Source organism: Rhinoraja longicauda, chromosome 44 (genome assembly GCF_053455715.1).
Source record: "Rhinoraja longicauda isolate Sanriku21f chromosome 44, sRhiLon1.1, whole genome shotgun sequence".
In the NCBI taxonomy this organism is placed as follows: domain Eukaryota; kingdom Metazoa; phylum Chordata; class Chondrichthyes; order Rajiformes; family Arhynchobatidae; genus Rhinoraja; species Rhinoraja longicauda.
Window position 1 is genome coordinate 7519268 of NC_135996.1, and position 72089 is coordinate 7591356.

The 72089-nt window shown below is 43.9% G+C and overlaps 1 protein-coding gene across 2 annotated transcripts; it reads left to right on the top strand.

The window, feature by feature from the left end:
* The first annotated feature begins 2347 nt into the window (after positions 1–2347).
* LOC144612293 (regulation of nuclear pre-mRNA domain-containing protein 2-like) lies at positions 2348–58525 on the top strand. Of its 2 annotated transcripts, none has more exons than XM_078431865.1 (11): positions 2348–2646; positions 20913–21042; positions 28819–28967; positions 31083–31121; positions 32246–32298; positions 35531–35672; positions 39337–39512; positions 42412–42703; positions 46548–46766; positions 50991–51206; positions 52788–58525. In XM_078431865.1, exons 1-11 carry the CDS (start codon positions 2412–2414, stop codon positions 55682–55684), a joined length of 4548 nt encoding a protein of 1515 aa, XP_078287991.1. In that variant the 5' UTR covers positions 2348–2411; the 3' UTR covers positions 55685–58525. The 2 variants fall into 2 exon arrangements, with proteins under 2 accessions (XP_078287991.1, XP_078287992.1); XM_078431866.1 differs by having other exon boundaries at positions 35531–35657; positions 52788–58524.
* The last annotated feature ends 13564 nt before the right edge of the window (positions 58526–72089 follow it).

A 72089-nucleotide genomic window follows, 5' to 3' on the forward strand; every position in this document is an offset into this window, starting at 1 on the left:
TGGTTTGCCTACTAAAATGGTGGGGTTTGCCTACTAAATGGTTGGGATGCCGACGAAAATGGTGGGTTTGTCTACTAAAATGGTGGGGTTTGCCTACTAAAATGGCGGGGTTGATTACTAAAATGGTGGGGTTGATTACTAAAATGGTGGGGTTGATTACTAAAATGGTGGGGTTGATTACTAAAATGGTGGGGTTTGCCTACTAAAATGGCGGGGTTGATTACTAAAATGGTGGGGTTGATTACTAAAATGGCGGGGTTGATTACTAAAATGGTGGGGTTGATTACTAAAATGGCGGGGTTGATTACTAAAATGGTGGGGTTGATTACTAAAATGGCGGGTTTGATTACTAAAATGGTGGGTTTGCCTACTAAAATGGCGGGGTTGATTACTAAAATGGTGGGGTTGATTACTAAAATGGTGGGGTTTGCCTACTAAAATGGCGGAGTTGATTACTAAAATGGTGGGGTTTGCCTACTAAAATGGTGGGGCTTACCTACGAAAATGGTGGGGTTTGCCTACCAAAATGGCGGGTTGGCCTACTAAAATGTCGAGTTCTGCCTACTAAAATGGTGGGGTTTGCCTACTAAAATGGCGGAGTTGATTACTAAAATGGCGGGGTTGATTACTAAAATGGTGGGGTTTGCCTACTAAAATGGCGGAGTTGATTACTAAAATGGCGGAGTTGATTACTAAAATGGCGGGGTTGATTACTAAAATGGTGGGGTTTGCCTACGAAAATGGTGGGGTTGGCCTACTAAAGTGGCGGGGTCAGCCTACTAAAATGGTGGAGTTTGCTTACTAAAATGGCGGGGTTTGCCTACCAAAATGGCGGGTTGGCCTACTAAAATGTTGAGTTCTGCATACTAAAATTGTTGGGTTTGACTACGAAAATTGTTGATTTGCCTATTAAAATGGCGAATTCAGCCTACTAATATGGTGTGAGTTGCTTACTAAAATGGCGGGGTTTGTCTACTAAAATGGTGTGGTTTGCTTACTAAAATGGCGAGTTCTGCCCACTAAAATGGTGGGGGGGAGTGGATCAAATGTAGATCCACAAATGTGGATCACGTACAAGCAGAGATTAGGTTGCAACCCGAAACGTCACCTATCCACCTGTTCTGCCCACTAAAATGGTTGCTTACTAAAATGGTGGGTTTTGCCTACTAAAATGGCTTCTGCACTTCGGTATTCCTTCTCTCCTGAGATGCTGCCTGACCTGCTGAGTTACTCCAGCATTTTGTGAATGAGCACTTCAGTATCGGTCAATTTCAACGGAGTGGGTCCATCATACTCCTCTAGTGTCTTTGACGGAGAGCTGTAGTGCGCAGGCGCTGGAGGACCAGGAGGGGAGCGGGAGAGCCCGAGTGCGCAGGTGCTGGAGGACCAGGAGGGGAGCGGGAGAGCCCGAGTGCGCAGGCGCTGGAGGACCAGCAGGAGAGCGCCGGCGCGCGGGCGCGGACGCGGCTCCCAACGGTCACAGGCCGCGCGTGAGACGGTTCCTTCCCGCCCTCGCCCTCATTTTATATCCGCCAAACGCCTCAGGAAAAAAATAATTTCATCCAATAAGGCAAAAGTAAAACGCAAAAGATTTCGATTCGATCGGGTGCGCGCGAAAGAGGGAGAGGGGAAAGCACCGTTTTAAAAGAGAAGAAGGGGCATCGACGACTCCGTTGCTGCGTGTGTGTGGGCGCGCTCCCGCCGCCGCCGCCGCCACTCTGACGCGAGACGCGCGCTCCCGCCCCCCCCCCCTCCCCTCCATCGGTTGGTCGTGACGCGCGCGCGCCCCCCCCATCCCTCACGTCTCTGACGTTACCGCCCTACGCGCGCGCTCCCGCCCCCCTCGGTTGGTCCTGACGTCGTTACGCGCGCGCCCCCCCTCCTCGCGTCTCTGACGTTACCGCCCTACGCGCGCGCTCCCGCCACCCCCCCTCGGTTGGTCCTGACGTCGTTACGCGCGCGCCCCCCCCCCCCAACGTTACCGCCTTACGCGCTCCCGACTTCGACGGCGCCACCGCGTGTTTACGTGCGCGCCCCCATCACCTCTTCCCCACCCCCTCCTTTGCTGCGACTCTGCTCGCTCCCCCCGATCGTGTGTGTGTGTGTCTCTTCTCCCGCGCCAACCTCTCTCTCTCTCTCTCACACTCTCTCACTCTCTCACTCTCTTTCTCTCTCTCTCTCACTCTCTTTCTCTCTCTCTCTCACTCTCTTTCTCTCTCTCTCTCTACCTATCTCTATCTAGCCACCTACCCCAACCTCACCCTCCTACACACATACACTACTGTGGGGGAAGCGCGCCCCCGCTTCCCCCCCTCCCCCCCCCCCCCCCAGAGAAGCGCGTCCCCATCCCCTCGCTGGGCCGGTAACGCGCACACAGAAGTGGGAGGGAGGGAGGAAGGGGGGCCCCTAAGATGGCGGCAGCTGTAGCAACAGCCACGGCCTCCACTACTGCCTCGGCCTCTGCTGGTGGTGGTGGTGCTGGTACTGGTGGTGGTGGTGGTGCTGGACTGGAGGGCACCCTGGACAAGAAGCTGCTGTCGGTTTCCAACACGATGGACAGCATCCAGGGCATGTCCTCCTGGATCCTGGACAACAAGAAGCACTACACATCCATCGTCAGGCACTGGATGAAGTGCATGAGGAAATGTGAGTGGGGAGGGGACGGGGACGGGGATGGGGACGGGAGGGCAGCATTGATGTGTGTCGTTTAACTGGACCTGGCTCCATGTTGTGTTATGTCCCACACTGACCTTAAGATAGACACAGGAAGGTATTTATTCACAAAATGCTGGAGTAACTCAGCAGGTCAGGCAGCATCTAGGAGAGAGAGAATGGGCGACGTTTCGGGTGGAGACCCTTCTTCAGACTTCAGTCTCGACCCGAAACGTCACCCATTCCTTCTCCAGAGATGCTGCCTGGCCTGCTGAGTTACTCCAGCATTTTGTGATACCTTCGATTTGTACCAGCATCTGCGGTTATTTTCCTACACTCCTTAAGATAGACACAAAATGCTATTGAAAAAGAATTGGATCGAGACCTATCTTTGACCTGTGCAGGAAGGAACTGCAGGTGCTGGTTCACACTGAAGATAGACACAAAATGCTGGAGTAACTGAGCAGGAATAACTGGACAGGCAGCATCTCTGGATCCACATTCTTTTTTTCTCCAGAGATGCTGCCTGTGCCTGCTCAGTTACTCCAGCATTTTGTGTCCTCTGACTTGTTGACTATTTCGAGCGTTTTTTTCTTTTTTACTTTATGCCCACAGTTTTTGGAAAGGAAATAAGTCTGCTGAAGTGACAGATGGTGGTGGGGAGGATTGTGAAAAAGCTTGCACGCTGCTGGGTGTGTGCAGAGATGTGCAACAACATGGAGCCAGGAGTTAGACAAACACAATGTGTGGGAAAGAACTACAGATGCTGGTTTACACCAAAGATACATAAAGCTGGAGTAACTCAGCGGACAGGCAGCGTCTCCGGAGAGATGGAATGGATGACGTTTTGGGTCGAGACCCTTCTTCAGACCGAGAGTCAGGGGTGAGAGAGTCTGGAGATATGGAAGAGCGTGTGAAAACGACAGATCAAACCAGACGATGATCAAGGAAATGTAGAGAGGTTCATTGTTGGCAGAGGGAAAGGTGACGAGGCATGCAAACAGTAACATTAATCAGGAGGACATTGAAACTAGTCGGGGAACTAGGATGGGGGAGGGACGGAGAGAGAGAGGGAAAGCAAGGGTTACTTGAAGTTAGAGAAATCAATATTCATACTGCTGGGTTGTAAGCTGCCCACAGCGACCTTTCTATCCTGGGCCTCCTTCGCTGTCGGAGTGAGGCCACACGCAAATTGAAGGAACAGCTTTGCTTGGGTAGCTTACTAATCAAATTCTCAAGCTGACTCTGAAGAAGGGTACTGACCCGAAACATCACCTATCCTTTTTCTCCAGCAATGCGACTAGGCTTGTATACACTGGAATTTAGAAGGATGAGAGGAGATCTTATCGAAACGTATAAGATTATTAAGGGGTTGGACACGTTAGAGGCAGGAAACAAGTTCCCAATGTTGGGGGAGTCCAGAACAAGGGGCCACAGTTTAAGAATAAGGGGTAGGCCATTTAGAACTGAGATGAGGAAAAACTTTTTCAGTCAGAGAGTTGTGAATCTGTGGAATTCTCTGCCTCAGAAGGCAGTGGAGGCCAATTCTCTGAATGCATTCAAGAGAGAGCTGGATAGAGCTCTTAAAGATAGCGGAGTGAGGGGGTATGGGGAGAAGGCAGGAATGGGGTACTGATTGAGAATGATCAGCCATGATCACATTGAATGTCAGTGCTGGCTCGAAGGGCCGAATGGCCTCCTCCTGCGTCTATTGTCTATTGACCCGCTGAGTTACTCCAGTGCTTTGTGTCTGTCTTACTAAACAAGTATCTAGTCGATCCAATCAGGTTGACAGTTGCCAAGGAACATCCAAGTGGCTGGCATTCAGCATGTTCTTCTGTTTTACCAAAAGATGTGATTGTTTCAGTTAAACACCCTTCCTTTCTTTGCCTTTCTGCCTCATCCCCATTTCTGGCCTGCCTTTGTGGCAAATTATAAACAGCAGACAAGATTTTAAAAATAATAGTTTTGGCAGTACATTTTATAAATTGATAGCAAGTGATATGTAAAGCTTTGTGAAGCTGTGTTTCAAGCATGATCCTTGATGGGGTTTGCATTGTTCATATCCAAAGTCATAATTTCTGGTAAAATGAAAGGAAACTTTAATGCCATTTCTTTCTGCAGTTCTTTTAGAAGCGTAATTTCGATTGTGATGTGGGGGGGGGGGGGGGGAATCTACAGACAATGTCTATTTAAAGGGTGACCTGGACAGGTTGATTGAGTGGACAGATGCGTGGCAGATGCAGTATAATGTAGATAAAAGTGAGGTTATTCACTTTGGCGGCAAAAACAAGGAGGCAGATTATTATCTCAATGGTGTCAGGTTAGGTAAGGGGGAAGTGCAGCGAGACCTGGGTGTCCTTGTACACCAGTCATTGAAAGTTGGCGTGCAGGTACAGCAGGCAGTGAAGCTAATGGCATGTTGTCCTTCATAACGAGAGGATTTCAGTATAAGAGTAAAGAGGTTCTTCTGCAGTTGTATAGGGTCCTGGTAAGACCACATCTGGAGTATTGTGTACAGTTTTGGTCTCCTAATTTGTGGAAGGACATCCTTGTAATTGAGGCAGCATAGGTTCACGAGATTGATCCCTGGGATGGCAGGACTGTCATATGAGGAAAGATTGAAAAGACTCGGCTTGTATTCACTGGAGTTTAGAAGGATGAGAGGGGATCTTATAGACACATATAAAATTATAAAAGGACTGGACAAGCTAGATGCAGGAAAAATGTTCCCAATGTTGGGAGAGTTCGGAACCAGGGGCCACAGTCTTAGAATAAAGGGGGGGCATTTAAAACTGAGGTGAGAAGGAACTTTTTCACCCAGAGAGTTGTAAATTTGTGGAATTCTCTGCCACAGAGGGTATTGGAGGCCAAATCACTGGATGGATTTAAGAGAGAGTTGGGTAGAGCTCTAGGGACTAGTGGAATCAAGGGATATGGGGAGAAGGCAGACACGGGTTACTGATAGTGGATGATCAGCCATGATCACAATAAATGGCGGTGCTGGCTCGAAGGGCCGAATGGCCTCCTCCTGCACCTATTTTCTATGTTTCTTTAAAAGCTGATGGATTCCCAAGTCATTGCTAAATGAAATGAATTATGAAATTGGAATGGTTTATTAAGCATAGTGCGTTTTAATTTTACTATGATGGCAGTGGTCTAATGTCAAAGTGCTGAGGATACCTGCTGAAGGATCACTAGCTGAAAGGCAAACACCTCCGCTGTCACGCTGTGAAAACGGAGAGGATGAGACGGAGTTTCTTCCCACAGGCCATCAGGACTGTCAACTTTTATAACCCCAGAGACTAAATTTTTGTCTACACTATAGTAACTTATTAACTTTATTTATATGCTGTAACTGTAATTCTTTTTTGTGCACAATCCGCAGGCATTGCCACTTTCATTTCACTGCACATCGTGTATGTGTATGTGACAAATAAACTTGACTTGAAGTAGAGCCTTCAATGCTGGTGATGGAAACTGGTGAATCAGCAGTTCAGATTGACTTGTGATTACTGCTGGATAAGCTATTCTCTGAATTTCACTTATTTTTTGCTTTCTAATTGATAGTGTTATGGTTATTTAGTCAGCAGTTACTGAAGGGAATGGTTTCCCAAAGGCAGAAAGATCTGTATAATTAACTGGGTCATACACATAGTGGTTTTGCTTTGTTGGCACGGCTGCATGATCTGTTATTAATCCACGACAGGTTTAAAATGATACCATACTATAATCTGGGTATGGGTCAACGCTGTTCCACCTGTTCTACAATAATTTGCATGATGTAAGTTAGGGTGATGCGTTCTGTTGGTCCTCCATGAGAAACATGTTTCTACATCTAAGGGTGACTGATAAATCTGAGGTTAACTGGAGAATGAAGAAGCCGGGTTGTTTGTGTATGTCATGTTGCTTTGCAGCTGGTGTTAAAATAAATTGCAATATCAATGTATGACTTGACCCCAAGTTGTGAATTTGGTTGAGGACAAATATAATAACAAGGAAATATTAAAGTCTCTGATTCATGGCTACTGAATTTGCACAAAACAAATCAAGTGTTGAATTTTAAGGAGGTACAAGGAACTGCAGATGTCGGTTTACAAAAAAAGCACACAGTGCTGGAGTAACTCAGCGGGTCAGTCAGCATCTCTGGAGAACATGGATAGGTGACGTTTTGGGGCTTGACCCTTCTTCCGTCACCTATCCATGTTCTCCAGAGGTGCTGCCTGATCCGCTGAGTTACTCCGTCACTTGGTGTCTTTAGTTGAATTCTAAGGTCTTTTGTCCATTGCTTTGTGCAAGGCAGCTCATGTCACGGAGCATAAATTCTTTTTTATGGTTTTGTTTTGGCACACGGTTCTGGTCAGCAGACTGGAGTGGAACCTTTTGAAGAAATATTTACAAATAACTTATTTTCAGTGGGATTGAAGAAATCTTTCATTTGATATTGTGTAGTGGGGGCACTTTGATCAACGTCTGCCACAGGAATTGGACACCTTCTGAAAGTGACAATAAGTCCTTGGGTGAGAATAAGTTTGTACTTGGGACTTATGCCTCCTTGCATTTGAAAGCTAGTTGCTACTTACTTCGCCAGTGAAAGGGAGTTTAATTACACCCCCACAAATTGAGAGTCAAAAGAAAGTGGAAGAATTATTTTTTTTCTGCAACTATGTACTTTTTATATTTGCAAAATGGATACAGGAAAATATATTAGAATTATTCGAATCACTGTGTTTGTCTTTTATCTCCAGAGATGCTGCCAAACTGGCTGAGATTTTGTGTATAAACAGCATCTACTTTCCTATGCTCTTTACGTTAACTTTGGTAGACACAAAAAGCTGGAGTAATCAACAGGTCAGTCAGCATCTCGGGAGAGAAGGAATGGGTGACGTTTCGGGTCGAGACCCTTCTCTGAAGAAGGGTCTCGACCCGGAACATCACGCATTCCTTCTCTCCCGAGATTCTGCCTGATCTGCTTACTCCAGCTTTTTGTGTCAACCTTCGATTTAAACCAGCATCTGCAGTTTTTTTTTCTAACGTTATCTTTGTCTTGTTTATGATCTTAATGATGTTAACTGTCTTTTTAATGCAAAAAACAGAGCTATGACCCATAATTAGGTGGACTGCTCTTCTAGCTATTACTCAGCTGAGAGTAAAATAATGTTATTGTCCTAATCTGATTGTGTACTCCAAAAAAAGCTTGTAGATTATGGTTTGCCATGGAGCTAGTGTATAACTGTATTGTCCAGATTCAAGAATTGAAGTAGTAAAATGTACAATGGCATTGGGAGATAGATTTGAAGTAACATTTTCAGTCACTGTGATAGTGTGAATTTGTTGCAATGTCCAATTTTGGAATGTATGTGGAATTTTGTGCTAGGGTTTACAAAAACAAGGACACATTGAACATAGGAACAGGCCATATCGCACTTCCAGCCTGCACCACCAGTCAGCGCCGTCGTGACTGTTCCTGCATCTCAGCACCACGTTCCTGCTCTCTCCTCGTATCCCATGATGCCTCCTCCTGAAATGGGTTCAGTGACTTGGTTTCTGCGGGGCCCTCTGTGCTGACAAATTCCACAGCTTCCCCATCCCCTGTCGGTTCCTCTCTTGCCCTGCAACGCAAAAACTGTGACTCTTTCGCGACATCAGGCAGCAGGAAACGATTTCCCACACCTACTTGTCTAGTCCTATCAGAATTTTATGAGTTTAATGTATAGCACTTGACTTGTGGTGAGATGGTGTTGAGGAATTTGTCTGAATGCTGGAACCCACATTGTGACCTGGCTGTCATTTTCCTTTTGGTATTGGCAGGTATGTGCAACGCCTACTTTCTTGCTGAGTTTCGCTGGCTCAACACTTTCTGGTTTATGACAGCAACATTTTTCTTCTACTTATCAGTCTTTACAGATTTTCTCCATCCTGCTATTCACACTTCTGGCTTGCTTTTGTATTTGAACTGTACAGTCAGTGGGGAACATGCTGTGGCATTGCCTTCAAATTCCTTTTTTTTTAAAGCAAGGTGATGCATCTTATCCCATCAATATCTCCAAGCCTACCACGAGGATCACTGACTTTTCTTATTTTCCCTCATCCTTAATCAAAATCTCAGTGTGAAGAACACTCAAATACCTTTTACCACCAAAGTGTTTCTGAAATGGCCTCTTCTGGTTTTATTTGAGACAATGCAGACTGGGAGGTGTTCTGTAATTTTAAAATATCTTGTATTACTAACATTTTTCCCAGGAGGATAGGTTAACTGCTTTCAAACTGCTTTCAACGGGCGTGCTGTGGAAAGATATTTCACCGTAGAGAGTGAGTTGGTGAATATTAGCCCAGTTTCTAACTCCACAGGCTATCTAATGTGCTGTGTATTTTCAGAATTTTCCTGATTTCTAGTATCTGCAATATTCGGTTTTTAGCTTACCAGTTAGACACAAAATACTGGAGTAACTCAGCGGGTCAGACAGCATCTCGGGAGAGAAGGAATGCATGGTGGCGTTTCGGGTCAAGACCCTTCTTCATAGCTTACCAGTTTGTTCTTAATTTTCTTTTCTTGTTTCTGCAAAGCTTACAATATGTGTAAATACTTTTCCTGAATCTCCACCGTGTTAAAATCGGAGCACTTTGCTCAGGATCATTCCTTCTGACAAATCAGTGTGAAACTCTTTAGCCTCCTTGGAGAAAAATTGCTTACCTTTTATTTTAAACTGTGATGGGGGAATTTACAGGGAATTTGAAGTAGTGCCTAATGGCGAATGGCGAATGGCAAAGAGAAGATATATTCAAATGGAAATACTCCTCCTTAAAGACTTTAATTGGTTTCCACTGCTCTTTTAGATCAATGTTGAGTAATCGAGCTGTACGGCCCACCTTGTCTGCGCTGCATACTGGCAACTTGGCAGACTTGGCTGGTCCCAATTGCTTGCATTTAGCTCACATCCCTCCAACTTTCCTATCCATATGTAACACAATGTTGAAGCTGCTCACAGAGTCGAGCGTACTGGTTGTTTTAGAAATTTTGGATTGATTTGTTTTTCTTGTTTGGAAGATGACTTTGGTTGATAGTGAAATTAGAATAATGCTATTGGAGGTTAACCATTCGGCCCATCATGCCTGTCCCTTTAGTTTGGGGAAACACATCCTATTGCGTTTCACGGCCCTGTATATTTTTCAAGGCATTTTTAAAATCCCAATAAACTGGATTCTGTTTAGGGGTTAGAAAAGAAAACTTTTAAAAGTGACTATTGTAAAGAAGTGCGTTCTTAAATAGCTTTATTGTGACTTCATGATTGTTGTAACTTGCCAGTGATTCAGCGATTCATGAAGTGCCTTCCAGAGGCTTGTGGACAATGGTGATCCCAGATTTAATTTCGGATTTGTCCATGGGTTAACTGGTGTCCCACCGTGAGATGGCCCCACTCTGTGCTGGCAGGAAATTGAGCTAGGATTGCTATCACCTAACTTGAGCAGCTGCTTCTCTACCGATTTATTCACTAAAGGAGGCGGTTTTTGGCTTTACAAGCATTTGTACTCAACATTACTCGTCAGTGTACCACAAAAAAGCAGGGAAATAAGATTTAGTTTCAGAGAAACACCGTGGAAACAGGCCCTTCGGCCCACTGAGTCTGCGCTGACCAGCGATCTCCAGGTACACTAACAATATCGTACAGATTAGGGACAATTTACAGAAGCCAAGTAACCTACAAATCTGCGCAGCTTTGGAGTGTGGGAGGACACTAGAGCAAACTAACGCTGTCAAAGGGAGAACGTACAAACAGGCACGCTTAGTCCGGATCAAACACAGGTCTCTGGTACTGTGAGGTAGCAACTCTACCTGCTGTGCCCTTTCTTTAGAAGTTAGCAAACTAGCATGGGTCATTTTGAAGCTTGGGGCAAACGTGCCAAAAATGGACACAAAATGCTGGAGTAACTCAGCGGGTCAGGCAGCAACTCCGGAGAACATGGATAGGTGACGTTTCACAGAGTGCTGGAATAACTCAGTGGATCAGGCAGCATCTGTGGAGAACATGGATAGGTGACATTTCACAGAGTGCTGGAATAACTCAGCGGATCAGGCAGCAACTTCGGAGAACATGGATAGGTGTTTTTTCTGGTCGGGTCCCTTCTTCTGAATCAAGTTCTTTGTTTCTGCAAATATGCGAAAGTTAATACCTGTTTGGTACACAATTCCAATTTTACATAATTCCCCAGATAAGGGTAAAATTCTATTGGATTGGAAAATAGCATTTATAGGTCTTTCATTCAAAAAGGACGGTGACAGAAATGAGGAATATAGATCAGTCAGCTTAATATCTGTTATTGGGAAAATGTTAGTTGTTGTTGAACATGTTATGGCAGGGTGCTTAAGAAATTATCAGGTAAAGTCATCGTCTTTTAGAGAAAATCATGTTCCACCAATTCATTGAAATTTTTTGGAAAAATAAGGTGCTGTGGATAAAGGGGAACTAATGGGTTTCAGAAGATATGAGAAACAGCATCATAGGGTAAAGTAGGAAATAAAAGCTTGTAGGAAGGAATGTAAGGGCAAAAATATGAGATAGGTTGCTAAATAGGAATCAGTGGGCATTATTTTTTCTGGCTGCCAAGATGTGACAAGTGGTTTGCCGTAGGATTGGAGCTGGAGGTCAATTTTCGACAGTTTATGTAAATAATGTGGATGAGGCTGGTTTCTAAACAGTGTCACAAGCAAAAAGTGAGTAGAAGAGTAAGTTGTAACAAAGGCATAAGGAGGGTACAAAGAGATGCAGATAGTGAAGTGAGGAGGCAAAGACATGACAAATAAATGGTACAGTGGAAAAAAAAGACATTTTCTTTTGGTAGGAAAAATCAGAAAGAAGCATGTTTAAATGTTGAGAATTTGAGGAGTTTCAAGATACAGTGACATCTGATAGGCAGGTACATGATTCATAAAGTAATATGCAGGTACAGCAAGAAATACGAAAAGCAAGTAAAATGTTATTTATTGCTAAAGGCATTGGATATCAATCTCCGCCTTAAAAATATCCATTGACTTGAGTGTGGGAATTGGGTTCCAGTAAGTTTCAAGGGAGCATGCGAGTTCAAAGGGAATGTGGGAACTCCATGGTGAGTTGGTTTAATGGGATGTTCTTTATTATAAAAGTTAATTTTCTTGTGAGTTGAAAACTTTTTGTATGTTCCCACATGTGAAAAACAAGTCAATTATTGATCATCCTCTTTGGTTCATGGTGTCAGTGAATGGGTGCATGCTGAAGTGACAATTGGAAATTATATGGGAAGGTAGACACAAAATGCTGGAGTAGTTCAGCTGGGTCAGGCAACATCTGTGGAGAACATGGATAGGTGACGTTTCACAGAGTGCTGGAGTAACTCAGTGGGTCAGGCAGCATCTGTGGAGAACATGAATAGGTGACGTTTCACAGAGTGCTGGAGTAACTCAGCGGCTCAGGCAGCATCTCGGAATGGGTGACGTTTCGGGTCGAGACCCTTCTTCAGACATATATGGGAAGGATAAGTCCAAAGTTCACCATAAATCATAAATAGATTTGTTTTTGAGCAGCTTCCATCATACTAAACTTCTATGGTGCTCTACTGTGAGTTTGTTTTGAGGTATACTCAATTGATGAATGACTTTGAGAGTTCAGGCCCCAAGGTTATTCATTATTATTTTCTATTGGATTATTGATCCTTGTTGGCATTGGTACTGAACTTTTGATTTTTTATAAATATTCATTTGATATTCCAGATTTAAACTTTGTAGACCTAATTGTGCCTCAAGTTGTTAGCTTTATTATTGAATCAACTAGTTTTTAATATTATTTTTATTAATTATCCTAAATCATATTCATCAGTACCTGTGACAGTAACTGTAAACAACATCGGTTACACAATCCAATTACTTCTACTGAGTACCAATGTTATTATTCCCAAAATGCTTCAGACTGATGGATCAGATGCTGCCTGACCTGCTGAGATACTCCAGCATTTTGTGAATAAATACCTTCGATTTGTACCAGCATCTGCAGTTATTTTCTTATGCCAATGTTATGATCATAAGATGTCGGAGCAGAATCTCTGCCGTTTAATCTTGGCTGATTTATTTTTCACTCTTAACCCCATTCTCCTGCCTTCTCCCTGTAACCCCTGATGCCTTTGCTAATCAAGAACCTAACAATTTCTGCTTTAAAAATACCCAATGACTTAGCCTCCACAGCCATCTGTGGCAATGATTCCACAGATTCACTATCATTATCTGGTATAAAAAATCTCTCACCTGTTCACCAAATCTAGTTGATTGTCATAGGTACAAATATGATGAGGTACAGGTGCAATGAAAATATTGCAAATTCTAAAATCAAATGCTTGATGTTGCTAGTGTCTTACATGCTTGGCTTTGCTGCTGTTAGAAGAGGCAGACTGGGGTTTTCCCCCTTTTTCTGTAGAGTATTGCAGTTTCTGGAAACCCTTTGGCACCTCGTGTAAATAGCTCTCCGAGGCTTGCATTTGTTCCCACTGTTCAATCACAGGTGGAGATGAAGGTTGTTTGTTGGTTTTGTGCTGTTCTGCTTCAGTATCCCTTTAAGCAGAGCTAGCTGCATAATGATCACAAATGGGAACTTAAGCCTAGTATTCCAAGGTAGATTGTAGTTAATAATAATTTGTCAAGTCAAGACTAGATCAATTATGTTTCGTCGTCGTTCTTGACTAATGTGATAATTTTCAATACATTTTCTTGTGATCTATGTTTAGTTAGCTTCATACAATAAATTCTTCACCCTAAAAGCTGAGTGGTTGGTTTTGTACCTGATTGTGCCCTATGATAGCAAAAACCTTTTAAATCACCAGTTATGCTGTTTAATTATAGAGATAGGAGTGTAATTTTGTTGTTTAATTGGTTTCGTTTCTGTGATTGTTTTGGGAGAACTGTGTAAGTCTGCTTCATTTGACCGCAGTTGAAGTGTAGTTATTTACAATGAAATACTTTTGCTTGTTTAAACACAGATTTAAATTCACTAAAATCTGAATTTTTTATCTCATCTCTTTAAACACATTGTGATGTCTGTAATAACTTTATCCTCTGGAATTTTGCAGCTGGCTTCACCTCTGGGTGGTTTAGATTTGTTTTCTAACTTTGCTGCCCCAGAGGTTTCGAAACATACTGTATGCGTACGAGAAATATAATGTAAACCGTTTTACACCATTTATTGTTAAAAAAAAGACACGGGTATTGGTTGATAAGGAGGAATACCAAAGGTTATTAGGACAGTGAGATCTTTTTCAAAGGCAAAGGTTACAATTGTGCAAGGAAATTGGAAAACACAACTTAGTTCAAATAAAATACAGATTTGGAAAAAAATCAGTAGAAAGCTCATGTTATATGGAAGTTCATTTGTGTAATTGTTTTGCATTAATGTTGCAAAAAAAATTCAAATAATTTATCACAGCCGGGCTTTTTGCGGTGTTGTAGTTGCGGTGCAAGTTCAGAGGGAGGCATTCCTTGAATCAGCTAACTGTCTAAAGGTGTTTGTGTTATTGTGGGTTATAAAAGCTTTTTCTGAGAATCTGACCTCTTTAATCTCCTGTCTAATCTTGAGCAGAAAAGAAGTTGGAATATTTGATATACTCTCCCGGAGTCTAGTCTAGTTTGTCAAATTGAGAAATTAGCAAACATTTCAAACTCTACATGATTTCCACTCAAATCAAAGTATTTTGGAAGATAGTTCAGTCCAGCACAAACCTTTCTTTGAAGAAAACATTTAAAGGTTTTTGTAAGTTTAGTGTTTGTTTCAGTCTTACCACCTGAAACTTTGTTTACAATACTGAGCAATTTAAGTTTTATTTTTAAGGTCTGAGATTTTACATTATGCCGCTTGTTCCAATGCACAGGTCTTTAAAACAAACCATGGGTTTGTGCCAGGACTGATGTTTTGATTTTTAAATACACATTTCCTCAAATGACAAAACATTGTGCAAGCTCATTGAAAGTGACCGCAAATTTCATTATCAATGACGACTTTCACTAAGAGGTCCTTATTTCTGAGGGATCAACGAGAAGCATACTTGTTGTGATGCAGCTGGGACTGCTTGGAAGAGAGAGAGGACTGCTGTCCCATGGATGTTGAATATAAGGAAAATAGACATATGTAAGACGTTGAAATGTAGGACCCATATTCCTATCTAAGGAACTTTAGATAGTTCCTCTGTCCCTCTCCTCCTTCCCAGATCTCCCTCTATCTTCCTGTCTCCACCTATATCCTTCCTTTGTCCCGCCCCCCTGACATCAGTCTGAAGAAGGGGCTCGACCCGAAACGTCACCCATTCCTTCTCTCCCGAGATGCTGCCTGACCTGCTGAGTTACTCCAGCATTTTGTGAATAAATACCTTCGATTTGTACCAGCATCTGCAGTTATTTTCTTACACTAAATGTAGGGCCCATGCTCTTGTGTTTCAGTGAGGGCATTTATAATGGTTTGGAGCTATTCTTCCCACTGTACAAACGCAAACATCTCATATTTCAGCCTGGCCACTGAAACTTGGGTAACCTGGGTTCTGGAGCGTAGTTTCAGTAAGTTGAACAGTTTCCCTTAATTCTGCAGATTGGCACACTCTTATGGGATGTTTGTTAAAGCAACTTTGCAGCAAGGAAGATTGATAAAAGTGTTGGGGGCAATGATGAACCTGGTCTTCACTGAGAAGGTTTTGTTGTTCACAGGTTGGTTAATGTCTTTGGCTGTGTTCCAATGTAAAACTCAATATCTATGATGCCTGCCTTGGATGCTTCTGAGACCTGAATTGTCTTCAGCAGGCATCTAAAGGCACTGGAAAAAATACCTTGCATTGCAGGATCACACTCTCTTGTGCTATGTAGGTTGTGCAAGGGCTTAAGGACATCATTGCACTGTACCCAGGTTCTAATCTAGTCTTGCAGTCACTATTTATGTGGTTGATCGAATTGAGTTTCAGATTAAATGTGGACACTACTTCCCCTGGATTTATGTGGGGAACTCAGCAATGGAAATGCTATTGAATGTCATGTCTAGGTGGTTAGACTCTATCTTGTTAGAGACAATCATTTAGAAACATAGAAAATAGGTGCAGGAGTAGGCCATTCGGCCCTTCGAGCCTGCACCGCCATTCAATATGATCATGGCTGATCATCCAACTCAGTATCCTGTACCTGCCTTCTCTCCATACCCCCTGATCCCTTTAGCCACAAGGGCCACATCTAACTCCCTCTTAAATATAGCAAATGAACTGGCCTCAACTACCTTCTGTGGCAGAGAATTCCACAGATTCACCTTCTGTGGCAGAGAATTCCACAGATTCACCACTCTGTGTGAAAAAAAACTTTCTCATCTCGGTCCTGTCTCACCTTCTCACCCCATCCTTCTCTCCAGAGATGCTACCTGACCCGCTGAGTTACTCCAGCACTGTGAAACGTCACCTATCCATGTTCTCCACAGATGCTGCCTGACCCGCTGAGTTACTCCAGCATGTAGTGTCCATTCTGATTAAGGCTGTGATGAAGTCTGGAGCAGATTGATCCTGGTGAAATCCGAATAGGGCATTGGTGATAGCATTGCTGATGAAACCTTCCACCGCTTTGTTGATTAACACAAATAGTATTTTGATGTTAACTAGTCTAATTGGATTGGTCCTGCTTAGTGTCGACAGAATACACCTGGGCAATTTTACACATTGATGGATAAGTGCCCGTGTTGTATCTACTAAAACAGCTTGGTGAAGGGAGTGGATGGTTCTGAAGTTCAGGTCTTTATTACTGCAGCTTGGAAGACTGATTCCAAAGCGTTTTCATATAGTGTGCCCTCAGCCATTCCTTGTCTTTAGTTAGGATGTATCAATTAGCTGGGGGTGAGCTTCTGTGGTAATGGAGGTTTCTGGACAAAGCTTGAGAAGGATCGTCCACTTGGCACTTTACTGGTTGCAGCTACCTTTAATACTCATTGTGGATGTTTTTGGAACCCGTTCTTCCCAGTGGCTGTTTACAAACACATGCAACATGAGCAAGAATTGCTCATGCCCTTTCAAGCCTGCTCTGCATTGAATGAAATCATTATCGTCAAATTAAATTCTGCAACGCCAGCTGCCAGTGTTAATCTTTTTTCTCCCTTGCACATTAAGTATCTATCAACCTCTTAAGACATTCAAACACTCTGCTTCCACCACCCTTTGAGAGTTTCCCAACTATGGGAGTTCTGGGAGACCAAAAAATATCATCATCTGGTTTAAACAGGTAATTCCTTATTCTCTGTTTTAAATTCTGTCACAAAAGGAAGCATTCTCTCCATGTCCATCTTGTCAAGACTTCTCAGAATCTCCTAAGCTTCAAGATCAATTTCTGAGATTTCAATTAATCTCTCATCACTCATGACTGGATGTGGTAGGAATGTAGAACTTTGATCAGATCTGTTGGCAATGGTGCAGGAGCAGGCCATTTGGCCCTTCGAGCCAGCACCACCATTCAATGTGATCATGGCTGATCATTCTCAATCAGTACCCCGTTCCTGCCTTCTCCCCATACCCCCTGACTCCGCTATCCTTAAGAGCTCCATCTAGCTCTCTCTTGAATGCACTCAAAGAATTGGCCTCCACTGCCTTCTGAGGCAGTGAATTCCACAGATTTACAACTCTCTGACTGAAACGGTTTTTCCTCATCTCTGTTCTAAATGGCCTACCCCTTGTTCTTAAACTGTGGCCCCTGATTCTGGGCTCCCCCAACATTGGGAACATGTTTCCTGCCTCTAACGTGTCCAACCCCTTAATAATCATATGTTTCGATAAGATCCCCTCTCATCCAGTGTATACAAGCCTAGTCGCTCCAGTCTTTCAACATATGACAGTCCCGCCATTCCGGGAATTAACCTGGTGAACCTACGCTGCACCTATCATTGTTGATATTGCTTGTTATTTGTTGTTTAGAATACATACACTTCTGTGTCGGTCAGCCTATGGCTGATGCTCCTATTAGCATTCTTTCCATGCTCATGAAAGCAAATGATCCATCAGTTTGATTTTCAGAACAGAGTGATGAAACCGATTACTAAGATTCAGATTACTAAGGGACAAGCAACAAAAATTTCCTTGCCCATTATTCAATTGCTCCTGTGCGAGATTAAATTGTGCTGGAATGTCTTTTTGCAGTTTGCAGACTACAGGTGTAAAAGATTTAGATATTAGAGGTGACAAGCTCACTATAAATTTGCAACTGTAGAAAAGAATGCTGGAGAGGAGTTAAGGAATAAAAAGGTTTCACAACTTATGAAGTGTATGTGGGTTTAATAAAAATAATTTCAGAAGTTACCAAAAATGTTTAAGACAATGGTCCACACTAGTACATCATTAAAACAATAGACAATAGGTGCAAGAGGAGGCCATTCTGCCCTTCGAGCCAGCATCGCCATTCAATGTGATCATGGCTGATCATTCTCAATCAGTACCCCGTGCCTGCCTTCTTCCCATACCCCCTGACTCCGCTATCCTTAAGAGCTCTATCTAGCTCTCTCTTGAATGCATTCAGAGAATTATCCTCCACTGCCTTCTGAGGCAGAGAATTCCGCAGATTCACAACTCTCTGACTGAAAAAGTTTTTCCTCATCTCAGTTCTAAATGGCCTACCCCCTATTCTTAAACTGTGGCCCCTGGTTCTGGACTCCCCCAACATTGGGAACATGTTTCCTGCCTCTAACGTGTCCAACCCCTTAATAATCTTATATGTTTCGATACGATCTCCTCTCATCCTTCTAAATTCCAGTGTATACAAGCCTAGTCGCTCCAGTCTTTCAACATATGACAGTCCCGCCATTCCGGGAGTTAACCTAGTAAACCTACGCTGCACGCCCTCAATAGCAAGAATATCCTTCCTCAAATTTGGAGACCAAAACTGCACACAGTACTCCAGGTGCGGTCTCGCTAGGGCCCTGTACAACTGCAGAAGGACCTCTTTGCTCCTATACTCAACTCCTCTTGTTGTGAAGGCCAACATTCCATTGGCTTTCTTCACTGCCTGCTGTACCTGCATGCTTCCTTTCAGTGACTGATGCACTAGGACACCCAGATCTCGTTGTACGTCCCCTAACCCTCTGGCGAAGGCTGAACATGTAGTATATTCCAGTCTATGTTTTAAGACTCATTGATCCTGCTGTGGCTGATTTTTCTGCTGTGAAATAAACCTCTTTAATTTAGTGTGTGATTGAGAATGAACGTAAATACAATTTAAATAAAATTTACGACCGAGACTGCAGGTCTATTTTCCTCACTCTTCCCCAAGAGTGCAGGTATGTTGGTGGTGATGCTATTGGAGCATTTGAGGAGATGAATTAAAAGTACATATGCTCCCCGTCTTACGATGCTTCGACTTACGATATTTTGACTTTACGATGGTGCAAAAGCTGGGCGAGCCGCAGTTCGCTTCCGGCCACGTGATCAGGTGTATTAAATGCATTTTCGACTTACCATATATTCAGTTTACGATGGGTGTATTGGGCCGTAACCTCGTGCTAAGTCGAGGAGCACCTGTACATGCAACTAACCTTGTGTGCAGTTAGTAAGTTGCAGTGTTATTCTTTTTAACTGGTGCAGAAGAGTAGGTATACCGGCCTAATGAGGACGTTAACGGTATAGGAATGAGCTCTTGGTTTGATTCTCATTAAGAATTTTTTTAACTCATTTGATCAGCATCGGAAGGAGACTTCAGCATGGTACAGCAGCATTGTGAAGAATATCATTTTCATATTGGGTACACTCCAATTTGTTTTTTGCATGTTACATAGAAACATAGAAAATAGGTGCAGGAGTAGGCCCTTCGAGCCTTCGAGCCTTCATGGCTGATCATCCAACTCAGTATCCTGTACCTGCCTTCTCTCCATACCCCCGGTCCCTTTAGCCACAAGGGCCACATCTAACTCCCTCTTAAATATAACCAATGAACTGGCCTCAACTACCTTCTGTGGCAGAGAAGTCCACAGATTTACCACTCTCTGTGTGAAAAAAACCTTTCTCATCTCGGTCCTAAAAGACTTCCCCCTTATCCTTAAACTGTGACCCCTTGTTCTGGACTTCTCCAACATCGGGAACAATCTTCCTGCATCTAGCCTGTCCAACCCCTTAAGAATTGGCTGGTATGGGCAAGTTGGGCCAAAGGGCCTGTTTCCACGCTGTAAGACTATGACTTACAATCTTGCAACCATGAGTAATATTTGTGCTATTGTAATATTTCTCTCTCCAGAGATGCTGCCTGGCCCACTGAGTTACTCCAGCATTTTGTGTCTATTCTTGGTTTAAACCAGCATCTGCAGTTCCTTCATATGCTAATATTTGTGCACTGAGACGCAAATGGGGAAAACATCATCCAGGTTCTTGTTCCTATTGTACTCGCTGTAGTAGTTGATAGAACAAAGATTTGCCGTCAGGATCGAATTCAATTCAGTTCACAAGTCATCCACAAGTGAAGCAGTCCGTGGCTGCATGTTGTTCATCTGGACTAAAGTCAGGCTTGGCCTTGTAGGTGGCATGTGACATTTACATCACAAACGGGCCAGAAAGGCTTAAATGACCATCTCTATCAAGAGAGTGGTCACTCAGCTCCCTTGACATCCAGTGGCACTCCCGTTGCCAAGTCTATCATCATGAGGAGAGCCATTTGACCACCACGTCAACTTTGTAAGCCAAACAAAAACTGCGACAAACCAGAGCTGTTATGAAGGACACTTACAATCTTTATATGGACTGGTGGGAGCAGAAACAACCAGAGAACAGTACTGAACTACTATCTACCTCTTTGGTGACCCTCGGACTATCCTTGATCGGACTTTGCCGGCTTTACCTTGCACTAAAAATCCCCTTATCACGTATCTATACGCCGTAAATGGCTCGATTGTAATCATGTACTGTATTTCTGTTGACTGGATAGTACACGACAAAAGCTTTTCATTGTACCTCGGTACACGTTACAATAAACTAAACTGAACTGAAACAATCGGGTGTGGAAGTTTGTTCCTGGAAATATTGCCTTGAGCCAAACCTAGTAGTTTATGTGTGCCTGAACATTATAAGATTGAAATTGGTTCACAATCACCACCCTTTATGCCCACATACCGTTCTTATATAATTCTGCCGCTGATGTTGCACCGTGTAGAATATTTAATTTTGGTAAATTAGAAAATTATATTGCACTTTTTCCAACCTGCCAGAGTACCGTCACAAACTAATAAAGCTTTCTGTTTCCTCCTTTTTGTTTTCAGCTTCAATTGCTCATCGATTGAACCTATTCTACGTTGCCAACGACGTTATTCAGAATTGCAAAAGGAAAAATGCAATTATATTTCGGGATGCTTTTTCAGAGGTCCTGGTAGAAGCAGGTGCACTGGTGAGGTAAGTGAAGACGTTTGGAGGTATCGTTTATGAAATGCCATTCACTTTCAATGAGTTTGATGACTACATGTGTGACTTCCCACAGTCACCGTCGTGAAGGACATTTATGTTGCAAGGGAGGTAGACACAAAATGCTGGAGTAACTCACCGGGTCAGGCAGCATCTCAGGAGAGAAGGAATGCATGACGTTTCAGTCTGAAGAAGGGTCTCGAGCCGAAACGTCACGCATTCCTTCTCTCCTGAGATGCTGCCTGGCCCGTTGAGTTACTCCAGCATTTTGTGTCTACCTTCGATCTAAACCAGCATCTGCAGTTTTTTTTCCTACATATGTTGCAAGGGATGTGTGTTGGGCAGAGTTTTGGCAATCTGGAGCCAGATAAAGCAGTCAAGAGCACCTATGAAACTTTCCAATCTGGATTCCGCTCAAACCACTGTACTGAAACTGCGCTCCTCAAAATCACAAACGACATTCTCCTCTCCTCCGACGCTGGCAACCTCAACATCCTCATCCTACTTGACCTCAGCGCCGCCTTTGACACCATAAATCACTCCATTCTCCTCACCCGACTTGAAACCTCCCTTAACATCACCGGCACAGCCCTATCCTGGTTTAAATCTTACCTCTCTGACAGACACCAGTTCATCTCCATTAACAACTGTAAATCCCCCACCGCTCCCCTCCCCCAAGGTGTCCCCCAAGGCTCAGTCCTTGGCCCCCTCCTCTTCATCCTCTACCTGTTCCCCCTTGGTCAATTAATCCGCCGTCATGGTCTCAACTTCCACTGCTTCGCCGATGATATCCAGCTCCTCATCTCCACCAAGTCAATCTCCTCCACCACACACTCTACACTGACAAACTGCATTACTGAAATAAAATCTTGGCTTCAATCAAACTTCCTCAAACTCAATTGCAACAAATCTGAAATCATCATCATTGGTCCAAAAATGCTCACCAAATCCACCCAAAACTTCATCCTCAACATTGATGGTCTCCCAGTATCCACCTCACCTCACATCCGGAATCTTGGAATCATCCTTGATCAAACCCTCTCCTTCGACAAACACATCAAACACATCACAAAGACAGCCTTCTTCCACCTCAAAAACATTGCCCGTCTCCGTCCATCCCTCTCCTCCACAGCTGCAGAAACCCTCATCCACGCCTTCATCACCTCCCGTCTGGACTACTGCAACAGCCTCCTCTATGGCGCACCCTCAAAAATCATCAATAAACTTCAATACATTCAAAACTCCGCTGCCCGTCTACTCACACACACCTCGATCCGTGACCATATCACCCCCGTCCTTTATAAACTCCACTGGCTCCCCATCCCCCAGAGAATCCAGTACAAAATCCTCCTCATAACCTACAAAGCCCTCCATAACCTGGCCCCATCCTACCTGACCGACCTCCTCCACAGGCACACTCCCACCTGCACCCTCCGCTCTGCCGCTGCCAATCTCCTATCCCCCCACATCCGGACTAAACTCAGATCCTGGGGGGACAGGGCTTTCTCCATCGCTGCTCCCACCCTATGGAACTCACTACCCCAAACCGTTAGAGACTCCCCCACACTCACCACATTCAAAACATCGCTGAAGTCTCACCTGTTCAGTACTGCCTTCAACCACTGAAGGTCACCTCACCTACTGTCTCCTTTCTCTGTTCATTTATTTATTTACTTATTTATCTATTTATTAATTTCCCTATGTTCTCAAAATCTCTGTAAAGCGTCTTTGAGTATATGAAAAGCGCTATATAAATAAAATATTATTATTATATTATTATTATTATTATTAATTGCCGGTCAAAGATAATCAGATGGAAATGTCCCCCATGAACATTATGTTCCCCTGATCTACAGTGTGTAACTTTTATTGTATCACTTGGAGTAACTTGCCAATGTCACTTCAATGGAATTTCTTTCAACCCTATGCTATAGAGCAGTGCTTCTTAAACTATTTCAGTGTCATTTATCCTTGAGTCTTTATCACAAAATTTCATTCACCCTCGGCTAAATTTTCTTATGTTTTTTTGGTAATTTTCGTCATATTCTCCCTTGTGTATAATTATATATAAATTAAGTCATTCATCCTTCATTCACCCCTCTGGTTTCATTCACCCCAAAATAATTTCATTCACCCTTGGGCGAACCATTCACCAGTTTAAGAAGCACTGCTGTAGAAGGTGAGAACATGAAGATGCATCATCAGATGCTGAGGGGAGGGATGGGACAGAATGGCAGAGAATAGAACTGATATGGTTAAAGACCCTGTCAACCAAGGTGGTGAGAATCCATGACTGATAAAGCAAGACTCATTAGAAGCACTGGTACATCACGGGTGTGATGTAGATAGAGATACAGAGATACAGCGCGGAAACAGGCCCTTCGGCCCACCGGGTCCGCGCCGCCCAGCGACCCCCGCACATTAACACTAGGGACAATTTTTACATTTGCCCAGCCAATTAACCTACATACCTGTACATCTTTGGAGTGTGGGAGGAAACCGAAGATCTCGGAGAAAACCCACGCAGGTCACGGGGAGAACGTATAAACTCCATACAGACAGCGCCCGTAGTCAGGATCGAACCTGAGTCTCCGGAGCTGCATTCGCTGTAAGGCAGCAACTCTACCGCTGCGCCACCGTGCCGCAAATAGCTATTGTAGTCGGGGGGGGGGGGGGGGGGGGGTGGGGAGGGACTCGGTGAAATAATTTACAGAAATAGAGATAGAATCATTTGAAGAAAGGAACTAGCCAAGATGTAACAGTGAGGTGATTGTAGGACTTGATGAAGCCCGATGAAAGCTGTTCAGTTCATTGAGAGCAAAAACACGATGTAGTCACTGAGGTGAGGAATAGTAATCATGTCGGACAGGGACAAAGAATCTTTCATCGCCACAAAAAAAGGTGTCGCTTGGTCTATTGTTTCAATAAAAGATTTGTCATTGGAAATAGACAAAGATAGGAAGCATGGTGTACTAGGAGCTTCAACCTGTGTGCTGTGATTTGTCTAATTCGGGTAAACAGGTATAACAGAGCTTTATTTGTCGTTCGGTACCGAAGTACCGAACGAAACTACATAGCAGTCATAGAAAAAAAAAGAACACAAGACACATAGCCCCAACACAAACGTCCATCACAGTGACTCCAAACACCCCCTCACTGTGATGGAGGCAACAAAACTTCCACTCTCTTCCCCACGCCCACGGACAGACAGCTCATCCCCGACCGACCCGCACAGTCCCCGCACCGGGCGCTGAAACGTCTCGCGGCCGAACCGGGCGATGAAAGGCCCGCGACCAAGTCTTGCGCAGCTAAGTCCCGTGGTCGAGTCGCACCGGGCGATGTCAAGTCCGCAGCCGAGCCGCACCAGCGATGAAAAGCCCCGCAGCCGAGCTGCACCGGGCGATGTTAAGCCCCGCGGCCGAGCCGCACCGGGCGATGTTAAGTCCCGCAGCCGAGCTGCACCAGGCGATGTTAAGCCCCGCAGCCGAGCTGCACCGGGCGATGTTAAGCCCCGCAGCCGAGCTGCACCGGGCGATGTTAAGCCCCGCAGCCGAGCTGCACCGGGCGATGTTAAGCCCCGCAGCCGAGCTGCACCGGGCACTGTTAAGTCCAGCGGCCAAGCCGCACTGGGATGTAAAGTCCAGCGGCCAAGCCGCACCGGGTGATGTAAAGTCCAGCGGCCGAGCCGCAGCGGGCGATGTTAGGCCCCGCAGCCGAGCCGCACCCCGCGCCGTGAGGAAGAGAAAAGTCGTCCCCCACCCACCCACACCACCACCCCCTCCCACACATACACAACCAAAAAAATATATATAAAAACCATCCCAACACCGACACACAACAAAAAAAGGGAAAAAAAAGACGGACAGACTGCTAGTCAGCCGCTGCCGTTAGGCGCCGCCACGTGACAAAGTGGTGCTAGCCTGAGTGCGGAAGTGAGAACGTAGCCGTAATTAATTGAAGTAGCTTTCTCTGGATTGAACTGATAAATACATTGCCAGATTTTCATTCAGAATCTCTTGTAATGGATTGTGGAATTGGGTGAAAGTTATTGTTACCCATTCATTGCTGATAGAGCTAAACAGTCAATGCCAAAATCTTCTCTTTAGTTGCCATGTTCCTTGAATTAATTATTACAGTCATGCCTCGTTATTAGTTCAGTTTTACAGATACAGTGCGGAAACAGGCCCTTCGGCCCACCGAATCCGCACTAACCAGCGATCCCCGCACACTAACACTATCCTAAGCACACTAGGGACAATTTTACGCATACACCAAGCCGATTAACCTACATATCTGTATGTCTTTGTAGTGTGGGAGGAAACGGAAGATCTTGGGGAAAACCAACATGGTCACTGGGAGAACATGCAAACTCCGTACAGACAGCACCCGTAGTCAGGATCGAACCTGGGTCTCTGGTGCTGCAAGCACTGTAAGGCAGCGACCCCACCATTTATTTAGAATTATTTAGTCTAAATAACAAGTGGTCCCAGATGAGGGTACACCATTATCAACAATACTTTTTAAAATCTTTTGCTTCATAGTTTGTATCTTTCCCTTTTTTTAAAATTGGAACGGGCCTTAACATTTCTGATATCTTTGTGTAAAGTCTTTTGAAAATTCGCTTTATCCCATGTAATTCCATTAAAAAAAAAAATAGCAACGTGGCCTATCAATCTGCAAACTGATCTGGCATGAAATGTTATTAAATATTTTGCGTGTAGATGGTTTCAGGAATAATTTTGTTTATTTCCTAGACACCCTTCCCTCTCGGATGGATGGCACACATGTTGTCAGTCTGCACTTTTTGCAGCGGTATGGCCTGGAAAGTAATTCTGTATAAAAAGAAGTCAGCCTAGATCTGGAGAATCATGTGGTCAAATCATAACTGGCTTGTGGCACTTAATGAAAATCAAAATAAATAGACATGGCTAATTAACATTATTGAGTCCTATTGCCATTTTAAAGAAAAATTACGGTATCAGCTTGATAACTATTGATGCAAATAATTTACGTTTATAATAATTGATCTTCACTATGTAAAGTGCAGTGAACTATTTAATTTATTTTGTGTGCATCAGGATGTTTTACAGTCCCAGGCTGAGATATCACATTGTTGGTTGAAACTCCTACACTGTCTTGTCTAGATGTGTCACGAGCTATCATGTTTAAATTTGAATGGGACTGGTAATGTTTCTTCCCTTTAGCTACCCGTCCAATTAGTGTTGCATCTATCCTGGTTGCCGTTGTCCTTGACAAGCTGCTGTTGTGCTGACAAACGATAAACATGTCCCGATATTATGTACGACTGTAAGACGCCCAGGGAATCTGGCCACAAAATTTGCAGGGACAGCCAGGAATTAGCCTATCAGCAGCATCTTCTGATTTAAAACTAAAAGTTTGACAGTAATTTATGGAATACATACATGTGAAGTTGTTCATTGAAATTCAGTAGCTGCTATCAAACCCGTTGTTGAAGAACAATTTTCCAATATTTTTTTAAAAAACAGCTTTGGGTATTTGCAAAGTATTGCAAATGCACGAGAATGTTGCAATGTCATTTAATATAATTGTTTCTTACCTCTTTACACTAAACTATACTGGTTAAGATATCTGGTCGGACAAATCTTTGTGTACGTGTGTGGAATGTAATTCTTTCAGATCAGTATTTCATGATTCTGCATTTATTGCATTAAAATTGTTTAATATTTTTGTTTCTATCTTATTCCTGACTATGCCCGATCCAGTAAAAGGCTTAAATGTTTGGTCAAAATTGTGCTGCAGTATTTTACTTTCTAGTTCACTGTTTGTTGGATCACTTCAGTGTGCTAGGTTGGAATCTGCAGTTCCTTCCTACACGTTTGGTGTGCTTGGTTGCACAGTCTGCTTGCAGCTCAGTCCACCGTCAAAACTCTTTGCTTTAACTCCAGCTCTTTGCTTTAACTGCCACCTTTCAGCAGCCAACTTAAGGGAAGGTTGAGCATGAGGTCACTAGAGAGTTGTGAACACCTTGGAGGTCAGTGCTGAACATTGTTATTTATTTGGAGATGCAAGAAAACACAGATGCTGGTATCTTGAGCAAAAAAGCAAAGTGCTGGAGGAACTCAATGGGTCAGGCAGCATCTGTGGAGGGAATGGAAGAAAGGTCCCGACCCAAATAGGTCGCCTGTTTGTTCCCTCCATGGATGTTAACTGACCTTCTGAGTTCCCCCAACATTTTGTTTTTTGCTATTAGTTGCAAAATTAGTTTTTTTTTTTCTTTCCTGATGTTAATTATTAGGGAAATGTCACTTTTCAATTAAAATTGGAAATTGGTGTGGAGTTTGCTGCATCCTTTTCCAAATAAAATGGGTCGGAAACTATTTAAAACAAATTAGATAAATAGAACATGGGCTGATTGTGTGCAGTGTTATTGATAACTGGATGAAACATGTGTACTGAAATGCACAGCAGGTTGGGCAACATCTTTAAAGTGAGAAGATGTATAAAATGTTTAGGTTGTACTCTTTATTGGAACTGAGGCCTGAAAGATGAGGAGGCATTTTAGGAATGTGTAGAGGAGGGGAAATGGGAATATGGGTGGCGATCAGTGGACACATCAGTTGCCTAAATTGATTAGTCAGTCTCCAAAAAGCATAATGGAGAGTATCTGGGTATGAAAGATCATTGAGTAATCATTGAGCAATGGTGACCCTTGCATTCCCTCTCACCACCCCTCCCCTACCCAAGTCATACGTTGAGTCTCATTGTCTGTACTCGTTCTCACCTAGCACACAGCCAGTTTCCTTTATTATTATTATTGCCTTTTTGCATATCTTTCATTCAACTGTTCTAGATCGGTCTACATCACCGTCAATATCTCTTGTTTCCCTCCCCTCAGATTCTCAGTCTGAAGAAGGGTCTCGTCCCGAAACGTCACCTATTCCTTTTCTCCAGAGATGAGTAGGTTACATGAAGGAAGGAACTGCAGATGCTGGTTTAAACCGAAGATAGGCACAAAAAGCTGGAGTAACTGTGGGTCAGGCAGCATCTCTGGAGAGAAGGAATAGGTGATATTTTACGTTGAGACCCTTCTTCAGACTCTGTAGACCTTCTTCCTCAGTAGGTTATCATCTGTTTAACCCGAGAGTTCACGTGCTGGGGAAACAGGGTAGGAAAAATGCCCAACATAGGATATTAGGGAGGGAAATAAATAGAGGTGTCATGGCACAGCTAGCGTAGGTAAGGTAAACACTGGAGGTTGTAAATAGCTTCAAATAATAACATTAATAAACCCAGCTGAACTGCAGGCTTCCGTATCTACTGAGAGGGAATCGAAGGTATCACAAAATGCTGGAGTAACTCAGCAGGTCAGGCAGCATCTAGGAGAGAGGGGATGGGTGACGTTTCGGGTCGAGACCCTTCTTCAGACTGAAGAAACGTCACCCATTCCCTCTCTCCTAGATGCTGCCTGACCTGCTGAGTTACTCCAGCATTTTGTGATACCTTCGATTTGTACCAGCATCTGCAGTTATTTTCCTACACTACTGAAGGGGAATAGTTGTTCACAGTTCTGTTTATATTTTTATCCGTTACAACTGAGTGACATCTTTGGAGGAGAGATTTTCAAGGTGACAGGGTATGGGTAATAGCACAAACCTCCCTCCTGCATAACTCAAATACATTTTATCTGATAATGAATTATCAAGTGCCCCGCAAGCTGAGCAATCTGTAGTGATTCCAAACTGGAACCGACTGACAAATGGTTGTTTACTTTTTGACGTTCTTCAGGGATCCTTCGATTCGTAAATCAGTGGAGCGGATATTTACAATATGGGAGCAGCGGAGTGTCTACCCTGAGGAATTGATCGTGGATTTGCGTGCTGCTCTCGGTAAGGCAACCTCTGCAAAAACGACATCTCCTGACCGACAGAGAACAGGTAATCATTATCTCAAGCAGCCTTATCTTCGAGACAGTACCGCCATTCACCGTGATCATGGCTGATCATCCACAATCAGTACCCCGTTCCTGCCTTCTCCCCATATCCCTTGACTCCGCTATCATTAAAAGCTCTATCTAACTCTCTCAGAGAATTGGCCTCCACTGCCTTCTGAGGCAGAGAATTCCACAGCTTCACAACACTCTGAAAAAGTCTTTCCTCATCTTCGTTCTAAATGGCCTACTGTAGTGCGTCCGATAGCGAATGGATGTTGCAGACGGAGTTTATTGCATAGTTCTAAAACTCCGTGACAATTCGCAACACTCAACTCTAGACAACTACCTAACGTCTTACCTTTACAGAGTTCAACGCTAGACTCTCGAATCTACCGCGCTATCACACCTCGTGACATCGCTAGCCAATCCGAGGATTCGAACACTTCTAGCCAATCCCTATGTCCCTACACTACCCCTTATTCTTAAACTGTGGCCCCTGGTTCGGGACTCCCCCAACATCGGGAACATGTTTCCTGCCTCTAGCGTTTCCAATCCCTTAATAATCTGATATGTTTCAATAAGATCCCCTCTCATCCTTCTAAATTCCAGAGTATGCAAGCCTTCAGGTGGACTATGTTGTCACCTTTGGTCCCTTTCTTTAGTCTCTGCACCAGCCCTTTAGTTTTTCGGACAAGGTAGATCGGTGACCACGAAGGATATGAGTGTCTCCAGCCTTGTACTTAAAGTACATCTAGTACTTTATTAGTTTGTTGGAAGCCCTGCATTACTGTTCCACTCTCGTGAACTGTTCATCCGGTTTGTTTATTAAATATGTGTTTTGAGCTTATCCTGCAACTTGCTATTTTTTTTGCTGAGCTGTACATCATCAAAACATCGTGCTCCTTTGCATTATAAAACTTTAAATATAACTTTAATTATAAAACCTGAATAAGATTCCTGTGGATACCACCCAAATTTGAAGCCTGCTTTTTTTGCGGTTACTCATAGTTAACTACGTGATGCTTATGTGCACAATTTTCACGACACTTGCAAAATATGTACCTTGTGCAGTGATGTAGAGACAAAATCTAGTGAAGTGCACACTATGGGAAGGATAGGTCAGATAGTTAAAGATAGTTAAGCTGCAATGTCCATTTCTGTGCAATAAAATTAACATAATTGTAAGTAAACATTTAAAGTGTAGTTGCTTTCATTAACTTTCTCTAACTTCAAGTAACCCTTGCATTCCCTCTCTCTCCATCCCTCCTCCTCGCGTGTACTCCTGTTAATTTCACCGTTTGTATTCCTTGTCCGCAGCCAACAATGGACCATTGTGGGTTTCACCTTTCCTGGGTCGCCAATGGCGGCTCTGATTTGTTCGGTACCTTTTCATACCTCTGGTTTCCCTCTCCCCGGGGCTCTCAGCCTGAAGGGTGTCAAGCCGAAACACCAGCTGTCCCTTTTCTCCAAGAAGATGCTGCCTGACTCGCTGAGTTACTCCAGCATTTTCTGTCTATCTGCTTTCCTTCAGGTTGTGGGCCAGTTTTGCTTTCCCATTTCAACTTTCAAAAACAAAAAAGATACCTGCAATTAAAAGAGAAAATGTCAAGAAAGCCAAGTTCAGTGACCTGAGGCAGTGACCATTTAGTGAAAAATCATGGAACGTGGAACATGAGCACTCTCTACAGATGCTGCCCAATTGACTTAGTGTGTAGGAAGGAACTGCAGATGCTGGTTTACACCGAAGATAGACACAAAAAGCTGGAGTAACTCAGCGGGACAGGCAGCACCTCTGGAGAGAAGGAATGTGTGGCGTTTCACGTTGAGATCCTTCTTCAGACCTGAAGAAGGGTCTCAACCTGAAACGTCACCCTTTCCTTCTCTCCAGAAATGCTGCCTGTCCCGCTGAATTACTCCAGCTTTGAGTCTATCTTTGACTTAGTGTTTCCAGCATGTGCTATTTTTTTAAATATCTGGCTTCCCAGTCCACAATGTTAGTCTTTTGTTCAAATGTAACGGCCTGCTGCAGAGCGACAAGTAAAAGGCAGTGGTTACAAGAAGACTTCAGATTGAGCAGGCACGAAATTCACTATTTTTCACTTGTTTCCATTCATTTTAGTGGGACGAAAGACAACTGAATTTACAAAAGTGAAACCAGGTATGGATAAAACTTCTGGCAGGAGGGGAGATATATTCAAAATCTGATTATTTACTACAACATTGAATATATGGAGACATTGTCTACTGTTGTTGTTTCAGCTTACTCATGAAGCTGACAAACAAACTCTTATTTTGGGCCTTGTAGGATACTGTGGTTCTTGCTCTTTCATTGCAAGGCTGTTTTGTCTGCCACTGAAATGTCCATCACTGTATCTATTTAATTAATTTAAATGTTCGTGATTAGATTAAACACAGCTCAGAACTGATCATTAAGTTCTGAGCTGTATCACACGCCGTTTCATCTATTGGTCTCCTTCACTGAGAAACTGCTCATTCTGGACTTCCATTGCCCTGAACCTCTGTAGACTTCTTTCAAAGCACTTGAGTTACTGCAGTTCTTTTCCAACTGATGTACACCAAGATAAATTAATAGAGATAATGTAGAATTGTTGCTTCATCTCTATCCTTGCTCTTGTTTGCATTCAACTTTCAAAAGACAGACACTTAATAGATCCCCTTCCAACTGTCCCTGTACCAGCCAAAGTCTGGGCTTTGAGGATGGGGAAGTTGAAGGGGTGGATATTCCCCTGGGAATTGGGCGGTGGGATGTTTGGGATGGGGTGACCATGACCGTGGTGCCAGAATCGACTTTCATCCAGGCCGCTCCAGAAGTTGCAGCAGGATCTGGGTCTGTTTTTCTTCTTCCGTCGTAACCCGGTGGGGCATTTGCAGGACGCGTCCTGCTCCGCCCGCTCACTTGCACCTGAGAGCTTCTGCGGGCACTGCTTCAACGGTTACATCGCAGCGTCACAGAGTACTGTCTGCTTATGGTTCAGGTAACACGGACTGCTACAGTCAGTGAGAATCACAGCTGAGCCCTGAGACCTAACTGCTTCATTCCTTTATTACTCTTTCAGTTTTGAGTTCTGTGTCCATATGCTCTTTTTTTTTTGTAGTTGTTAGTGATATTCACTGGAGACATCTTTGAGAGACACTTGTTTTACAGTATTGTGGGTGCTCGTTGTTACAAATTAGTAAAACATTAATCACACCGATGTATAATTGCTCCTATGGAGCTGCGGTATGCAGAGCTGATGAAATCTCTCTTTCTTTCCCTCACAGTGAGCAATAAAACAAGAGTTGTCGTGAAGTCCAAGATACTTGCTGAATTCAGGGTGAGTGTTTTAATTTTTGTTTTCTACTTCCCACCTCTCTAGTTGCTGGGAGTTGGGTTCTACGGTTATTACATCTGTCATTTGAGGTTATACTGAAGTGCGCATGCCTCGATCGTCACTGTTTGCAGTGGATTGCAGAGAGCACCGTTGCACAAGGGTGGGTGGGCGGGCGAGGAGAGGAGAGGAGAGGAGTGGGACGTCAGTTTACAGGTCGGCCGCACGTCCAGGCTGGATACCCTGCAACAGCCTGGGGCTCGCCTGGAATGGGCACCGCTCATAATGCCTAAAGCATGCACTGGATGCTTAAAGGCGCATTGGATAGACACAAAAGGCTGGAGTAACTCAGCGGGACGGGCAGCGTCTCTGGAGAGAAGGAATGGGTGACGTTCGGGTCGGGACCCTTCTCCAGACAGTCAGAAGAAAGATCTCAACCCGAAACGTCACCGATTCCTTCTCTCCAGAGAAGCTGCCTTCTTCAGTAGAATATTTCTATACATTGCTAATCGGGGATGTGCTTGGGTATGGCAATACTCTACTGAACTGTAAGAATAGAATTTCACTATGCGTTTGCACTTCACACAGGTGACAATAAAAGCACTGTTAAGCATTGTGTTCTCCGAATCCCACCTGCACAACAACAACCTGCATTTATTTAGTGCCTTTAAATCTTCACAATGTGAATGTAATCGTCCACCTGACCATGTTGTTTTATAATGGGTAGGAAGAAACTGCAGATGCTGGTTTACACCGAAGATAGATACAAAATGGTGGAGTAACCCAGCAGGACAGGCAGCATCTCTGGAGAGAAGGAATAGGTGATGCTTCGGGTCGAGTCCCATCTTCAGTTTGGGTGACGTTTTCGGGTTCGAGGCCCTTCGGAAAGTCAGAAGAAGGTTCTCGACCCGAAACGTCACCCGTTCCTTCTCTCCAGAGATGCTGCCTGTCCGGCTGAGTTACTCCAGCTATTTTGTGTCTGTCTTTTTGTTTTATAATGACCTCCCTGCTCATCAGAAATATCACTGAGGTCTTTTGCCTGCACCCAAGAGCAGGCAAGTAAATTATAGACAATAGGTGCAGGAGGAGGCCATTCGGCCCTTCGGCCACACTTATCCATTCAACGTGATCATGGCTGATCATTCTCAATCAGTACCCCGTTCCTGCCTTCTCCCCATACCCCCTGACTCCGCTATCTTTAAGAGCTCTATCTTGCTCTCTCTTGAATGCATTCAGAGAATTGGCCTCCACTGCCTTCTGAGGCAGAGAATTCCACAGATTCACAACTCTCTGACTGAAAAAGTTTTTCTTCATCTCAGTTCTAAATGGCCTACCCCTTATTCTTAAACTGTGGCCCCTTGTTCTGGACTCCCCCAACATTGGGAACATGTTTCCTGCCTCTAACGTGTCCAACCCCTTAATAATCTTATATGTTCCGATAAGATCTCCTCTCACCCTTCTAAATTCCAGTGTATAGAAGCCTAGTCGCTCCAGTCTTTCAACATATGATAGTCCCGCCATTCCGGGAATTAACCTAGTAAACCTACGCTGCACGCCCTCAATTGCAAGAATATCCTTCCTCAAATTTGGAGACCAAAACTGCACACAGTACTCCAGGTATGGTCTCACTAGGGCCCTGTACAACTGCAGAAGGACCTCTTTGCTCCTATACTCAACTCCTCTTGTTATGAAGGCCAACATTCCATTGGCTTTCTTCACTGCCTGCTGTACCTGCATGCTTCCTTTCAGTGACTGATGCACTAGGACACCCAGATCTCGTTGTACGTCCCCTTTTCCTAACTTGACACCATTCAGATAATACTCTGCCTTCCTATTCTTACCACCAAAGTGGATAACCTCACACTTATCCACATTATGTGGAAAATGGCACAATTTACAGTGCAGTACTTCCCGATACTGCAGCGAGAATGCAGTGAGCCAATTTGCTGGCATGAGTCTTGATCTTGTGAGCTAGAGATTCAGTGGGAGTGTTCCCACACTGAGCCACATCTTGCAGATCGAGCAAAGTAAGTTTAGTCCCCCCCTTTATCCAGTCATTTACCCATAAGCCTTGCAATTCCTTGCATGTATCTCATTGCCCTGCCACATTTACACTACTGAATATGAAATATGTGTGTGTGTTATAAGGTCATAAGTGATAGGAGCAGAATTAGGCCATTCAGCCCATCAAGTCAACCCCGACATTCAATTATGGCTGATCCATCTCTCCCTCTTAACCCCATTCTCCTGCCTTCTCCCCTGACACCCGTACTAATCAATCAAAAATCTATCTCTGCTTTAAGAATATCCATTGACTTGGCTGCCACAGCCGTCTGTGGAAATGAAATCCACAGATTCATCACCCTCTGACTAAAGACTAGTTAGTGTCAAGTTAGGAAAAGGGGACGTACAATGAGATCTGGGTGTCCTAGTGCATCAGTCACTGAAAGGAAGCATGCAGGTACAGCAGGCAGTGAAGAAAGCCAATGGAATGTTGGCCTTCATAACAAGAGGAGTTGAGTATAGGAGCAAAGAGGTCCTTCTGCAGTTGTACAGAGCCCTAGTGAGACCGCACCTGGAGTACTGTGTGCAGTTTTGGTCTCCAAATTTGAGGAAGGATATTCTTGCTATTGAGGGCGTGCAGCGTAGGTTTACTAGATTAATTCCCGGAATGGCGGGACTGTCATATGTTGAAAGACTGGAGCGACTAGGCTTGTATACACTGGAATTTAGAAGGATGAGAGGAGATCTTATCGAAATGTATAAGATTATTAAGGGGTTGGACACGTTAGAGGCAGGAAACATGTTCCCAATGTTGGGGGAGTCCAGAACAAGTGGCCACAGTTTAAGAATAAGGAGCAGGCCATTTAGAACTGAGATGAGGAAAAACTTTTTCAGTCAGAGAGTTGTGAATCTGTGGAATTCTCTGCCTCAGAAGGCAGTGGAGGCCAATTCTCTGAATGCATTCAAGAGAGAGCTAGATAGAGCTCTTAATGATAGCGGAGTCAGGGGGTATGGGGAGAAGGCAGGAACGGGGTACTGATTGAGAATAATCAGCCATGATCACATTGAATGGCGGTGCTGGCTCGAAGGGCCGAATGGCCTCCTCCTGCACCTATTGTCTATTGACTAATATGTGTTGCAGCACTCATTGGCATGAATGACCCTCAGGAAGGGTGCTTTAGAATCGAGGGGATATGTGTTGGAGTTGACTTTGTGATCATGTCTCCCATTGCAGCCTCCAGCTCTGATTGATCAGCTGGGAACATACAAACAAGCTGAGGACGAGCGAGAGTTCAAAGAGAAACAGCTTGGGAGCCTCCGCGTGGATGTGTGCAGTACAGAGACCTTGAAACGATTAAAAGGTACAGCTCTGAACAGTAGGTATACCTGCAAAATATTGGCTGTGTGGAGGGAGGTGTGAACTCTGCATTTTCTTGTATGTACGTTTTCTTTGACATGACCCTGACATTTGCACTGGTTTGTACACTGTTGGACCATGTCACAGTGGAAATCTCGAACACTCTGTCCCGACTGTGCGGCTTCTGGGCTCTGTAGGAAATCCAGCAGTGGAGCTAAAAAAATCCTGAGATTTGCCAGTATTATTCCAGGAGATACGTGAAGGAATGAGTAACATTTCAGGTCTAGAAACTTCTTCAGACAATGCATGTGTGTGTATATATATATATATGTGTGTGTATATATGTGTATATATGTGTGTGTGTATATATGGTGTGTAAGAAAATAACTGCAGATGCTGGTACAAATCAAAGGTATTTATTCACAAAATGCTGGAGTAACTCAGCAGGTCAAGCAGCATCTCAGTGCGTGTGTATATCTGCCTGTATGTGTGTGCATGTGTATATACGTGCACGTGTGTGCGTATATATAGACATATATATAAGAAAATAACTGCAGATGCTTGTACAAATCGAAGGTATTTATTCACAAAGTGCTGGAGTAACTCAGCAGGTCAGGCAGCATCTCAGTGCGTGTGTATATCTGCCTGTATGTGTGTGCATGTGTATATACATGCACATGTGTGTGTGTATATATCGACATATATAAGAATATAACTGCAGATGCTGGTACAAATCGAAGGTATTTATTCACAAAATGCTGGAGTAACTCAGCAGGTCAGGCAGCATCTCAGGAGAGAAGGAATGGGTGACGTTTCGGGTCGAGAAGAAGGGTCTCGACCCGAAACGTCACCCATTCCTTCTCTCCTGAGATGCTGCCTGACCTGCTGAGTTACTCCAGCATTTTGTGTATAGACATATATACATATAGACATATATACATACATGCACACAATTATTTATTTGTTTTTGTTGTTAAGTGTTCTGAAAGTCGGATATCAGATGCATTGACAAAATCTTAGCGTCGGGTGGAGCTAAGTTAGTTTTGTTTAGTTTAGGTATTGTCATGTGTACAATGAAAAGCTGCTGTTGCATGCTATCCTGTCAGCGGAAAGACAAACATAGAAAATAGGTGCAGGAGTAGGCCATTTTGCCCTTTGATTAAGTGATTACAACAGAGCCGTCCACAGTGTACAGATATAGGATAAAGGGAATGACGTTTACAGAAAGGTCAAGCCCGATTAAAGCTGGGGAAGGGGCTTTGCTCCCTGTCAGAAGTTTACAGTGGAGTTTTGCGGTGTTGTTATTCTGGTGCAGTCAGTCCCATAGCATGGAAACGGGCCCTTCGGCCCGACCTGCCCACACCGACCAATATGCTCCATCTACACTAGTCCCACCTGCCCACACCGACCAACATGCCCCAGCTACACTAGTCCCACCTGCCCACACCGGCCAACATGTCCCATCTGCACTAGTCCCACCTGCCCACACCGGCCAACATGCCCCTCTACACTAGTCCCACCTGCCCACACCGACCAACATGTCCCATCTACACTAGTCCCACCTGCCCACACCGACCAACATGCCCCATCTACACTAGTCCCACCTGCCCACACCGACCAACATGCCCCATCTGCACTAGTCCCACTTGCCCACACCAACCAACATGTCCCATCTGCACTAGTCCCACCTGCCCACACCAGCCAACAAGCCCCAGATACACTAGTCCCATCTGCCTGCATTTTGGCCCATATCCCTCTAAACCTTTCCCATCCATGTACCTGTCCAAATGTTTATTAAACATTGTGATAGTACCTCCCCTGGACCTTGCTGTTCAGCTCTGAGATGGTCTTGGCCTTATGTAAGTTCAGAGCTGCGGAAAGCGTCTACAAGCCAAAACATTTACGCAAATCGGGGCCATTGGATAGGATTTCTGTTTGTAGAAACAAGGACTTGCAGATGCTGGTTTACAAACAAGGACGCAGAGTGCTGGAGTAACTCAGCCGGTCAGCCAGCATCTGTGGAGAACATGGACAGATGACCCTTTTGGGTCGAGACCCTTCTTCAGACTGATGTGAGTTAGTTTGTTCCGTGAGATGTGGTGCCACCACGTGAGAGCAACTTACAATGACAGTGCTTCTTCTGAAAAACAGTTGAAGACCCTGCAGTTACAAAGCATTGTTTCCAGATATCTCTACTAGCTGGGTCTTTTCCAAGTGAAATCATTCCAACAATCACAAAAACGGCACGGTGGCGCAGCGGTAGAGTTGCTGCCTTACAGCGAATGCAGCGCCGGAGACCCGGGTTCTATCCCGACTACGGGTGCCGTCTGTACGGAGTTTGTACATTCTTCCCGTGACCTACGTGGGTTTTCTCCGAGATAGACAATAGGCAGTGGGTGCAGGAGGAGGCCATTCGGCCCTTCGAGCCAGCACCGCCATTCAATGTGATCATGGCTGATCATTCTCAATCAGTACCCCGTTCCTGCCTTCTCCCCATACCCCCTGACCCCGCTATCCTTAAGAGCTCTATCCAGCTCTCTCTTCAATGCATTCAGAGAATTGGCCTCCGCTGCCTTCTGAGGCAGAGAATTCCACAGATTCACAACTCTCTGACTGAAAAAGTTTTTCCTCGTCTCAGTTCTAAATGGCCTCCCCCTTATTCTTAAACTGTGGCCCCTTGAGATCTCCGGGTTCCTTCCACACTCCAAAGACGTGCAGGTTTGTAGATTAATTGGCTTGGTAGATGTAAAAATTGTCCCTCGTGGGTGTAGGATAGTGTTAGTGTGCGGGGATCGCTGGGCGGTGCAGACCCGGTGGGCTGAGTGGACCTGTTTCCGCGCTGTATCTCTAAACTAAACTAAAAAAGCATGGGTAAAGATTTAAATATGCTGGACTAAAAATGAGTGTGGGTTACTGCCCAGAAATATGCACAAGTGCAGCTAAATTTGCATGTAATTTATATAGTTAAATACAGTGGTACCTGATGTGTAGATGCTTTGACTTTCACTTTATTTTTTAATGATATTTAAAATGATATTTGTTATGCATTGTTAGTCAAAAGTCATCTGTCCTATTGATCTGTAATCTGATCTGAACATTCAACTTGCTCTCCACATTGATTTCAGAATGAATATATCTTTTTATCTTCATGTTCATAAGTGATAGGAGCAGAATTAGACCATTCGGCCGATCAAAGTCTACTCTGCCGCTATCTCTCCCTCCTAACCCCATTCTCCTGCCTTCTCCCCATAACCCCTGACACCCGTACTGATCAAGAATCTATCTGTGCATTACAAATATCAATCGATTTGGCCTCCACAGCCTTCTGTGACAATGAATTCCACAGATTCACCACCCTCGCGTGACTAAAAAAAATCCTCCTTGACTTCCGAAAGGAACGTCCTTTAATTCTGAGGCTATGACCTCTGGTCCTAAACTCTCCCACCAGTGGAAACATCCTCTCCACATCCACTCTATCCAGGCCTTTCACTATTCGGTAAGTTTAAATGAGATCCCCCTTCATCCTTCTAAACTCCAGCGAGTACAGGCCCAGTGCCGTCAAACGCTTCTTGGCTCATTCATCCCGTCCTTCGTAAAGCCGGCCATGATGTGACGTTGATCAACTGAGTAATTTGTACAGGGAAAACGCTTGCTGAATGGGCTGTGTTATTTTTGTTCTGCAGATCGTGCTGGGGGGAAACGTTTCTCCAAAGATTTTGAGGAATCCAGTTCCAAATTGGAAGATTTCTGTGCAGAGCTCGAGAGGGAAGTGAATAAGACCCCACCTTTAATCGAAGCTCTGGAAAACGCGGAAATCTTCTACGAGGCTCAGTACAAGGAGGTGAAGATTGTAGCAAATGTAAGCATCGTGTCAGATTCCTGGCGAGATCTCATGCCAAATTTTATGGGATTTCCAACACGTGTGTATCGTGAAGCAACGTTATTTACTGTTGGTCGGTTTCTCATCATGCTAACTTGATCTCTCTATAATCTGTCAGACTTTTTGCAAAACCTGGCTCATCCTTATTTTAAAGTTTCTTAACCTTGTATCATTATGGACAACAACGTCAGATTGGGTGGCAGCGGTAGAGTTGCTGACCCGCAGCGCCAGATCCCCGGGTGCTGTCTGTACAGAGTTTGCACGTTCGCCCCGTGGGTTTTCTCTGAGATCTTATCAAAACATATAAGATTATTAAGGGGTTGGACACGTTAGAGGCAGGAAACATGTTCCCAATGTTGGGGGAGTCCAGAACAAGGGACCACAGTTTAAGAATAAGGGGTAGGCCATTTAGAACTGAGATGAGGAGAAGCTTTTTCAGTCAGAGAGTTGTGAATCTGTGGAATTCTCTGCCTCAGAAGGCAGTGGAGGCCAATTCTCTGAATGCATTCAAGAGCGAGCTAGATAGAGCTCTTAAGGATAGCGGAGTCAGGGGGTATGGGGAGAAGGCTGGAACGGGGTACTGATTGAGAATGATCAGCCATGATCACATTGAATGGAGGTGCTGGCTCGAAGGGCCGAATGGCCTCCTCCTGCACCTATTGTCTATCTTCTGTTTCCATCCACACTCCAAAGACCTACAGGTTTGTAGGCTAATTAGCTTGGTATAAATTGTAAATTGCCCCTAGTGTGTGTAGGATAGTGTTTATGTGCGGGGATCGCTGGTCGGCGCGGACTCGGTGGGCCGAAGGGCCTGTTTCCGTGCCGTCTCTCCAAACTAAACTAAATAAAGCAATCCATTGATAGCGGCGATTGAGTTGCATACTTGATGAATATTTGACATTCCTGCCAGTCTTTGTGTTGGGAATACTTCATAAACTATCCCCAAACTTCTCAACATCTTTTTGCTTTTGTTGTATAGTTGTCACGTGTTCATAAGTGATAGGAGCAGAATTAGGCCATTCGGCCTACCGAGTCTACCACGCCATTCAATCATGGCTGATCTATCTCTCCATCCCAAACTCATTCTCTCCATAACCCCTGACACCCATACTAATCAAAAATCTATCTCTGCCTTAAAAATGTCCATTGACGGCCTCCACAGCCTTCTGCGGCAATGAATTCCACATTCATCACGCTCTGACTAAATGAATTCCTCCTCATCTCCTTCCTAAAGGAACGTCCTTTTATTCTGAGGCTATAAACCTCTGGTCTTAGACTCGCCCACTAGTGGAAACATCCTCTCCACATCCACTCTACCCAGGCCGCTCACTATTCAAAATGTTGAGCACTGTCGAGCAGTAATTGAGCAGGCTGCTTACCATTGACTCCATCTGCTTCTCACGCTGCCTCAGCGAAGCCAGTAGCATAATCAAAGACCAGTCTCCCCCCCCCCCCCCCCCGGTCACTCCCTCTCCCCTCTCCCAACAGGCCAGAGCTACAGAAGTGTGGAGACGCACACCTCCAGATTCAGAGACAGTTTCTTCCCGGCTGTTATCAGGCAACTGAACCGTCCTCTCACCAACTAGAGAGCAGTCTTGACCTACCATCTTCTTCATTGGAAACCATCAAACTATCTTTAATTGGATTTTACTGGACTTTTACCTTGCATTAAACGTTATTCCCAATATCCTATATCTGTACACTGTGGACGGCTTCATTGTAATCATGTCCACTCTTTTCGCTGACTGGATATCACACAACAAAAAGCTTTTCACTGCACCTCGGTACAGTTGACAATATTAAACTTAACTAAATCAAACTCTGCAGTTTGGTGTAATTGGGATTGTCTTTTCATGTAATATTTCATAATATTATGAAATATTACATAAACCAAGAGATCTTGCCACTATGCAGAACGTGCAGAGTTGTGAATCTGTGGAATTCTCTGCCTCAGAAGGCAGTGGAGGCCAATTCTCTGAATGCATTCAAGAGAGAGCTGGATAGAGCTCTTGAGGATAGCGGAGTCAGGGGGTATGGGGAGAAGGCAGGAACGGGGTACTGATTGAGAATGATCAGCCATGATCACATTGAATGGCGGTGCTGGCTCGAAGGGCCGAATGGCCTCCTCCTGCACCTATTGTCTATGCACATTGTTATAGACAATAGACAATAGGTGCAGGAGGAGGCCATTCAGCCCTTCGAGCCAGCACTGCCATTCAATGTGATCATGGCTGATCATTCTCAATGATGCACAGATAGTCTTTCTAACCAAATTTTAATTATCAAAATAGTCAGTGTGACCATTGCTGTTTAAATGTGACCACCCTCAGATTAACCTGAATCTGTTACTTCTCGTCCTGTCCCTGCACATTGGTTTCCTTTTTAATGAGGTGGACAATTCAGTTTAGGTTTAGTTTAGAGGTACAGAGCGGGTCCGAGTCCGCGCCGACCAGCGATCCCCGCACATTAACACTGTTCTTCACACACCAGGGACGATTTACACTTATGCCAAACCAATTAACCTACAAACCTGTATGTCTTTGGAGTGTGGGAGGAAACCCACGTGGGTCACGGGGATAAAGTACAAACTCCTTACAGACAGCACCCGTAGTCAGGATGGAACCCGGGTCTCCGGCGCTGTGAGGCAGCAGCTCTACCCGCTGCACTGGGGTATTGTCCCACAAACACCATTAATCTCTTCTTTATTTCTTTCTATGCTGCTGCAAACCTACAAGCTTGTTACTGGCTTCTAATCTAATTTTTGTAGTTGCTTCAGAGGAAAACTGGGCCAATGGGGGGGGGGGGGGGGAGAGAGCGTTGTTTTAAACCCACTTTGTTTCATCGTTTGCCTCTGTTGCTATCGATTCTTTTCTTGTAGGCGTACAAGACATTTGCCAACAGAGTCAATAACTTGAAGAAGAAGCTGGACCAGCTGAAAACGACCCTTCCAGACCCGGACGAGTCGCCCATTCCCTCTCCGTGCATGGATGCTCCGTCACCCACGGGCTCGGAGTCCCCCGTCAGGCCTGTGGAGGAGGCTGTCCCAGAGCCGGCCAAGAAGCCAGAAGAGAGCCCTAGGCCGCCAACACCGGAAGCTTCCGGTGATAACTGTGACGTGGAGGACATGGAGCTTTCAGACGACGAGGCTGCCGGAGCAACAAACATAATAGGTACCAGACTTTGCAATAATTGTTAGATTAGTTTAGAGATACACCGTGGAAACGGGCCCTTCTGCCCACCACGTCCCCGACGACCATCAATCACTGGTACACTAGTCCGATGCTACGCACTAGGACAATTTATACTGGGCGGCAGTAGAGTTGGCGCCTTACAGCGAATGCAGCGCCGGAGACCCGGGTTCCATCCATGTTGTGTGATATCCAGTCAGCGAAAAGAGTGGACATGATTACAATGAAGCCGTCCACAGTGTACAGATATAGGATATCGGGAATAACGTTTAATGCAAGGTAAAAGTCCAGTAAAGTCCAATTAAAGATAGTTTGATGGTTTCCAATGAAGAAGATGGTAGGTCAAGACTGCTCTCTAGTTGGTGAGAGGACGGTTCAGTTGCCTGATAACAGCTGGGAAGAAACTGTCTCTGAATCTGGAGGTGTGTGTTTTCACACTTCTGTACCTCTGGCCTGTTGGGAGAGGGGAGAGGGAGTGACCGGGGGGGGGGGGGGGAGACTGGTCTTTGATTATGCTACTGGCTTCGCCGAGGCAGCGTGAGAAGCAGATGGAGTCAATGGTAAGCTGCCTGCTCAATTACTGCTCGACAGTGCTCAACACTTTGAATAGTTAGCGGCCTGGATAGAGTGGATGTGGAGAGGATGTTTCCACTAGTGGGTGTGTCTAAGACCAGAGGTTTATAGCCTCAGAATTAAAGGATGTTCCTTTAGGAAGGAGATGAGGAGGAATTCAAACTGTCTGTACGGAGTTTGTACATTCTCCCCGTGACCTGCGTGGGTTTTCTCCGAGATCCTCCCACACTCCAAAGACGTACAGGTTTGTAGGTTAATTGGCTTGGTAAATGTAAAAATTGTCCCTTGTGGCGACAGGATAGTGTTAATGTGCGGGGATCGCTGGTTAGTGCGGACCCGGTGGGCCGACAGGGCCTGATTTTGCGCTGTGTCTCTAAAACTAAAAGTAAATTTACAGAGGGCTGATTAACCTACAAACCTGTATGCTTTTAGTGTGGTAGGAAACCGGAGCACCCGGAGAAAACGCGGTCACATGGTGAACATACAAACAGCGCCCGTAGTCAGGATCGGACACGGGTCTCTGGCGTGTTTGGTTCTTTCTTGAAAGATTCTTATCCGTTTTATCTTGTTCGGTAGCTGTATCCCAGGGATTAAATACTCGCGGTCAGGCTGCAACTATGAGAAAGTTAAAACTTGTAACTTTTCTGTATGTTGTAGTTGCATCCATATATTTTCTACATAATAATCTCCAGTGCTACAATGTCCTCTGTAGTTGATATTTGAGTTGTTCACATCATTCCATGCAGTCTAGTCAACAGTGTGGACAACAGCAGCAATATTGAATTCTTTACCCCTAGAAAATTAGTTGAGATTGCTTAGTTTGCATCTAACGAAGGGTCCCGACCTGAAATGTCATCTATGCATGTTCACCAGAGATACTGCCTGACCCGCTGAGTTACTCCAGCACTCTGTGAAACGTCACCTATCCATGTTCTCCACAGATGCTGCCTGACCCGCTGAATTACTCCAGCACTCTGAAACGTCACCTATCCATGTTCTCCAGAGATACTGCCTGACCCGCTGAGTTACTCCAGCACTCTGTGAAACGTCACCTATCCACGTTCTCCAGAGACGCTGCCTGACCCGCTGAGTTACTCCAGCACTCTGTGAAACGTCACCTATCCATGTTCTCCACAGATGCTGCCTGACCCGCTGAGTTACTGCAATATTTGTGTATTTCCTTCCATCTCTAGTGTTTGATAATTCTTTTAATGATCTCATCTATGCCCATGTTATTTTAGTTTTATTAAATAGTTTGTGGTAGGACTTTATTGTTTGTTTAACATCAAGGTTTCAGTTAAAAAATGTTCCCTTTATTGGTTGCGATTAATTAGACTGTTCTCGAGGCTTTCTTCATCAGGCAGGTTGGTGCGAGTTGAGTTTCCCAGACTGAACATATCAGCTCCCTCACCCAGACTATGTTTTCAGTTGGGTTGAGGGATCAGATAGTATTTAGTCTGGGTGCTCGATCATTTGACAATTTGGAACTGGGATCAGGCCCAGGGTTTTGCTTGCGTGACAGCCACAGAGTCTGGACTGAGACATGACTGGCTGGAAGAGCTCAGCGGTTTCCACACAACTCTTAATTGCCAGTAAGTTATTCGACTGAAATGATAATCCTGAACATGCATAACAGACAGAAGTCTTATGGTGGTGCCCTTCAACCCACCCAGGGCTTTTCTGCAACAAAATCTTTGCAGTGTTTGCGACTGAGATCAAACCACGGATGCATTTGCCTTCAAATCGTGTGACACCCAATCTACTACAATTTCTCATGGACACTCCAGCTCATTGCTCATGCTAAACTCCTTGTCATCTGGAGGCTTGTATACACTGGAATTTAGAAGGATGAGAGGAGATCTTATCGAAACGTATAAGATTATTAAGGGGTTGGACACGTTAGAGGCAGGAAACATGTTCCCAATGTTGGGGGAGTCCAGAACAAGGGGCCACAGTTTAAGAATAAGGGGTAGGCCATTTAGAACTGAGATGAGGAAAAACTTTTTCAGTCAGAGAGTTGTGAATCTGTGGAATTCTCTGCCTCAGAAGGCAGTGGAGGCCAATTCTCTGAGTGCATTCAAGAGAGAGCTGGATAGAGCTCTTAAGGATAGCGGAGTCAGGGGGTATGGGGAGAAGGCAGGAACGGGGTACTGATTGAGAATGATCAGCCATGATCACATTGAATGGCGGTGCTGGCTCGAAGGGCCGAATGGCCTCCTCCTGCACCTATTGTCTATTGAAGCCTTCATTGGAATGACTAAGCTCATCACCATTGATGGAATGAGAAGGAATGGTTCAATTGACAGTCTGAAGCATTGAGATTGTTTATTCTTGGCAAAGGTAGAAGTGGTTCTAATCGTTTAGTCTATTATTGTCAAGTGTACCAGGTACAGTGAGAAGCTATCCAATCAGCGCAAAGACTATATATGATTACAATCAAGCCATCCACAGTGTACAGATAAAGGATATAATGTTTAGTGCAAGATAAGAAAGTCCAGTAATGTCTGATTAAAGATAATTTGGAGGTCTCCAAAGAGGTAGATGGGAGGTAAGGACCTCGCCCTAGTTGGGTGAGAGTCCAGTTGCCTGATTACAGCCGGGAAGAAACTGTCCCTGAATCTGGAGGTGTGCGTTTTCACACTTCTGTACCTCTTGCCCGATGGGAGAGGGGAGAAGAGGGAGTGGCCAAGGTGAGACTGGTCCTGGATTACGCTGCTGGCCTTGCCGAGGCAGCGTGAGGTGTAGATGGAGTCAATGAAAAATGAAATGACAATTTAATGCTTGTATATCTCAGCACACGTTGGATGTTAAACCCAACAGAACAGGATGGAAGATATTTGCAAATAAATCAATCGTGGACAGTCATAACATATCTCAATTTGAACTTTGGTAGACACAAAATGCTGGAGTAACTCAGCGTGTCAGGCAGCATCTCTGGAGAGAAGGAATGGGTGACGTTTCGGGTCGAGACCCTTCTTCAGACTGAAGAAGGGTCTCGACCCGAAACGTCACCCATTCCTTCTCTCCCGAGATGCTGCCTGACCCGTTGAGTTACTCCAGCATTTTGTGTCTTCTTTATTCTGAAGAAGGGTCTCGACCCGAAACGTCACGCATTCCTTCTCTCCTGAGATGCTGTCTGACCCGCTGAGTTACTGCAGCATTTTGTGCCCACCTTCGATTTAAACCAGCATCTGCAGTTTGTCTCCTACCCTATTTGAACTTTCTGTTTTCTTGTTTAATTTTTGCTCTCCAGCAGTGGAAAGAGAGGAGAAGAAGGAGGAATCCAGTCCAAGCATACCGATTGCGAGTCCAAGCCCACAACCTGAGAAGTTGTCCACCCAGGCTGAGAGCACACAGGCAAAGAGCAGCAGCTCCATCACACCACCCCTGGGCCTCCCAAACCTGGCCAACATCGACTTGGGCAAGATCAGTTCCATCCTCAGCAGCCTGACGACGGCCATGAAGAACACAGGTGAGACACAGAGGCTTTGCCAGGCACAGCCTCCATGGAGATACCTCCACACATGTTCACCGGGACCGCTTGCACACTTTAATGTTTTCATCCTTGGCAAAGAGGTTTTGATAATTAATTAGTGTTCAGTTTAATTTGAAAAAGGTCTGTCAGCCAGCTTTGTTTTGTTTCCAGCTGACCTGCAAATGAAGTTTGTGCTTTTAAGAACCATTTTGGGTCGTAAGCACCTGATACCAGCGGATGCAGTGGTGAATAAATGGTACATTAACATCACATTTGTGCTTTGAGTCAAAGTGCAGCCAAAACAGGATTATCACAGCTGTCAATGAACATACCATGGTGGACACAAAATGCTGGAGTAACTCAGGGGTCAGGCAGCGTCTCGAGAGAGAGAAGGAATGGGTGACGTTTCGGGTCGAGACCCTTCTTCAGACTGAAAAAGGGTTTTGACCCGAAATGTCACCCATTCCTTCTCCCCAGAGATGCTGCCTGACCCGCTGAGTTACTCCACCATTTTGTGTCTACCTTCGATTTAAACCAGCATCTGCAGTTTTTTTCTTACACGATGAACATAGCATGGTATTACCTGAAGAAATGTGGGTTGATCTTGTGTCCTTTTCTCGTTTTATATTTAGTCAACAAAAAAAAACTAGTCTCATTCATTTACGTCTTATTGTTGTTGTCAGGTGTTCTGTGCAATATGACCGTTATTTTAATCTGGAGAAACTTTTTTTGCGATAATGTGTCGTGCCATATAAATATAGAGTTTGGGAGTGAAATTCCTTCTTGTTCTGATACAGTAAATTTATTTGTCAGTCAGGAAATAATCGTTACCAAGCTGCTCATCTTCAAGGGAGTGCGCAGAAAGATTAATAAGGGAAATTGTCACACACCTGTGCTGTCATTGATGGCTGCATTTGTCGTTTTATGGGCATATGAGGGAGCATTTTAATTAAATGAGACGGCTAAATAATGCTATGAACTGCTTGTGTTAGAATTTGAAATTTTCCCTAAATCTTCTCATATTTAAGGTTCGATTGCTGTTTACAAAAAAGGACTGATTTCCAAATTGTGCCTTTTATCTCTTGCGACATGTGGATCGTTGTAACTTGGGTGTAGCGTATAATCAATCCTGAATTATATATATTTTAAACAGTTGCTCATCGGAGAACATGTGAGATAACCAGTTTGGTGATTTTATCACACAATAAATGTTGGGGGGGAGAGAAAATCACGCTACAACTAGATTAAAGGTATTGTTGACCATATATAAGATAAATAATGTGGTGCATTTGGTACAAAATACATCTATTCTAACGCAAACTGGATTGACTTCTTAAAAAGTATCTTAATTCTCGCCGTATTGCTTCTCATGACAAATAATATTCGATAATGCAGGCGTGATGATTTGTGACAGGGTTTCTATTCGCCTCTATTTTTGGGTAAAGAAGCTAGATGAATAGAAGCCTAAGGATTCTGAAAAGGAACCTGGATTAGAAGCAATCTCTGAGGACATGAAAGACTGAGGTATTCGTGACAGCAAGTTATGGACGAATGGTCAAAGGGGTGTGTATTTCCTCATTGAAGTCCAAAGCCAGCTCTGAATTGTGTTTGCATTGAACAGCTCTAGATGCCTCAAAACCCAACAGCTGTACTCCAACGTGGATTATATTGCATAAAGATATAATGTTGAGTCCAGTCGATAAGATTAATTGATTTTAAAAAAACTCTTTGCATGTTTTTTTCCCCCAATTTAAAAGCCTTAACAAAGCATATAAACACTGTTGCCTTCTAAATGTGTAAAATAAGAACGTTTGAATTACACTTGCAGAATGTGTGTTGAACTAAATTGTATGTGGATGTAAGGTGGAATTATAAAATATCTGTGAAACTTTCCTTAACTTTAAAAAGACCCTGTTCAGTAACATTTCATTAATTTAATGATGTTAGAGTCGGGAGCTTTTATGGGGACATTCTGACTGAACTAAACTCATTCTAAAAATATGAGCAGATTTAAAGGTTGCCTTCCAACATGATTAATTTTCCTAATAGGATTCAGACTCCAACCAAGAAGCAAATTGCCTTTGTCTATTGTGCTCTCTTCATTAAATGTGTTTCTGGTCTGTCATTATTTTGCGGAAGGGGAAATGAGAGAATCTTTTGAAGTGAAGCTTTTGGTTACTGGCGAATTAATCTACCATCCAGGTAACAATTCCAGTGAGTGTTCTATCCTCATGAAATTAAATTAATTGCAGAAAGAAAGTAGTAAAGGAAAGAAGAGGAGGCAAAGAAAGCATGACTAAAGAAAGTCAACAAAAATAAAATGAATTCCAAAGTATTCTGTTGGCATGTGAACAGCAAAGAAGATTGGAAGAAGAAAATGGGACTTAGAGACCAAAAAAGAAATGTACTCCAACACCAGGAATGTATCAGGTGCTAATATGAGTACTTTGTAATAGTCCAGAGGAAATGGCTGTGTTGAAGTCTCTGTAAAGGAAGGTGTCATGAAGAATCTGGATGGGGAAAAGTAGATGGACAATGCTAAAAAGGTTATCTGCACCGAGACGTGGTACATCGCCTAGTCCAGGCGGGTATCTTCCCAGGTTAGGCACAAAATGCTGGAGTAACTCAGCGGGCCAGGCAGCATCTCTGGAGAGAAGGAATGGGTGACGTTTCGGGTCGAGACCCTTCTTCAGACTGATGTGTAACTCAGCGGGTCAGGCAGCATCTCTGGAGAGAAGGAATGGGTGATGTTTCGGGGTCGAGAACCTTCTTCAGACTGATATCAGGCGAGAGGGAGGTACATAGATAAGGAAGTGTAAGGTGTGAAAACAGGACAAAGAGGATGGAGATCAAGGAACATGTAGAATAGATCATTGTTAGTTGGGAGAAGGTAACAACAAAGCAAACAGAGATATAATGTAGTCGGAGAAGTGGGAAGGATGGAGAGAGAGAGAGGGAGAGGGAAAGCAAGGGTTACTTGGAAAAGTCAATGTTCATACCGCTGGGGTGTGAGCTGCCCAAGCGAAATATTCCTCCAATTTGTGCTGGGCCTCACTCTGACAATGGAGGAGGCCCAGGACAGAAAGGTCAGTGTGGGAATGGGAGGGGGAGTTAAAAGTGTCGAGCAACCGAGTTTACTTCCCAGGTTTTATACTTGCCATCATGGTCTCGACAACAATAGATTTGAAAAATTGAAAATGAGACTTGTAGTGAAAGCATGTTTCAAACTGGAGGGAATGGATGTCCCCATTTCCTATTGGGACCATACCCAATGTGTATTAATGATTTGGACCTGGGTGTATGGAGCACAGTTTCCAAATTTGATCATGACTCAAAGATTGAACTGTGATGAAGATGATAAAATACTTCAAGGAGATATAGACTATCAGGTAACTGTGCATTTGTGCAAAATGTTTGTGACTGTGGTAGACTGTGCAACTTTCCATCATTCTAGGTTTGGTTAGAACTCCAAACAATTGTTGCACTATGCACTATGACCCAAAACATATAAGAAAACTTATTTTGTTCTTCCTATTGTTTTACAGAATGTGGTTTAAGAGAAAAGGCCAGCATTCCAGGGCTGTGGATAGAATTGATAGAAAAATATGTTTAGCAAATATTGTGTTCTATGCATTTAACCTGTTTAAAGCAACAAAAAAAACACGATCAAATTCACTCTTCCAAATCGGGCTGTGTCTCGGTGTAGGGTCGAGTTGTGAGGGGTGGGAGATGGGTTTCAGAGCAGCGTGGAGGGAGGGGATTGCATGCACCTTTGTTCCCGTGTTCTGCCAACTGTACTGATTAGTGGCACCAATCTGCTGGGTGAGCCAAGCCGACCTGACACTGTTCGGCTTCCCCGAGTCTTGCTGTTGGAGAACACAGGTGTGGAAGTCAATCCCTCTACGTCCCACTCCACAAGGTGCTGTCCATTGAGCCCTGCCGGGAACTGTGATTGTGGGATCAGACCCAGGGTCTTGTGCCTCCCGTGTGTAAGTCTACCTCGTCTGCTAGCCCAGGAGCAAGAGGGCAACCAGGTATCTGAGCAAGTATCAGTAGATTCGGGTGGTGATGATTTTCATTAAATTGCACGGTTGAATATTCCGATTTGTTGCTCTCTTGAAGAATTGGAATCTTGTTGAAGTGTTCTGATTGTTGCTCCTTTCCGTTTACAGATTGTCTTGTTACTGAACTTGTCAGGTTTCTCTTTCTTGCCCTCTGCAGTCAGCCCCGTGCTTGGCCAAACGCCGGTGCTTGCTGTAACGTCGGCAGCTTCCCCCGGGCTGCAGCTCAGCGTTGGCCAAAAGGCCCCCGTTCAGAAGCCGTCTCCGGTGCCTCCCAATCCCCTGACGAGCACCCTGTCAAAGGGGGAGCTAACTACGGAGAGCATCCTGTCGGCACTCAGCAAGACCCAGGGCCCTTCTGCTCCAGCACTGCAAGGTAAAGCTGAAGACGGACCGAAGGGACCCTGATCCTACCTCTGCTTGCAGCTGGTTAGTTTAGTTTCGCTCAGAGACGCGGCGCGGAAACAGGCACTTTGGGCCCACCGACCAGCGATCCCCACACGCCTAACACTACCCCACTCACACTAAGGACAGGTATGTAGGTTAATTGGCTGGGTAAATGTAAAAATTGTCCCTAGTGGGTGTAGGATAGTGTTAATGTGCGGGGATCACTGGGCGGCACGGACTTGGAGGGCCGAAAAGGCCTGTTTCCGGCTGTATATATATGATATGATATGATATGATAGGACAGTTGTACATTTACACCAGGCCAATTAACACACAAACCTGTACATCTTTGGAGTGTGGGAGGAAACCGAGCATCTCGGACAAAACCCACGCAGGTCACGGGGAGAACGTACACAGTCTTTACAGACGGCACCCCTAGTCAGGATTGAATCCGGGTCTCTGGCGCTGTGAGGCAGCAGCTCAGCATCTCAGGAGAGAAGGAATGGGTGACGTATCGGGTCGAGACCCTTCTTCAGACTGATGAGTCTCGACCTAAAACTGATGAGACCGATGAAAGGTCTCGACCCGAAACGTCACCCATTCCTTCTCTCCCAAGATGCTGCCTGACCCGCTGATTTACTCCAGCATTTTGTGTCTACCTTCAATTTTAACCAGCATCTGTAGTCTTTTTCCTACACTGTCCAATCCATGTACCTATCTAATTGTTTCTTAAACATTGCTATAGTCCCTGCCTCAACTGTCTCCTCCTCAGGTTCTGATGAAATCTTTCCCCCTTCACCTTAAACTGACATCCGCTGGCCATACTTGTAGCGGCGTATAGCTGCGCCACTGTTCATATTTCATACATGCCGCTACAAGTATGACCAGCGGACGGACGTTTAAGATGAATGGGGAAAGATTTCATCAGAACCTGAGGAGGAGACAGTTGAGCAACTATAGCGACGTTTAAGAAACAATTAGACAGGTACATGGATTGGACAGTGTAGGAAAAAAACTACAGATGCTGGTTAAAATTGAAGATAGACACAAAATGCTGGAGTAACTCAGCGGGTCAGGTAGCATCTTGGGAGAGAAGGAACGGGTGACGTTTCGGGTCGAGACCCTTCATCGGTCTCATCAGTTTTAGGTCGAGACTCATTAGTCTGAAGAAGGATCTCGACCCGATACGTCACCCATTCCTTCTCTCCACAGATGCTGCCTGACCCGCTGAGTTACTCCAGCACTCTGTGAAACGTCACCTATCCATGTTCTCCACAGATGCTGCCTGACCCGCTGAGTTACTCCAGCATTTTGTGTCTACCATGGATTGGACAGGTTTAGAGGAAAAGGGGCTAAATAGTAGCACAATCTCCCTCCTCCCCCTCTTTCCATGCTCGGTGCTCCTGACAATAAACTAAATTAAACTAGATTCTGGTTATTCGTAGATTGCAGAGAGGAATTTATAATGCAGCTTATTCTCTGTAAACCGTTCCTCTCTCCTCCCTTGTTTTGTTACCCAGAGTGCAAACTGGTCAACCAAAAAATCTGACATTTTGTTTTCTCTCATTAGGTCTCTCATCGCTACTTCAGAGTGTGACAGGGAATACTTCTGTCCCATCCAGCAGTGCAAATCAAAGCATTTCTACCCCCACAGCGGCAAACGTCACCAGTCCATTGGACAAAAACGCTCCCGTTAATTCCAGCGCCCAGCCTACGATTCAAGGGCTTATTGGTTGCTCTCCCAATTCACCCGCCTCTGAAGTTTCCTCTGCCTCCTCAGTGAACTCTGCCCCGGTAAACCATAGTCCTGCTGTGCCCAACACGAGCTTGAAGCCGCCGGCCAGCGCTAACGTACACGAAGGTTCCCTTCGCAACGCCACCGCGTCTTCGTCAAGAGGAAGCTCGGCCAGAGAGAAGGCATCCGCAGAGGCAGTGGCGGCAGAAACCAAAGTGCGGCCACCCTCGCCGTCGAGTCTGGAGTTGAAAATCCACAACTTTCTGAAGGTCAATCCGGGCTTTAAGGCCTTGGATCTGAATATCCCCCTCCTGAGCAATTTGGGCTCGAGTGACTCCAAGAGTCTCTTGCAGCCTTCCGAGGGGACTCGCAATCCCAGCAGTTCCATTCTGGACAACCAGGACGGAACGCCGGTCAGAGACGAGCGCGGTGGCACTCCAACCCAGGATGAGATCATGGACAAGCCAGCATCAACAGGCACTATTGATCCAATGTCCTTGCTGTCTAAGCTCATCAGTCCGCCCTCCTCTTCAACCAGTAGCACAATCTCCCCCCCACTTTCCATGACACAAAACATAGATTCTGGTTACTCAGAGATCTCCAGTACAGTGCCTTACCAAAGCGATGCTTCATATAATCGTGGAAGGAGTTCATTCTCTTCCTCTTATAAATCCTCCGAGATGTGGGAAGAATCTTCCCCCCGCAGAGCCTCTCCCCAAGAACAGTTTTACGCGGGTGAATCCTGTACTGATTTCGATTTCGCCGGACCGCCGCTTTCTTCGGTCTCCAATTTGTTGAAACAGCCCGCAAAATCTATCCTCAAGCCAAACAAACCAGGTGATCAGATGCAGAATCCCAATGAGTACCAGTCTATCTCTGACAGCTACAGTCGCCTGAAGTCTGTGTTCTCCAAGCCCATGAAATCCATCCTTAAAAAGCAGGAGGTCTATGGCAGTAGGCCAAATAGCAGCAAGGGGTATAGGGAGGATGATCAGGATATTGACCTTGAGAACCTTCCCTCGCCAGGTCAGAACAATCAGTTCTTTCGCTCCGACTCCAACAATATCATGCTGCAGTCCACCTTCTCAGACATGTCGCATTCAGGGCCACTGCAGAAAGGGTTTCCCGACTCGCTGTCTTCCCCCCTCTCCCGACCATCTCCCTCTTCGCAAAGTGCCGCACCCGGTCCCTTCAGCCGCATGCCTGGCTCAGCCATTGACAAGGCCGTGACTCTGGGCTCGCCCGTCTCCTCCACCTCCACCATCGAGTTCAAGAACATGTTGAAGAACGCCTCTCGCAGACCGGCCGACGACAAGCCCCTGGAGAGCCCCGTCAGTCCCGCTGCATCGGGGGGCCCGGGCGACAAGGGGAACCCGCCCATGTTCGCTCAGTCTGGGATGGCGGAGAGCACCGAGGGGGAGCAGCACTGTATTGAGACTCGTATCTCCACGTCCGACTTACCAGAGAACATGGAGGAGAAGGGAGCCCCCATAGAGACGCTAGGTTCCAGTACCCTGTCGGTTGGGAGGGTAATGATCGGCGAGCCCATCCAGACCCTGGACTCCAGCCGTGGGTCGGGCAGGGGCAGCATGAGCCATGGGAGAGGGGGGTCCCGGGGCAGCTGGTTTGAACCGAGCGAAAGCATCTCAGACTTTGACGACGATTCCTCCTCCATCGAAGCCTCTGAGATGGCCCAGGGCGTCCCCCCCAGCTTCAGAAGCCAGTTTGAAGACCGCAGGCACCAGTTCACTGACACGCCGAGCGGCTACAGGCCCAACAGCTTCGGCAACCCCTTCGACAGGCAGGGCCAGCAGATTGGACACCGCCCCTCCTCGAGGCACGATCACCACGGCCCTCCGCCGGTCCCCAGCCGGGACCACATTGGCCACCCACCCAGACCGCCTCCACAGGACCACATCGGGCCTCCTCCAGTCAGGCCCCCGGGGCCTCCGCCTGACCGCTTGGGCCCTCCTGTCCCGTCCCAGGACCACATGAGCGGCTCGTCGGGCTCCCACCGAGACCACGGCTCCTTCCCTGGTTCTTCTCAGGACCACAGTGGGCCACCGCCTGGTTCCTCCCACGAGAACATCGGGCCGCCGAGAGACCACGTGGGGCCGCCACCACCCGCGACCTCCGTCGACCACATTGCCCCACCCTCCGGCCCGCCTCCTGACCGCTTTGGACCCGGTCCACCTCCGAGGGATCACCTGGGACCCCCCCCAGTGCCCCCTCCTGGCCCCCCTCCTCTGGACCACCTGGGGCCGCCTCCCGGTCCCCCGCCCCGCGACCATCTGGGGCCCCCTCCCATCCCCCCTCCTGGCCCCCCGCCCCGCGACCATCATGGCCCGCCACCCCCTGGACCACCGCCCAGGGAGCAACTAGTCCCCCTACCGCAGGACCTCCTTGGTCCTCTACCTGGTTCCCCGCGGGACCTACTGGGCCCGTTGGCCGGACCACCTCGAGAACTCCTTGGCTTGCTCCCCTGCCCCCCGAGAGATTTCCTCAGCTTGTCCTCCCGCCCCCCAGTGCAGCGCTCTCCGCGCGATTACTATGGGCCTCCTTTCGGAGCCCAGCAAGACTACGGTGGCTCTGGTAGGTTCTACCACAGAGAATTCAGAGGGTCCTACAGGCCAAGGGAAACATTTCAGAGTGGGAAGCGGCCTGCCCTGTCCTTTGGAAGCCCCCCTTTTGCCTCCGCCCCTAAACGACCTTACATGCCCCCGCGGTATTGAACGTGGAAAGCCGCCGACAAATGTGACCCTTCAGTATAGGGGGGGTTTCGTGAAACTCGCTCATCTCTGACCCTTGCTCAATGAGCAGTGGCATGCGTTCAGCGTGGTGCTTTTAGGTCACCTACATGTCTTTTGTGTCCTCCCTTCTGGTTCCTATCTGATTCTTTCACCTGCTTTCTCCAAAGTTGACCTGCTGTGCGAGGTCAAAGATAAGTTGAGGTTGACATTTCACTACAGGGTCATTACAAAACTCCAGCACGCCAAAAGTTGACCGTGCACTAAAAAAAGCCTCACGTGGAACGAGACGACCACTTACTTTTACACAGAGAAAAACATATCGTAGCAAAAAATAATTACAAATACAGTCTTAGACTGTAGCTTCTTTAAAAAAAACCTTTGCGATTTTGTGTTTTTAAATTGCAGTTTTACTTCTGTACCAGTCACTGGCAGAGAGACAAGAGGCTCAAGGCAACTGGGAAACGTCTCTGCCTTCATTGAAAGCATTGCAAGGCCGACACGTGCAGACATGTTGTAAAGTGTCAGACCTCCAGAAGCATGTTGGGCACGCAGGTGGGGGTCTCATGCTTGGAGAGAAGGCCGGTCTCGTCTGCAGGCGAGGAAGGGCAAGAGCATTTGCGATCCATTGCCTGGTCCCTTGGCTTGTGCCAATGACAAGTCTGCTGACTGACGCGGGCAGGTGCAGCTCCTAGGTTGTTGGGCACCAGTTCCACTGCAGGTGGGCCCACGTTTTGTCAGCCCAAGAGCGAGCTGCCCCTGCTCCTTGCATGCCCTTGTGATGTTTTTTTGTCTCCGCAGCGGGGGGCACCTTCCCTCGGCGGTGCCCGTGAAGAAGCCACGCGGGGCGGGACGTCCCGGGACGTGCGGCGCTCCATCTTGCAGCGTGCTGAGACCTCCACCAGACCCGAGAGGGAAGATTCAGACCACATGCAAGTGGGACTGGAAGCAGTGGAGCGTGCACTCGGCCAACGCAATGAGATTCGCAATGTTTCTAATAGTATATTAAAAAAAAAAATTTTGATTCTTGTCTTTGGTCCTCAAAAGAAAAAAAAGATGGTAACACTTGGAATAAATGTTCGTCAGGCACATAACGACCTTCTATTTTAGCAATAGACTGACCAATCAGTAATATTAGGCTGCATAAAACCTAATTTTATGCAACATGTTTAAGAGTTTGATTATTTCAGTCCCTCGGCTGGTTGAATAATTGATCAGCACAAGCTTCCTGAGTGTGTTTTTCTTTGGCTTCCCTGTTTTTTTTTTCTTTGACCCATTCTGTGCCAGTCACTGTTTTGTCAAAAGCAGCCTGCTTGTCTCCCAAGGAAAACCTTGCTGAATAATCCTCGTTCTCTGTTTATATATTTAAAGTGGTAAATAGTAGGGGTGGGGAGGGGAGGGGGGGGGGGGGGGAAACGACATCCTAAGCAATGACTGGAACAGCTTTGAAAAACAGTGACTTTTAAATGATCAGTCTGTTTCGGAGCACGTTTTTTGTTTTTTTTTTGAGTTGCGTAATTGAAGGTGACTTTGAAGAAATAAAATGAATCGAGGTGCATACAGTGTATACAAACTTGGTTCCGTACAATCCAGTTATGCTGATACTGAAAACTGAAATGCTGTGTTAGTAACTGAATTCTTGACTTTTTTTTCGAAAGCTTTATCCATACATGGATATACATACAAACACACACACACACATTCACATGCTGTCTTGATCGTTACTTTTCAGATGAAATGTAAAATATATGTAGCAAGAGAAACCAAACCTCTTCCTTCAATTAAAAAGTAAAGATCAAGTCCTCCATTTATTTTTCTTAACAAGAGTTTGTAAACGTTTAGCCAGTGTTATTAATATGTCATGATATTTAGAATCTGGTGCAGAGTGAAGTTTAAGCTGTGAAGCTCATTTTTCAAAGGACAGGACTATATCCAAGTCGTACAACTACTGATTGGCCATCGCTTGCCATTTTTCATGTGAATGTCATTTCACTGGAGGAGAGGGGTAACTTTATACATCCAATATCACTGCACAAAGGAAGGGGAATGCTTCTGTAAATACATTGTTGAGTTAACACACTTATATTCATTTGTGTTGGGAAAACATCTGTGAAAGATTTAGCTGTTTTTCATCTCCCCCCTCCCCTCCCAGAGAACTTGTGCTTTTAGAAATTACCTGCAATTAATTAAAAATAAATTAGTCTAATTTTCTTTGGGGGGGGGGGTGACAAAAGATTCAGCATTTTGCTGCAAATAATGACTATTTACTTGAATAAGACATAAATGGGAAGAGTTGGTGAAATCTTTTATTCTGAAGACCTGTATAAATTTTGCTGTTGTCTGCATTTGGCTCAATATTGTAGTATTTTTATGCCGTGCCTAATGTACAGATAGAAATTAAAACTGGCATTTAAGGTAGCCTGGTACATCATTTACTGAAGTGCTGTCTCCCTCTCGTGAAGGTTGTGAAATTGATGTGCGCCTATGATTTGCCTTTTGAAAGCGGAAGCACTGGATGGGGAATGTTGTCCATTTGTGGACTTGCCTTAGTTGGTGCCCCTGCCTGTAGCGGCAAAATGTACAGTCCATGGACATGGCCAGGGACAGAGCAAAATACAACCTCTGCTTTTGGTTGCATGTTGCTGAACAGGTACTGCACTGGTCACTAGAATGTGGACGGGCCTAACTAAACTATTACTGAGACACTCCCCCACCCCCACCCCCTCGTTGTCCTTCCACAGAAGGCATAACCTGGCCGATACAAAACAGTAGGATGGCATCTCTAACCAGACCAAACTGTACTCAAGCTTTGAGATCCATTGCACTTTATGGAGTTATGCTACAGAAAAGAATAATTAAATAATCAGCAGTGTTTATATACTTGGGGGGGAGGGGGGGTCTTTTTAAAGTGTATCTGGGAACTGCTCCCCTACATTTCATCTGATCAAAAACACACCATGGTAGATTACAGTCTGGTGTGATTATTGAACAAGAACCTGAAAGTATTCTGTATGAAAATGACATTCTTCACTTTTCAAGACATGTCCACCACTGTGAACATTTGCTAATGGTTGGGTGAAACCAGGTGATAGGAATCTGGAATGTGTTGTATAATCATTTCTCGGGCAAGGTCAATAATTTCCATTGGATTTCTATCAGTCTTTTCTGGCAGTCTGAATAGTGGATTCACTGGGATCCGGTTTATTTTCTGTGCAGGCGAATTGTACTAATTTAACATCAGGGTCGCCCTCGTGTGTTTGGGAAAGAAGTTAGAACTGGCCCCTTTTTTGTTTTCAGTTCCTGCGATAAGATACCTGATTTAGCTGCCTCATCAAATACGTGTCTCTGTGCAGAGTGTCAAGGAAAGCTAAAGTGGAACAAAACACCATCAGCATTTATCTTTTACAGTTCGATCTCTTACAAAAAGGGTGAGAAAGAAACTTCAGAAATCTCAGACAGTTTCTAAGAAGCAATGTGAAGTCAGAGAAGGCCAATTTGCCTTCCAAAGTGAGCCTTTGGATTTAATGTGCTGGATATGGTCAGGGAATTAAAATTGTTCACTTGCCAATTGCTGCTTGTGCCCTTTGGTTCTACTTGCTCAATAAAGTGGGTTCTGCTCTTGATAGCTTCTTCTCTCCTATCGACTGTTCTGGAGATGCCTTTGTCTCCAGACAAAGGAATGGTCCTTTGTCTTTTCTTAAAGGTAGATTTCTCTTTAACAAGATGCAAGGCTCCCTACCAATCATCTATATTTGGCACAGCTTTGATCCTCTTAATATTTCCCCCTCTACTTTCTTTTTGTTCAATTTGTTGCTACGAAAGGCATTCCCATTATTAATCCTTACAAGTTACTATGAAGAACTTACAAGCAACATCTGCCTTTTCTTTGCTGCCTGCTGCCTTGATTTGTATTCTTGGTTAGGTCTCCATCAATGATTTATGCAACTCTCTTCATATTAAAACTTTTGGATTAATGCCAACAGGACAGACATCAAGAGAATTGAATTTCAATCTCTCTGGCTCAGGACATTTTGTTTCCAAGTATTTATTCCTTTAAGTTCATATTCATTGGTGAACCTGGGCTACACACTAATGCAACGATGGTTTATCATTTAGAAGCTATAAACCAAAATACCCATATTGAGAAAGCTGCCTTTTGGAATTCAAAGTGATGGGGGGGGGGGGGGGGGGGGAATTACAAGCTTTCAATATTCCTTTGAACCATGAAGTGCGCTGACTGGATTTGTTCCAAACTTCAGTTCGATCATTCTTTGATCAAACTTTTCTCCTTTGTGGAAGTTAAAACGTACCCACCTATATGATTTTCAGTAGCATTTTGTTTGAGAATTCTTCAAGTCTAGTCAAAATTACAGATGAAAATATGTCAGAAATATGCTCGAACTGGAAGATTCATTGTCATCTTTGGTGGCTTCAAAGCCACTCCAATTTTTGGGGATATCTATGTTCTTGACCCACTTTTCGTGCCTTGACATCAAGTCATGCGCTTTCCTCTTGCTTTGGACAAGGAATACTCGAGTTATTAACTTGGAAGTTATCTCCACTCTTGGAATTTTGGAAGACTTTCCATCAAGAAGCTTTAAAAACTAGTCAATCAGAGCTTCAGCTTTTTGTGTGAGTGCGAAGATCTTGAAGCTTATGAAGAAGGTAAAGAATTTTTTTTTTAAATTGAACCTTCAGTTGGCAGAATGATCCAAGACGTTTACTGAATGAAAAGCACAGGCAAATTGGAAGGACATTCAATGATTGACATGATTCCAGACACAAATTGCTGGAATAACTCAGCAGGTCAGGCAGCATCTCTGGAGAAAAGGAATAGGTGACCTTTCAGGTTGAGACTCGTCTTCAGACTCAAGATGTGTTTGAGAAATGAAAGGGTTCGGTTTTGGCTCCTGGATGTTAAATTGTCACTAAATTTGGATGACAAATTTATGTGAAATTGAAAATTCCATTGCATTTATTATCATCTCCAGTTTATTCATTTAAATATATAAAAAATATGGTCAATCCATTGTCAAGTCACAAATCCATTATTGACACAAAGTGCAGGAGTTACTCGAAAGGTCGTGCAACATCCTTTTTCTCTAGAGCAGCTGATCCTCTGAGTTACTCCAGCACTTTGTCTCCATCTTTGGCATAAACCAGCATCTGCAGTTCTTTATTTCTACGTCAAGACTATATACACCCTGAGATGTGCTGAACTAGGGATTTGTGGCTTAATCTTATTCTGAGATTTTTTACCCAGACGCATCTTCATGGGAGATCTATGTCCCTGCTAAACTTCACCATGGAATGGAGAACAATGCTTAAATTAAAAATACAGGTCAATGAATTAAAAATTAAAAGCATGTAAACAAGTAGAAAATTCTGGACGTGCCTTTTCAGAAATATATATATTATATATATATATGTATACACACATTCCCACATTTTAATTTTAAAATGTCTGATGAGTTCTTGCAAATTAATGCTCCAAGGAATTCTCTGGATTTATGTTCTACCTCAATCATTTACTGATGACCTTGCTGGGCACAATGTTTTTGTGAAGAAAAACTAATTCTGTTTCTTCAAGGAATGCGTAGCTTCTAGCAAGAAAAAGAATGACTCTACTGAAATCTTTAGCCTTCCTGGATAGATGCTTGATCGGTTGACCCCGGCTCTCCTTAGTGATCCCATCACATATGAGGTGATTAGCCTTCATTGTCATGTGGGGAATTGAAGAGATTGTACTGGGTTTGGAAAACTCAAACTTCCCATTTCTTACACCGATGAGAACAGTAAACGCCTTCATTTTTTTCTCTACTTTAACCGTCTGTAAAAGCTTTTTGTTAAAACTCTTTTTGATGGTGCAGTCAATGAAGGTCCCAATGTTGTGTCTCAGACTTAATTGCAAGCGACGTTTCCCCGTTACACCACATCAACTCGCCATGTTCACTTGCAGGTTTTAATGACGCTGCTCGCTTTGATATTGGAGCAGCAAAATTTCGTTTCTTGATTTTTGTGAGAATATAAGAGCCCCCAAAAACAACGACAAAACCAGAGGGTTATGATTTCACTGTTTCTTTTTCCATTCTGATTTCAGAATTATTGGTCAGAGTAATTTCTGTTCAATGGTAGTTTTATCCTTTGAGAAAACACTGAATATATTTATGCAGTTCTCAACGTTTCCTGCATCACTTAATCTTTGAAGTAGGTATATTATTCAAAGAGCGTAGAAGCTGATTTGATTTTTCGGTGTGTATTCTTGGGCAGTCCTTTGGGATGATGGAAAACCCCAACTTTGTACAAGCCCCTTTGTTCATTATCTTCCAATTATGCTGGGGGGGGGGGGGGGTCATATTGTTGGTCCGAATGTGGACCAAGTTACTATATTTTTTATCGTAGGTGTGTCCACGACAAATCTTTCCAGTTTATTTCTTCCAAATCATCATTCAACTCAATTTCTTACTCATCACTCCTACTTGCCTTTTTTGAGGTAATCATTGAAATCGACAATATCAATCTGAAATCAGGATTGATATTGAGACACGCCCTTGTGGGAGGCAAGTTTAAAATTGAATAGACTTGTCTGAAAGACTTCCAGAACACAGGAACTTAGAAATCATTTGAAACTTCAGATCACTCGCCTGTAAAACTTAAACTTTCTTTCCAAAAGAGATGAGACGAAACTTAGAGCTGATTTGAGCGGATTCCGATTAAACGTGCACTACATTTTACATCTTGGTTTGTTTCTTAAATGTGCCTTTAGATGACTATCAGAATTAAAGACCTTGCCACAGGTCAGATTGCAAAACTAAAAGCTGAGACTCTAACTTGGCATAAAGGAAACGCATCTTTGTATTTTGTAAGCGAAGGAACGAGAAGTTCAAAACACAAATCATTTCACAGGAGAAGCTGTTTTATTTTCATTTGTATCTCCTCAGTTTCCTCAATAGCAAAGGTGTTTTCTGGTCAAAAACTGCGGGGCACCCTGTCTCCAAACTAGTATTCCTGCTACCAGTTAATTCTCTTCTCTGCCACATCAAAAATGTCAGGTTTGAATTGCCAAGGTCTTTACATTAGTTGAGTTTATTGGCACGTGTACCGAGGTACAGTGAGAAGCATTTGTTGCATGCTAAGCAGTCAGTGGAAAGGCGATACATGATTACAATCGGTGTAGATTTAAAAGTGTGGAGCGATTGTCATGTGTGACTACAGATCCGCGTCTGTGACCACCGCATAAATAGTCAAGTCAATAGTCGCCTGGGTTGTCACTACGAACTGCTTTTGCATCCATTTTCTAGCGCCACTTTCAATTCTTGAGCCCTCTGGTACAAGTTGACTTGCCAACGTTGGTGGACCACGTTGGGTTAATTGACAAATAATGCCTTTTGCCATCACAGGGGGTAGTTCTCTGATCCATGCGTAGTACTTCCCAGTGTTTGCAGCAACCTTTCACGTGTTCACCCTCCAAAAAAGCCTTGCTGGTTCCCACTGATGTACTATCTGAGTAGTTTTGCTCGTTCAAATCCCTCGTGCTTCCTGAAAGAACGCATCTGACTTGTGCATTGACCCTGTGTTGAATTTTAAAAGACCCACTGAGTCATGTCTTCACTTATTAATTGCACAATTGTACTTGAGAAGAGACGCAGTAATACATATGAACTATTTATTTAATAGATAAGACGTGCACGAGGATATTAAGAATTCATTAGGGGAGGGGAGGGGGGCTTCAGAACATCCATTAGAAAATCAGTTGTCACTTTAGATGTGTTTATATTGTGAGATCTGATACGAGGTTCTATCATTTATAATTGTAAAGCGAAGACTATTTTCCCCCAAAATAGTTAGATACAGTGCTGCTAGGAAATCTGGGAACCCAGGTAACTCTCTGCTGCCATACGGTGGTGAAGTGAGATAAATTCTGACCAGCAAAGGAAGTTTTACCAATGGAAACTGGAGCGTTCAATTTGTGATTATTGAAAGATTCGATGCACTTTGCAGTAAAATGGTTGAAAAACTTTTTCAGCCAGAGTTGTGAATCTGTGGGATTCTCTGCCACAGAAGGCAGTGGAGGCCGATTCACTGGAGGAATTTAAAAGAGAGTGTACACAGTTATTGTTATTTGCATACAGGTCAGTAAAATTGCCATTGATGAGGTGGGTTGAGGAAACACTCCATTTGAGCCATTCATTAAAATCTAATTCTCTTTTCAAACCAAATGCTGCTACAAGTAAACATTCTATGACCTCGATTTCTTATTGGTGAATGTTATATTTATTATATACTAGATCAAGTGGACCCGTTGGGCCCAAACCTCTCCTGCATTGGTGCAGCACCCTCTCCTCCTCTCCCACCCTCCCCACTCCATCCTCCTCAACCTCCCATTATCCTCCCCCTCCCTCCCTCCCTCCCTAGGAGATAGATTTAAACTTGAATTGCTTTAAAAATATAACACCGATTTCAATGAAACTTCTTCCATTAGCACCAAAGGGGACGACGGTGAGTAAGGTGGGCCTAAAATTGTCGTGCTATCGTGTACCGTTTTGGTCGTAGTTCAGGAACAAACAGACAAACAAACAAACGAGAGTTTTAGTACATAGATATTGCAACGAAAACATGGCAAGCACTTGGACTATCGTGTTACCTTTACCCCTCACAAGAATCACATTCAATAGGGAAGGCACTTTAAAGTTGCCCCAAACTGATAGTGCAAACCTGAAAGAGATTTGCCAAGGTACATTTTAAATATGGATGAGTCCATAATTTTAAAAAAACGATTTCACAGATTATACAGAGAGGCAAGAAATCATGGCACTTATAATTTGATTAGGAGAATTTCACTCTGTCCCACATACTTTCCCTGCCAAATGTTCTCATTTTTTCCTCTTATAATGTCCTGATTTCTTTAGGCTGTCATGTTTCCTAATACTTTCCTCAGCAATTTATATCACTTCATCAGTTTTCCTTCTCTCCATTTCCTCAACACACAAAGTGGTCTAGACACAGATGGGAAGGTTGTCCAGGTCTGGGCTCCAGTGAATAGGCGCAACAACAATTTAATTCCTGCCTCTGCCACAACTGTGTATTGCTTTGATCTGTCGTTTTCACACCTTACCCTTCCACATCTCTACATGCTCTGTCAGTCTGAAGAAGGGTTTCGACCCAAAACGTCACCCATTCCTTCTCTCCAGAGATGCTGCCTGCCCCGCTGAGTTACTCCAGCATTTTGTGTCTATCTTCACAACTGTACCATAGTTTAGTGGCTGTGAAATTAAAATCTCAGATTGAGATTACTCAAACTAAAACAATGCACCAGATAATATATTTCTGTGGAGTTTTTTTTTAAATCCCTGCTTCCTAAGGAAAGCTATTTTTTAAAAATTACCAAATGATTCCACCTGATCCGTGGAAAGATTATGTTCCAAGAACATAAGCCTTTGGCAGCAATACATTTAGTAATTGTATAAATTCTGTTTGTCCCTTCCAGGAAACTTTCAAATTTGTTGTTTTATTGTCCTGCACATTGTATATATTGTGTTAGCTAGTCATGCAGCACACAGGAATATTGATAGTACTTCACAGCCCAACAGCTTGGCTGAACAAATCCTCATTTGTAATGTTATATTGCCTTGATGTAAGCATTGATTTTCACAGTGGGAGTAAGATGGGGAAGGTTGGTGGAGTGACAAAGATAACTAGCTGAATTTCTTTGTGGATATGTGATCACAAGCCATTTTTACTAAAACCCATGTGCTTTAGTACAGTAGCTGACCATGTTAATATTAATATATTCCTTTATTCGTCCCACACCGGGGAAATTTACAATGCAATTTTGTGAGGTTAAGACTGAAGCATCAAGCTTGATTTTATTACAATTGTACAGACATGAACCGTGTGAGAGAGAACCTCATAATAAGAGACAGGAAGATTTTGAGTTTGTGACTATCAAACAATAGGTGGGTCTGAAAGTACTGCCAACCCACAAAATTATCATTGGACAAAAGTGTGGGGAGAACACTAGAAGATATCTGGGATTAATTTATTTGGCAATCAATATGTGTTTGTAGATGCATATTGTGAATAATGAATGATTGGTCCATCGAAGGTTGAAATTTAATCTTGTGCTTTTAATGTGTCAAATGACCTGAATTAATTTTTGGTTTTTCTTTCAAAGTCTTGGAATGTAGTTGTATATTTCCCAGTTTTTTTTTTTGTGGAAACTGCCACATACAAGGTGGTTTTAAATAAACTCTGGGTATCACAAAATGCTGGAGTAACTCAGCGGGTCAGGCAGCATCTAGGAGAGAAGGAATGGGTGACGTTTCGGGTCGAGACCCTTCACCAGTCTGAAGAAGGGTCTCGACCTGAAACATCACCCATTCCTTCTCTCCTGAGATGCTGCCTGACCCGCTGAGTTACTCCAGCATGTTGTGATACATTCGATTTGTGCCAGCATCTGCAGTTATTTTCCTACTTAAATAAATGCCTAAATAGGTTTATTCCAAAGTGCTGTAGGAACTCAGTGGGGCAGGCAGCACCTATGAGGAGAATTGGTCTTGGGGAAAGTGTTTTTTGAAAGATACGTGTGTGGAACTGTTGCTCAAATTTATCAAGAGTATGAATTTTCCTTTCTAAAGAAAGAACTAAGAATTGTGTGCCATTTGGCATAATTTCATTCTCCCCATTATCCACCGTGAGGAGTGCTTTTCTGTCTGACACTATCAATGAGGTCAGGCTCAGAAGAACACTGACATGAAAGGTCCATTCCCTGCACAGATGCTGCCTGACCCACTGAGTTCCCCCAGCGCTATTTTTGCTCAAGATTCTAGCAACTGTAGTCTCCTGTGGCCCCAGTAGCTTAAAAAAACAACTTCATCTTCCTGGAATCAACCAAATTAATTCAGTTCAAAGTTGTGCGATTTTAACAAAAACCTATATTTCCTCAGTTTAGTTTGGTTTAGTTTATGGTCACGTGTACCGAGGTACAATGAAAAACTTTGTGTTGCCTGCTAACCAACCATCAGAACGACAAGATATGATTACAATCGATCCATTTACGGTATATAATTTACATGATAAAGGAATAACGTTTAGTGCATGGTAAAGCCAAAAATGGTGCTGTCAGAGTAGAGATTTAAGAGTGTGCAGCGATTGTAATATGAGTTTGTAGACCTGCTTCTGTGGCTAGCTCGCAAATCGTCATCTGTTGGGTGCCATGAAGGTAGAGGAGCCACTAGGAAGTAGTGAGCTTTCATATTCTCCATGACATTAATAATGGTACTACTACTGAATCTGACTTTCAAGATTAAATTAAGCCTTGCCTATAAATACTGCTGCCCAATATATATTGGACACCAATATACAAAAGTATATTGGACACCAATATACAAACGTATATTGGACACCAATATACAAAAGTATATTGGACACCAATATACAAACGTATTTTGGTCTGCAGGAAGGAACTGCAGATGCTGGTTTAAACCGAAAATAGACACCAAAAAACCTGGAGTAACTCAGCGGGTCAGGCAGCATCTGTGGAAGAAAAGGAATAGGGGTCGTTTTGAGTCTCGACCCAGAACGTCACCTTTTCCTTCTCTCCAGAGATGCTGCCTGACCCGCTGAGTTACCCCTTGCTTTTTGCGTCTATCTTTCATTGGTTTGCGGTCTTAGGCGATCAAAAACCATTCTGTGTCAACATTGCGAACGATGGTCAATAAAAGACACAATTGATTTTCTTTTCGTAGCACCAAAACAAAGCACGATGTGAACTCAGAATTTGTGTCAATGCTCATTAAGGATTCTGTTGCTAGTTGGAATTTTGTGCTGGAAAGTACAAGTATTTGATTGTTAATTTGTCGATAAGTTGCGTTGAAAGGACTTGGACTCTTTTGTGAATATATGTCCAGTGTTGAAATCATTGTAAATACCATTACAAATGTTAATTGAGAAAGATACTTGGAAGTAGCTGAACAAAACTGTGAGTTGATCAGTATTGTTGGTTAAAATTAGCTCAATGTTCACGTTGAAATAAAATTTATTTTTACATTTATACAAAGATATGTGTGTGTGTGTATATTCTGTATAACTTCTGTTTCAATTTATCAAGAGGTTACGATTTATAATTTCAATCTGCTTAGTACAGAGTGGAAGGACAATAGACAATAGGTGCAGGAGTAGGCCATTCGGCCCTTTGAGCCAGCACCGCCATTCAATGTGATCATGGCTAACCTTTCTTGAAAAGGTTGTCTTCATTTAGTCATAGAGTGATACAGTGTGGAAACAGGCCCTTCGGCCCAACTTGCCCACACCGGCCAAAATGCCCAAGCTACACGAGTCCCACCTGCCCGCGTTTGGCCCATATCCCTCCAAACCTGTCCTATCCATGTACCTGTCTAATTGCTTCTTAAATGTTGGGATAGTCCCAGCCTCAACTACCTCCTCTGGCAGCTTGTTCCATACACCCACCACCCTTTGTGTGAAAAAAATACCCCTCAGATTCCTATGAAATCTTTCACCTTAAACCTATGTCCTCTGGTCCTTGATTCACCTACTCTGGGCAAGAGACTCTGCGATCTATTCCTCTCATGATCTTATACCCCTCTATAAGATCACTCCTCATCCTCCTGCGCTCCAAGGAATAGAGTCCCAGCCTGCTCAACCTCTCCCTGTAGCTCACACCCTCTAGTCCTGGAAACATCCTCGTAAATCTTCTCTGCGCCCTTTCCAGCTTGACGACATCTTTCCTATGATACGGTGCCCAGAACTGAACACGATAATCTAAATGTGGCCTCACCAACGTCTTATAGAACTGCAGTATGACCTCCCAATTTCTACACTTAGTATTCTGGCTGATGAAGGCCAATGTGCCAAAAGCCTTTCTGACCACCTTATCTGCCTGCGACTCCACCTTCAAGGAACCATGCACCTGCGCTCCTAGATCCCTCTGCTCTACAACACTCCCCAGAGCCCTACCATTCACTGTGCAGGTCCTGCCCATGTTAGACGTTCCAAAATACAGCATCTCTCATTTCTCTGTCTTAAATTCCATCAACCATTCCTCAGTCCACCTGGCCAAATCGATCAAGATCCTGCTCCAATTTTTCACAACTATTTGTAGCATGACACATTGCCAAAAGAGGCCTTTCAGCCCATCTTGCGTGGGTTTTCTCCGGGATCTCCGGTTTCCCCCCACACTCCAAAGTCCTCCAGGTTTGTAGGCTAATTGTGTTCGGTATCGTAAATTGCCCCTAGCGTGTGTAGGATAGTGTAAGTGTGTGGGGACCGCTGGTCGGCGCGGACTTTTATGCTTAAGAAGGAACTGCAGGTGCTGGTTTAAATCGAAGATAGACACAAACTGCTGGAGTAACTCAGCAGGTCAGGCAGCATCTGTGGAGAGAAGGAATGGGTGACGTTTCGGGTCAAGACCTTTCTTCAGATTTCAGACTTTTATGGCAGATGTGGAAGAATTATTTTGTATGTAATCATATTTAATTGTGGTTTTTTTAAACAAATTATATAAAAGCTGCATTGCAGGTTTGTCTTGAAGGCAGACACAAAATGCTGGAGTAACTCAGCGGGTCAGGCAGCATCTCGGGCGAGAAGGAATGGGTGACGTTTCGGGTCGAGACCCTTCTTAAGACTGAAGAAGTCCGCCTGAACCAACCTGATCTCCCAGTGGCTCAGCACTTCAACTCCCCCTCCCACTCCCAGTCTGACCTTCCTGTCATGGGCCTCCTCCATTGTCATAGTGAGGCCCAGCGCAAATTGGAGGAACAGAACCTCATATTTCGCTTGGGCAGCTTACACCCCAGCGGTATGAACATTGACTTCTCTAACTTCAGATAGTTCCTCTGTCTCTCTCCATCCCATCCCCCTTCCCAGTTCTCCCACCAGTCTTCCTGTCTCAGACTACAATCCTATCTTTGCCCCCTCCCCTGACATCAGTCTGCAGAAGGGTCTCTACCCGAAACGTCACCCATTCCTTCTCTCCTGAGATGCTGCCTGACCCGCTGAGTTACTCCAGCATTTTGTGTCTACCTACCTTGATTTCCTCCTAGGTTTGCAGATGGACTAGTTACTGAAAGCATGGATATCTAGTTGTCAAGCATTAATTTTACTACGGACTGCAGAAATATTGCTTTCAGTCTGGTAAGTTAGTCTTTTTGATCTTTAATAGGCTCTTTGAAACCATGGGGATTTCCTCAGCTGTAGATGGACTCAAAAAGCTGGAGTAACTCAGCGGGACAGGCTGCATCTCTGGAGAGAAGGAATGGGTGACGTTTCGGGCCGACACCCTTCTTCAGATGTGCTCAGCAGCTCAGAATCCCAGCAGAGCAGCCAACGTTTGTGAGACGGGTAGCAAGAGTGGGTGAGGCCCTTAACTGAGAAAGTTGGCAATTAGGTGCAGGGGTCTGAATAGCTTTGTGGCTATCAAGGGGTCAGAGATCTAGAAGCCTGCACAGATGATTCAGAAGACAGACTCAAAATGCTGGAGTAACTCAGCGGGTCAGGCAGCATCTGTGGGGAACATGGGATAGGTGACGTTTCACAGAGTGCTGGAGTAACTCAGCGGGTCAGGCAGCATCTGTGGAGAACATGGGATAGGTGACGTTTCACAGAGTGCTGGAGTAACTCAGCGGGTCAGGCAGCATCTGTGGAGAACATGGATAGGTGACGTTTCACAGAGTGCTGGAGTAACTCAGCGGGTCAGGCAGCATCTGTGGAGAACATGGATAGGTGACGTTTCACAGAGTGCTGGAGTAACTCAGCGGGTCAGGCAGCATCTGTGGAGAACATGGATAGGTGACGTTTCACAGAGTGCTGGAATAACTCAGCGGGTCAGGCAGCATCTGTGGAGAACATGGATAGGTGAGTTACTCCTGACTATCCATGCTATATATATATATATATATTTAAAAAACCTAAATATAATATATATATACACACACACGCGTATTTATTTATTTATATTTTTATATTTATGTTTATATATTTATGTATTTATATTGATATATTTATACATTTATATATTTATGCTTATTTATATTCATATTTATATGTTTACATTTATATATTTATTTTTATTCATATACTTATATGCTTATATTTATATATTTGTATAAAGTATTTTATAATACTTTACACTTTATATATTTATATAATATATCATATATCATATAAAATATAATATATAATAAAATATGATATATTTATATATTATATAAAGTATTTTATGCTTTATATGTTTATATAATACATGATATATAATATATAATATAATATGATATAATATATAATGAAATATAATGTATTTATATTTTTATATTTATATAAAGTACTTTATGCTTTATATGTTTAATATAATATAATATAATATAATATAATATATAATATTTATATTTATATAAAGTACTTTATGCTTTATATATTTATATAATATATTATTATATATAATATATTATATATAATATAAAATAATATAACATAATATAATATAATATATAATAAAATATAATATCTATATATTTATATAAAGTACTTTATGCTTTATATATTTATATAATATATGATATAATATAATATAATATAATATAATATATAATAAAATATAATATATTTATATTTATATAAAGTGCTTTATGCGTTATGTATTTATATAATATATTATATATTATATATGATATAATATAACATATAATAAAATGTAATATATTTATATTTATATATTTATATAAAGTACTTTATGCTTTATATATTTATATAATATATTATATATAATATAATGTATAATATGATATATTTATATCTATATATTTATATAAAGTACTTTATGCTTTATATATTTATATAATATATAATACATTATATATAATATATAATAAAATATAATATATTTATATTTATATAAAGTACTTCATGCTTTATATATCTATATAATATAATATATTAATATTTATATATTTATATAAAGTACTTTATGCTTTATATATTTATATAATATATATATAACATAATATAATATAATATATAATAAAATATAATATCTATATATTTATATAAAGTACTTTATGCTTTATATATTTATAGACAATAGACAATAGGTGCAGGAGGAGGCCATTCAGCCCTTCGAGCCAGCACCGCCATTCAATGCGATCATGGCTGATCATTCTCAATCAGTACCCCGTTCCTGCCTTCTCCCCATACCCCCTCACTCCGCTATCCTTAAGAGCTCTATCCAGCTCTCTCTTGAAAGCATCCAACGAACTGGCCTCCACTGCCTTCTGAGGCAGAGAATTCCACACCTTCACCACTCTCTGACTGAAAAAGTTCTTCCTCATCTCCGTTCTAAATGGCCGACCCCTTATTCTTAAACTGTGGCCGCTTGTTC

Bases quoted from the DNA above. Each gene is read 5' to 3' on its own strand.
- LOC144612293 (XM_078431865.1), top strand. From the start codon at position 2,412: ATGGCGGCAGCTGTAGCAACAGCCACGGCCTCCACTACTGCCTCGGCC. The intron at 21,043-28,818 runs GTAAGTGAAGAC...GACGTTCTTCAG, and splicing joins GAAGCAGGTGCACTGGTGAG to GGATCCTTCGATTCGTAAAT. The intron at 35,673-39,336 runs GTAGGTATACCT...TTTGTTCTGCAG, and splicing joins AAAAGGTACAGCTCTGAACA to ATCGTGCTGGGGGGAAACGT.